The sequence below is a fragment of the Entelurus aequoreus genome, linkage group LG01, assembly GCF_033978785.1.
Source record: "Entelurus aequoreus isolate RoL-2023_Sb linkage group LG01, RoL_Eaeq_v1.1, whole genome shotgun sequence".
Taxonomy (NCBI): Eukaryota; Metazoa; Chordata; class Actinopteri; order Syngnathiformes; family Syngnathidae; genus Entelurus; species Entelurus aequoreus.
Window position 1 is genome coordinate 49,873,338 of NC_084731.1, and position 72,089 is coordinate 49,945,426.

Below are 72,089 nucleotides of genomic sequence, written 5' to 3' on the forward strand. Positions count from 1 at the left end.
AAATCCTGGCTAGATGAAGCCATCAGGACCACATCATCTGCAAAAAGCAGAGACCTAATCCTGCAGCCACCAAACCAGATCCCCTCAACGCCCTGACTGTGCCTAGAAATTCTGTCCATATGAACAGAATCGGTGACAAAGAGCAGCCTTGGCGGAGTCCAACCCTCACTGGAAACGTGTCCGACTTACTGCCGGCAATGCAGACCAAGCTCTGACACTGATCATACAGGGAGCGGACCGCCACAATCAGACAGTCCGATACTCCATACTCTCTGAGCACTCCCCACAGGACTTCCCGAGGGACATGGTCGGATTCCTTCTCCAAGTCCACAAAGCACATGTAGACTGGTTGGGCAAATTCCCATGCACCCTCAAGGACCCTGCCGAAAGTATAGAGCTGGTCCACAGTTCCACGACCAGGACGAAAACCACACTGTTCCTCCTGAATCCTAGGTTCGAATATCCAGTGTAGCCTCCTCTCCAGTACACCTGAACATACCTTACCGGGAAGGCTGAGGAGTGTGATCCCACGATAGTTGGAAAACACCCTCCGGTTCCCCTTCTTAAAGAGAGGAACCAACCCCCCTGGTCTGCCAACCCAGAGGTACCGCCCCCGATGTCCACGCGATGCTGCAGAGTCTTGTCAACCAAGACAGCCCCACAGCATCCAGAGCCTTAAGGAACTCCGGGCGGGTCTCATCCACCCCCGGGGCCTTGCCACCGAGGAGCTTTTTAACTACCTCAGCAACCTCAGCCCCAGAAATAGGAGAGCCCACCACAGATTCCCCAGGCACTGCTTCCTCATAGGAAGACGTGTTGGTGGAATTGAGGAGGTCTTCCAAGTATTCCCTCCACCGATCCACAACATCCACAGTCGAGGTCAGCAGAACACCATCCTCACCATACACGGTGTTGATAGTGCACTGCTTCCCCTTCCTGAGGCGGCGGATGGTGGTCCAGAATTGCTTCGAAGCCGTCCGGAAGTCGTTTTCCATGGCTTCCCTGAACTCCTCCCATGTCCGAGTTTTTGCCTCCGCGACCGCTGAAGCCGCACACCGCTTGGCCTGTCGGTACCTGCCCGCTGCCTCAGGAGTCCTATGAGCCAAAAGAACCCGGTAGGACTTCTTCAGCTTGACGGCATCCCTCACCGCCGGTGTCCACCAACGGGTTGAAGGATTACCGCCACGACAGGCACCAACTACCTTGCGGCCACAGCTCTAATCAGCCTTCTTGACAATAGAGGCGCGGAACATGGTACATTTGGACGCAATGTCCAGCACCTCCCTCGTGACATGTTCAAAGTTCTTCCGGAGGTGGGAATTGAAACTTTCTCTGACAGGAGACTCTGCCAGACGTTCCCAGCAAACCCTCACAGTGCGTTTGGGCCTGCCAGGTCTGTCCGGCATCCTCCCCCACCATCGCAGCCAACTTACCACCAGGTGGTGATCGGTAGAAAGCTCCGCCCCTCTCTTCACCCGAGTGTCCAAAATATGAGGCCGCAAATCCGAAGACACAACTACAAAGCCGATCATGGAACTGCGGCCTAGGGCATACTTGCCAACCCTCCCGGATTTTCCGGGAGACTCCCGGAATTCAGCGCCTCTCCCGAAAACCTCCCGGAAGAAATTTTCTCCCGAAAATCTCCCGGAATTCAGCCGGAGCTGGAGGCCACACCCCCTCCAGCTCCATGCAGACCTGAGTGGGGACAGCGGCGACAGTCTGTTTTCATGTCCGCTTTCCCACGATATAAACAGCGTGCCTGCCCAATCACGTTATAACTGTTGAATTATCGAGGGCGAGTTCTTGGTTTCTTATGTGGGTTTATTGTTAGGCAGTTTCATTAACGTCCTCCCAGCGCGGTAATAACACACAACAACAGCAGTCAGGTTTTCGTCTACCGTAAAGCAGTTTGTCTGCCGTAAACAGCAATGTTGTGACACTCTTAAACAGGACAATACTGCCATCTACTGGATAGCCGGAACACTAAAATTCAAGTATTTCTTTTATTTATATGTATAATAAAATATATATATATATATATATATATATATATATATGTATATATATATATATATATATATATATATATATATATATATATATATATATATATATATATATATATATATATAAATATATATATATATATATATATATATATATATATATGAAATATATATGAAATACTCGAGTTGGTGAATTCTAGCTATAAATATACTCCTCCCTTCTTAACCACACCCCCCAACCACACCCCCGCCCCTAAACACCCCTAACAGACATGGTAATTGCTAAGTTAACTGCTAAGATAGCTTTAAATAACACCAAGAAATAAGTGCTTGGTAAAGTTTAAGAAGTGTAGATGGAAGCACCTTACAGCAGAAAGTAAACTAAATTAGTAAGTGGTTTAATAAGAGGGCGGATTGATCCATAAATTGGCAGTGTTAATACCAAGAGTAGTAGCTTTATATGATTTATACTCTGTAGGCAGGGGTATCAAACTAATTTGAGCTCAGGGGCCGCATGGAGGAAAATCTGTGCACATGCGGGCCGGACTATTAAAATCAAGGCATTAAAACTAAAAAATAAAGACAACTTCAGATTATTTTCTTTGTCTTACTTTGGCCAAAAATAGAATAAACACATTCTGAAAATATTACAATAAAAATATTTTTTTAAATAAGTAAAGTTTAGATCCATGAAGGAAAGAAGAAAGTGAATGAATGTTTATAATTGAATAAATGTACATATGCATAAAAAATGGTTTTCTTTTGTAACATTTTTTTTGATGAATTAAGTAACGTTTATGACAACCTTTTTCCAAAACACAATATAGAATTTGAGAAATAACAGGATAATGCATACATTTATCATTTGTTTTCAAAACTCTTCCAAAAAAGTGGGACCCCAAAAATGTACTGCGGGACCCCAATTTTATGACTTGATGGGGTCCCTGGGACCCCATTTTGAAAATTCCTAGCATCAACACTGATGGAGTATTGGTGCGTGCAAAAGGTGGCTGTGGCCTGCGGGCCGGTTCTGATAATAATAATTGTCAGGTTTGTCCCTGACAGTTTGATTATGTTTTAGTTTTTTCTTTGTGTTTGTCTTTATTTCCTGTCAGCGCTTTTATTTTGGTTGTTTCCTGCTTGTCTCCCTGAGCGCTGTTTTCCCTCAGCTGTGGCTGATTGGCACCTGGCCACACCTGGTGTCAATCAGCCAGCTGTTATTTAAACCTGTCTTGCCATCCAGTCTGTGCTGGAGTATTGTCGATGTGATAACTACCTGTCCTTGTCGCTGTCGTCATAGCTGTTCCTTACAGCTATTTACAGTTTGCTTTCTCCTAGCTCCTTGTTTTCGTGTTATCCTGTTAGCCATTAGCTGTTTCCAGGTTTTCCGTTTGCCGGTTCCTGTTTTCAGTTTGGCTATTCCTAGTTCCTGGTTTGTGCTTTTTTTCTTTATTTTGAACATTAAATATTTTCCTGTACCAAGCCTGCCTTCTCTGCATCTTGGGGTTCGTCACCTATACATTGTGACAAATAATAATAATACTAATCAAATATCATCCTGGGGGCCATAGATAATTCATTCGCGGGCTGGATTTGGCCCGCGGCCTTGACTTTGACACCCTGCTCTAAAGGGATAAGGTGGATATTTTAATATCTCAAAATCATTTTTTGCTTTTGTTAATGTTGATAAATTCAGGGAATAATTTCCTTGCGACATCAGGACTTTGAAGGCAAAACCCAAGGGATTTAAAAGAGTAAGAGATTGTAGTTTTTGCTTAGTTCTTGCATAGTATTGCCTTTGTTTTGATCAAACAGTTGTATGTAATAAAATAGCTTAAGGAAGTACTTTAAATGTCGTACCACCATAAATACATAGAACAATGTAATGTTACTACATGTATTGGCTGATATCACACATGCATGATCGGTATTGGCAGCATAACCCTGATTGGATCATATTGTATTTAAAGAAGGACCAGCCAACATCTCAGCTTTCTGTTGCAGTTGTCAAATTAAAATATTAGAATTAGTGCATAACTTAAAAAAATAACAAAAACAGTTAATGTTTTGCTGCGGGCTCATTTTAATGCCAGACTTTGGCCACCGCTGTTTTTAGTGCTCATTTTCATCCCAGTCGCTTGACACTCGGCTGCGAATCGATCCAGTGAGAGCTGAAGATCCTGGCCAGATGAAGCCATCAGGACCACATCATCTGCAAAAAGCAGAGATCTTGCCCCAAGTGGAGGTGTTCAAGTACCTAGGAGTCTTGTTCACGAGTGAGGGAAGAGTGGATCGTGAGATCGACAGGCGGATCGACAGGCGGATCGACAGGCGGATCGGTGCGGCGTCTTCAGTAATGCGAACTCTGTATCGATCCGTTTTGGTGAAGAAGGAGCTGAGCCGGAAGGCAAAGCTCTCAATTTACCGGTCGATCTATGTTCCCATTCTCACCTATGGTCATGAGCTTTGGGTTATGACCGAAAGGACAAGATCACGGGTGCAAGCGGCCGAAATGAGTTTTCTCTGCAGGTTGGTGGGGCTCTCCCTTAGAGATAGGGTGAGAAGCTCTGTCATCTGGGGGGAGCTCAAAGAAAAGCCCTCCTCCACATCGAGAGGAGCCAGATGAGGTGGTTCGGGCATCTGGTCAGGATGCCACCCGAACGCCTCCCTAGGGAGGTGTTTAGGGTACGTACGACCGGCAGGAGGCCACGGGGAAGACCCAGGACACGTTGGGAAGACTATGGACGAAGTGGCTGGGTAGAGGGAAGTCTGGGCTTCCCTGCTTAGGCTGCTGCCGCCGCGACCCAACCTTGGATAAGCGGAAGAAAATGGATGGATGGATGGATGGATGGATGTTTTTAGTGGTGACTAAACTGAAGTCTCTGGAGTGACCTCACCTGATGATACGTTGTGAAAGTCAAGATTTTATCAAAACCTTATCAAAATAGAACATTATGTAAAATCTGCCAAACTTTTAATGCAGTTTTGCATGTGCTGCCTTCAAGCACTCTTGATTTAACATCTTCTGCATAAAAGTGTCAAAAAGTCATCAACATGTTTCATATTGTGTCACCTCTTTGTATATTTGTACATTTGTATTTTTTGTTTTTATTGTAATATTTTTTTACCACAAATGCATTAAAGGGACATCTGTCAGTTGTTTCCACTATCTTTGCAGCCTCTTCTCTGTCTCACTTGTCATTCCACAGCAAGTCAGACCAATGCATTCCAAAAAAAAAAAAAAGACTAGGAGTGTACAGCGCCTCTTAGTGGCGGTAAGGGTGTCGTCCTGACTGATATGTAGATAAGACAGCAGCTTTTATGCTGTTGTGCTGTGTCTTTCTGCCCATTGCCATTCTTAGCAGGGGAAGACGAAGGAGCTCCTTTTTCCTTCAACTTTCACTTCGATTTGGATGTTTTTGCTTGCTGTTTTTCTTAGTTTTGTATGGACTTTTGCTGACAAACTGGATATATATCACTCTTCATGTTTTTATTTATTATTCTTTTTTTTTTTTTTTTAGGATGAAAGCATCATGAACACGGTCACCCCGCTCAGAATGTTTGGAGGAGCTCTCGCCCGCGGCGCGCGCGCCCCCGACGCATACATGGAGAGCCTTTTAAACGAAAGCGACTTGTGGCAGGTGATCAACGACTCCTGGTCCAACCTGAGCGTCCTCAGCGGGCCGAACCATACGAACCCCCTGAAGAGGAACGAGGATGTGGCCAAGGTGGAGGTGACCGTGCTGGCCCTGGTGCTCCTCCTGGCGCTGACGGGCAACCTGTGCGTCCTGGTGGCCATCCACAGCGTCAAGCACTCCCAGTCCCGCATGTACTACTTCATGAAGCACCTAAGCATCGCCGACCTGGTGGTGGCCGTCTTCCAGGTGCTGCCCCAACTGATCTGGGACATCACCTTCCGCTTCTACGGCCCGGACCTGCTGTGCAGGCTGGTCAAGTACCTGCAGGTGGTGGGCATGTTCGCCTCCACATACATGCTGGTGCTCATGTCCGTGGACAGGTGTCTCGCCATCTGCCAGCCTCTGCGCTCCTTGCACCACAGGAAGGACCGCTTCTACGTGGTGTTCTCCTGGAGCGTCAGCATGCTCCTCAGCGTGCCGCAGATGTTCATCTTCTCCCTGACGGAGGTGGGCTCGGCCGGCTCCGGGGTGTACGACTGCTGGGGGGACTTCGTGGTGCCGTGGGGCGCCAAGGCGTACATCACGTGGATCAGCCTGACCGTCTACATCATCCCGGTGGCGGTCCTTAGCGTGTGCTACGGCCTGATCAGCTTCAAGATCTGGCAGAACTTCAAGCTGAAGACCAGGAGGGAGCAGTGCATCAGCCTGGCGCCCAAAGGCGGGAAAAGTGGCAGCACGTTGGCGCGCGTCAGCAGCGTCAAACTCATCTCTAAGGCCAAGATAACCACCGTCAAGATGACGTTCGTCATCGTGCTGGCCTACATCGTCTGCTGGACCCCCTTCTTCTCCGTGCAGATGTGGTCCGCCTGGGACCCGGCGGCCCCGCGTGAAGGTGAGAAAAAGTCACCTCATTAGGTACATGTCATCACACCCAAAACTTTGCAATCAAGAGAAAGTCCGTTTCTTTGATATTTGACATGAACTCGGTGCAACTTTCCTAATTTAGAATTTCAATTCATTTGAAGAAGTTAATTTTTTCTTTAGATATACTACAAATCATGTAAATTACTTACAGCCAATTAACAGGAAGAACGTTTACAAAGGTTTTGTCTTGAATACTAAAATACAAATGAATAATAAATAAACACAAATCCCTATACTTTGAATATTCAGATAAAATAAAGCATTCTGGAAGTATTTTCCACAGTATTGTTTTATTGTATAAGTTAAATGATCTGTTGTATGGAAAAATCTTAATTGTAGATGAAAAACATTTGCTTTAATTAAAATATAATTTAGATAGATAGATAGACAGACAGTACTTTATTGATTCCTTCAGGAGAGTTCCCTCAGGAAAATGTAAAATGTGCACGTGAAGTAAATAGTAATATTTGTGTTAAACAGGTAAAACAATCGTGAATAGAATGTTCTGTACAGCAGAGATCATCCACAATCCCAGAGGTGCCCAAAGTAGGGTGTGAGGGCCAAATCTGACTCGTCGAGTCGCTTGATATGGTCCGCTAAAGGGTGGCTTCCCAAATGTATCATATTCACACTGACTTTTCTCAAGGTCAATAGGATTTCCCAATTCAGTATTGTTATTGGATATCTCTCCGATATTGGCAAACAAAAGTATCTGAATATATTGTCTAGCATCTAAAATGTCTGATATAAGCGCCTTTGATACAAGCAGTCTTGCAGCATGTTTACTTGGACAGCTAGTTAACATCTAAATGTCCTCCAATAAGCACACAAGGTTGGTCTTTTCTTTTACTTTAGTCAAGTCATTTACAAAAGGTAAACATGGTAGGCTATAGGCTACTAGGAGCTAGCATAACACAACATCCAAGCACACGATAGCACACAAACCAGACATACCTTATAAAGATTGGGGTTCACAAATTAAGCACACACTAAAAAATATTGGCTTAAAAAATAACCCAATTTTAACCTATCTGCTGGTTCAGAAAAGGACGAACCCCTTATTTGGGTTATTTTAACTCAAGATTTTGGGTTATTTTTCCAACCCAACTTTTGCTTTGATTTATTTAACCCAAAAGTTGACTTATGGTAACTCAATGTTGGTTGATTCATAACCCAACTATGGGTTGACTTTATTTAACACAAAAACTGAGTTATACGCACTACTATGTTGGGTTATTCCAAAACCAACTATTGGGTTGCGCAATTTAGCGCGCCTTGACCCAATATTTGGTTAAAAATGATCAATTTTACTGCTGGTTTGTCCTACTGCTTCCCAACTACCGATCAAAATTATTTTATTCCATTAAAATATACTCAAAAGCGAGATATGAGTAAAAAACCTTTTCACAAGAATTGCAGTGCATGGTCATAGTATTTCTATACAGCATGCTCATATATTTTCATGTACATAAGATGTGTGATTGTAAATAACGGTAATGAGATTAATCCTTAATAAAATTCCCTTCAAGAAAAAAGTACCTTTTTTAAAAAAAAAAGAAAAAAAAGCCGTCTACCCAAAAATACGTTACTCATTGAAAAACAACCCAAAAATGGTTAATATTTTTGAAAACCTAGCAATTGAGTTAAAATAATACCCTTATAGCCCAAAAAATGGATTACTCTTCATAAAAATAACCCCAAAATTTAACCCATCACTCACAATTCATAAATTGGGTTATCAAAATAACCCAGCATTTTTTAGTGTGCAGTAATCTGTAAAAGACAAAGTTGGATTTATCTGTAACTAACGTATTTGATCGACATAACGAGTGCCGTGCTGTTGTGATCGTGATGCTAATGACAAAAAGGATACATTTGTTTGCAGTTGATTTCCTGCTACGGATATTAGTCTCATCTACAATTCATGTCTGCAGTTGTTTTTATGATGTGAAGTATATTTTGTATCATTATTTAGCTATAAATGTCCTTATTGTTCAACATGAATCTTTTCTAGCGATATCAAGATATAGTTTATGCTGTTGAGCGTACGAGAGATTTATTCATCTAGTCTATTAATACTATTCAGGATATTTTCTTGATGCTAACAAATATCACCAAAGACGTGGTCATCCGTGTCAAATAAAGCACTTGGGTCTCCTGCACAACAACAACTAAGCTTTTTTTTATGTTATGAAAATTGAGAAAAAAAATATGGTGGATTAAACCAACAATCACAATATTTATTACAAGGACTTAACATGACGTTAGTTTATTTGCACAACTAGGTCTTCGTAGTTTTATTTAGACATAGCAACCACAAAAGAAAACAAAAATAATGCAATCATTTGTCCTTTTCTTACATTTAATTCTGCTATCAAACACTACTAATATAGTAAAGAATTAACTGGATTGCATCAAAGAAAGTTTCTCAAACAAATCATATACTCAAACAAACATTTTACAAAGTGATCACTGCAGACACAGGGATTGTCCGAATGTATTCCACAAGATGATGAAAGTGATATTTTTTTGTTTTTTTCTGACTTTCTGACCTTTATGAACCATTTATTTTGGGACTTTATTGTAGCGATGGGAGTGATGTGTAGTGAACTGTAGTTGCCTGATGTGGGCTGCAGAGGACAGTGGTATGCTTGCCTGCAGTATAAGACCCTGTGTGTGTGTGAGCGAAGAAGACTTGGAGGATCCGCTAGTGTGTGTGTCGTGCCTCTACCTGCGAGTTAGACAGCACTATTTGTAAACGAAAATAAAAAGGCTGAATTGCTTAAAGAAACTCCCAACTTCTTCATATCTGGTGTCAGAAGTGACTTCGTACGAGAGTCTGTTGCCGTGTATTGATCGCATCGTCTGCAGCGTGTATCACGAGCTGGCGAAGCGTGCTGCATGTGAAGGAGGAAGTGGAAAGGGACGGCGATGTTGGCGTGACCGGCTGGCAAATGACATTGAGAAATTGTCCATGCGGGCATACTCTCACATGTCAGCAGATGTGCAAAGGGTGCTCGCACGAGACCAGTTCATCAGAGCGTCTTTTATTTTGGTTGTTTCCTGCTTGTCTCCCTGAGCGCTGTTTTCCCTCAGCTATGGCTGATTGGCACCTGGCCACACCTGGTGTCAATCAGCCAGCTGTTATTTAAACCTGCCTTGCCATCCAGTCTGTGCTGGAGTATTGTCGATGTGATAACTACCTGTCCTTGTCGCTGTCGTCATAGCTGTTCCTTACAGCTATTTACAGTTTGCTTTCTCCTAGCTCCTTGTTTTCGTGTTATCCTGTTAGCCATTAGCTGTTTCCAGGTTTTCCGTTTGCTGGTTCCTGTTTTCAGTTTGGCTATTCCTAGTTCCTGGTTTGTGCTTTTTTTCTTTATTTTGAACATTAAATGTTTTCCTGTACCAAGCCTGTCACCTATACATTGTGACAAATAATAATAATACTAATCAAATATCATCCTGGGGGCCATAGATAATTCATTTGCGGGCTGGATTTGGCCCGCGGCCTTGACTTTGACACCCTGCTCTAAAGGGATAAGGTGGATATTTTGATATCTCAAAATCATTTTTTGCTTTTGTTAATGTTAATACATTCAGGGAATAATTTCCTTGCGACAGCAGGACTTTGAAGGCAAAACCCAAGGGATTTAAAAGAGTAAGAGTTCATCAGAGCGTTTCACCCCCAAGAGTTTAGAGTCCAAGTACAGTTGCTGCACCCTCACACCCTGCAGGAGGCATTGGCTATTGACAGGGAGTGTGAAGTGTATCAGCACCAAAGAGAGGAACGTCGCCTCCCCTTCGATGAGGACAGCATCAGATATATACAGATATAAGCCCAATTAGGTCAGTGTCGTGCAGTAGCTGCAACATCCAACCAGGCCACTTTGTCAGAGAATGCCCTCGTTTTCCCCAGTCGTCGTGAAACGACTTTGGGCCTACATAAACAGGGGTATATGATCCCCTCCAAGCTGCTCTGTTGACAACAACCAGGCATGGAAGAAGCCAGCGACAGGAGAAGAGAGGTCGCAGGTGGTCGTTCCCAAGAATCTGGAAGAAGCCAGCGACAGGAGAAGAGAGGTCGCAGGTGGTCGTTCCCAAGAATCTGCATCTGGGCTCAATGGCATGCATAGAACGGCTGGTCCCAGGCACTTTGGCGTGGCAAAAAACGCCTTCTCCAAGCTTTTACTGGGGGCATTGCCGAAGAGATGAGGAGAACTTCTGCCGCTGCTCTGACCCTTGTGCATCAAGGAAGGGCCCACCTGACCGTTCATGTGCCCCTCTGCAGCAGGCCTTGCTGGGGCCTCCCATAGACATTGTGGGGCCGTTGCCACACTCTGACTGAGGGAATCGTTATGTTCTCTCCATAATTGACTATTTCACGTGGTGGCCGGAAGCCTACCCCCTCCCTGATCAGGAAACAGACAGTGGTCACAGCCCTCACAGATGGCATGTTCAGTCATTTTAGAGTCCCAGAGACGCTGCACAGCGACCAGGGAAGACGTTTTGAGTCACGTGTGAGCGTCTCGGCATCAGGAAGACACGCACCACCCCTTTTACGGCCGCAGAGTGATGGCTTGGTGGAAATATTCCATCGCACAATGGAAGAGCAGCTGGTCATCTTGACAACACAACACCAGAGAGACTGGGATGATCACCTACCCCCAGTGCTCATGGCCTGACGTTCAGCCGTTCAGGAGTCTAGCGCATGTACCCCAGCCTTGCTCATGTTGGGGAGGCAGTTGCGCACTCCAGCGGGAGGTGGATCCTGTCTCGGGTCATCTCAAGATGGCGGCGCCCTGGTCGGCTGCGGCTTCAGAGGCTCATGGTAGTAATGGAACATTTTGGCAAATATACCGGTAAATTCCGTGAATTTCATTGCTGGCTTCCAGGGTGGACACTCCGTGGTAACATACGACCGCCAGACAATTCTGGATGTAGATGGATCGGGCCGTTTTGGACGGAAAGATGCGTATACGTTGGACCTCCTCGCTAGCATCGGAATTCTACGGCGGCTACATCCAGCGGGCTGTGAAGCAGCGGAGTCTAGTACCAGCGGGGACCGTCGACAGAGGAGACGTAAGCGGTGTGATCGGAAGCAGAAGCGGGGATGCCGAGCCGGGCTAACAACAAAGCTAAAGGCTAATCCTCACAGAACGCCGCTTCCTTCCTTCCTGCTTTCAAATGTCTACTCCCTGGAGAACAAACTGGACTACCTTAAGCTGGATTTATATGCAAGACGCGAGATGAGGGACTGCTGCGCCATATTTCTCACAGAAACGTGGCTGAAACCATCCTTTCCAGACGAGGCAGTTAGCATCGAGGGGCAGGAGCATAACTCTCACTGGTAAATCCTGAGGTGGTGGTGTTTGCATATACATCAATAACTGGTGCAATAATGGGAAGATAGTCTCATGTCACTGCTCTCCCGATGTAGAACTATTAACTATAAAATGCAGCCCATTTTATTTACCCCGGGAATTCAGTGCTATGATCTTCACAGCAGTGTACACTCCTAGTGCTAACACCAAAGAGGCTTTGAATGCTGTGTACTGCTCCATCAATGAACTGCAATCTACACATCCAGAGGGAGTTTTCACCATGGCAGGGGATTTTAATCAAGCTAACAAGAAAACTGTGTTCCCTCATTTCCATCAATATGTGAATTTTGCAACCAGGGGGGGAAGCAAGCTGGACATGGTGTTCAGCAAAATTAAACATGCGTATAAAGCTGCACCACACCCCCACCTCGGCTCCTCAGACCATCTATCTGTGATGCTAATTCCTGCATACGAGCCCCTGCTAATCAGGAAGCAAGCTACAGTGAAGCAGGTAAGGACCTGGCCAGAGGGAGCAATGGAAGCATTACAAGACTGCTTCGAAACCACAGACTGGGACATGTTCAAGGCAGCCGCCACCGAAAATCATAACGTATGTATGGAGGAGTATGCAGAGTCTGTGTCCGCATACATTCAGAAGTGCATGGAGGATGTCAGTGTGATCAAGAACATCCCCACACGGGTCAACGAGAACCCCTGGATGAAAAGCAGTGTTGGGTTAGTTACTGAAAACCAGTAACTAGTTACAGTTACTAGTTACTTTATTTCAAAAGTAACTCAGTTACTAACTCAGTTACTTACACCAAAAAGTAATGCGTTACTGTGAAAAGTAACTAGTTACTTATTTTTTTATTTTTTTAAAGCTTCCATTAATGCCCTTTTAGCCTTCATTTCAGTACTGTTATTGCAGTGGAGAATAATACAATCTGTTGATCAACTTGACATGCATTTGCATCACTGAACTCTGCTAAGCAATGTGGTCTACATACAACACACAAAGACAAATATGTTTCAAAGGGCCAAATTATTTCAGGCCCGAACAAATTGACAAAACTATTTTAAATAGCTACAACATAACATACATAAGTAACAAACAGCATAATAGCAACATAGCTGTAAACCAAGGAAGTACTTTAACTTTAACTTTACATACACAAAGCCTAACCAGGCGTTTTTTCTCTCAAGAAATTCTGAAATAAAATCTTGTCTGAAGCCCAGAACACTGCGCATTTCCCCAGTTTTAGTTTAGAAATAAGGAAAGATTGGCCTGGCCCACTAGAATCCCTCTTTATGTTTGTGAACTTTATAGTCTATACATTTAGAGTGATTTGATAATCAAACACTCTAGAAGTCTAGAATGAAAGAGTATATAAGAGAATTGACAGAGTGTGTGTACCTTCAGTGCTGAATGATGAGCAGAGGCAGAGTTTGGAGTGTCTTCTTTAGCTTGCTTTCCATGTTTATGTACTCACTGTCCACTGTCCAGGAGCTTGGAAAATGTTTTCGTGCCATTTGCTGTTTGACGCCGGTATCATGCTAATTAGCGGCCTGAAAGCAGGTGACTCCACTGTATAAATAGCCTGCATGTCTTCTAGCACATACGCTGCAATGGCTCTATCAATGATGTCCTTGCTAGCAGTGCCTCTTTAAAATCCAGCCGCTGTTGCTTAGGAGGTGAAGTGTGTCTCTACTAGCTTCGTCAAAGCATGTTGCTTTTGTAGCTGTTTCAGCAGATTTGAATTGACACAACTTACATTTAACTAAAATGTTCTTTTCTTTGTGCTCGACAAAAGACAAGTAGTGATACTATCTAGGCTGACCATATTCTGAAATCCCAAAAAGAGTACACATATATGCGTGCCAAGGGACTAGGTGAAAATTTGCCAATGATACTCGAACTTGCTTTATAAATAATATATTTATTAAATACAGCATTTGTTCTACTCTGTTGACAGCAGTGTTGGTGCTAGGAATTTTCAAAATGGGGTCCCAGGGACCCATCAAGTCATAAAAATGGGGTCCCACAGTACATTTTTGGGGCCCCAATTTTTTGTGAGCGTTTTGAAAAAAATTAATAAATGTATGCATTATCCTGTTATATCTCACATTCTATATTGTGTTTTGGAAAAAAGGTTGTCATAAACGTTACTTAATTCATTAAAAATAATTACAAAAAAAGAAAACAAATTTGTATACATATGTAAATGTATTCAGTTCTAAACATTCATTCACTTTCTTCTTTCCTTCATGGATCTGAACTTTGTTTTTTCTATGTTTTTATTTAATCAGTTGTAGGTGTATTTATTTCAGTATAAAAGTGTAAAAAGTGTTTTGCTTCGGTCATGAAATGATGATAATGGTGTGCCTGGGCATACATAAATTTTATATTTAACGCTTAAATCTCTGGAGTCTACATCAACTTCATATCTATCCCTCATTTAAAAATGTTTTAGTTTTTTTTATGTTGTTTTTTTGTTTGTTTGCTTTCCACATTTTTTTGTCAACCAAAACTGTTTTTAATGGCAAACACACAAAATATGCAAAATCTTCCAACAAAAATATTTTTCAAAGTGGAATATTTGATGTGAAGTAATCGGAACCTTGGATAGGTCAATAATTCCTAATAACATTACACTTTTGTTATGTTTTTGTTTATTTTAATAGTATTTTTAGAATGTGCCGTGGGCCTTTAAAACATTAGCTGTGGGCCGCAAATGGCCTCCGGGGCACATTTTTGACACCCCTGCTATAGATAATAAAAAATTAAATCTGATAAATCTATCGATAAAAAGCTGAGCCTGGCGACGCATGCATGTTTTATCATAACTCTCTCGCTCTCTCTGTCTCCGCCCCTCCCTCACGAATGCTGCTGCGTGCACACCCCTCCCTTCCTCCCTCCCCACACCCAGACACACACACAACGCCTCTTCCTTGTGACACAAGAGATTCAGAAGGACGACACCGCAGCGCTGCAATAAAACACACTCAGATCTTCTGTTTCTAGCTGATACTACATAAAAAATAACGTAAAATAACGAAGTAACTCATCATGTAGTAACGGTAACTGAGTTACTGAATATAAAAAATAACGCGTTAGATTACTAGTTACCGCCGAAACTAACGGCGTTACAGTAACGCGTTACTTTGTAATGCATTAGTCCCAACACTGATGAACAGTAAAGTACGTGCAATGCTGAAGGCTCGGAACAAGGCTTTTAAGTCTGGCGACATGGTAGCATTAAAAACAGCCAGAGCTAACCTGAACCGTGCCATTAAGGTTGCAAAGCGTGCTCACAATCAGAAAGTGGAGGACTTCTTCGAGAACCCCACAAACACTAGACGAATGTGGCAGGGCATACAGGTCATCACGGACTATAAAGCTGCCCCCCGTCCCTGTGACAACAGTATCAGCTTCCTAAATTACCTTAACAACTACTTTGCGAGGTTTGAGGCACTTAACACCACTCCGGCGAGAAAATTCATCCCTCGCCCTGATGAGCAGCCGCTCAACCTGGAAAACTCTGAGGAGAGTGAACCCCGGAAAGCACCGGGACCTGATGACATTCCGGGCAAGGTGCTTAAGGGATGTGCAGACCAGCTGGCTGGGGTTCTCACAGACATCTTCAACATCTCGCTGACCCAGGCTGTGGTACCATCATGTTTTAAGACGGCCACAATCATTCCAGTGCCTAAAAAACCCCACAATCTCCTCCCTCAATGATTACCGCCCCGTTGCACTCACCCCCATCATAATGAAGTGCTTCAAGAGGCTGGTAAAGGAATATATTGTCTCCAGACTTTCCCCCACATTCGACCCATACCAGTTTGCTTATCGCCCTAACCGCTCCACAGAGGACGCCATCTCCTCTGCACTCCACCTGAGCTTAGAACATCTGGAAGGAAAGGACACACACGTGCAGATGTTGTTTCTGGACTTCAGCTCAGCATTCAACACCATCATCCCTCAGCACTTGGTGAGCAAACTGGCCCCCCAAGGATTCAGTACCCTCCTATGCAACTGGCTGCTTGACTTCCTCACAGACAGACCCCAGTCTGTGAGAGTGGGCAACAACACCTCCAGTGCCATCTCCTTGAGCACCGGCTCCCCCCAGGGCTGCGTCCTGAGTCCGCTGCTGTTCACTTTGATGACCCATGACTGCTGCGCCAGGTCCACTACTAGCCACATTGTGAAGTAGTAGACAGTAGTAGGCCTCATCCGTGACAACAACGACATGGACTACAAGAAAAAGATGTGAAACATCTGGTTGACTGGTGCAGAACCAACAACCTGGTCCTGAATGTCGACAAGACCAATGAGATCATCGTTGACTTCAGGAAGCACCAGTCCAGCCACGCTCCACTCTTCATCACCGGCACAGCGGTGGAGATGGTAAGCAACACCAAGTTCCTGGGGGTGCAGATAACTGACAATATAACCTACACACCGGAGCTATTGTAAAAAGAGCTCAGCAGCGCATGCACTTTTTGCGTCGGATGAAAAGAGCACAGCTCCCTCCCCCCATTCTCACCACATTCTACAGAGGCACTATAGAAAGCCTGCTGACCAACAGCATCTGTGTTTGGACTGGATTCTGCAATGCCTCAGATTGGAAGTCTCTCCAGAGAGTGTTGAGAAAGGCGGAAAAGATCATCAGGGCTCCTCTTCCTCTTATCCAGGAGATCGCAAAAAGCCGCTGCCTGACCAGGGCTTAGAAAATCTGCAAAGACTCTTCCCACCCCCACCAAGGACTGTTTTCACTGCTGGACTCTAAAAAGAGGTTCCGCAGCCTCATAAGCAGAACCTCCAGGTTCTGTAACAGCTTCTTTCCTCAGGCCGTAAGGCATCATAATTATCCCCCCAATTCCCCCCAAAATGAATTAACTCGCTGGAATAAAAAAGACAGTATAACAAAAATCCATAAACGTGGATGCATATGAAAACGTGCAAGATATTTATCTTTACAGTAACCTATTTATTTATTTGTATATGCACCTTTTTGCTTATTTATCCTGTACTACCATAAGCTAATGTAACGAAATTGCGTTCTTATCTGTACTGAAAAGTTCAAATTTGAATGACAATAAAAATGAAGTCTAAGTCTAAGTCTAAGTCTAAGTTTAAGGAGTGTGCCGGGAAACTCCAAAACCGACTCGAGATAGCACACACGTTTTCCCGTCAGCAGCAGCAGAGAGCGAGCATGAGACAGAAAAGGAACTACGATGTGAAAGTCCGAGGGAGACACTTTCAGCCAGAGGAGGGGGTGTGGGTCTGCATTCCACAGCGTAAGTAGGGCGGGTGCCCCAAACTGGACCGCCCAGCCAGCCGACTTCTGGAACGAGGAGGGGAAGTAGTGTACAGAGAGACGAGGACAAAAAGTGGTCCTTCACCGAGATCGACGGCACTATATCGTGCCGTGGTGGGCCATTGGGTCCTAGCTGCAGCACAAATTATTGAGGAGATTTGGCCGAGTCCACCACGCCACAAAGAACCCCCTGCGTCCGCTGCGTGGGAGGGACCGCCGGCAGCAGCGGGGTCACCGCAAACTGCAGAAGGGCAAGAAGGCCACCACAATATCTCAGAGATTTTGAGGATCACAATGTGGGCGGCACCAACTGAGATTCCTATTCTTGTTAAAAAATAAAAATTAAAAAAAGTGTTCAGTGCCCTCGGGGCGAGGGCCTCTGTGAAGAGGGGTGTAGTGTAGCGATGGGAATATTGTGTAGTGAACTGTAGTTGCTCGATGTGGGCTGCAGAGGGCAGTGGCAGGCTTGCCTGCAATGTTAAGACCCTGCGTGTGTCAGCGAAGAAGATTTGGAGGATCCTCTTGTGCTACCTGCAAGATAGACCGTGCTATTTGTAAACAAAAATAAAAAGGCTGACTTGCTCAAAGAAAGTCCAACCCCTTCATATCGTCGTCATCACATTATGAAAGCAATTTCCTATCTCTATTTGAACGATTGGAACACTCAACAACAAAACAGCAATAAGCATTTGTGCTCCAACTTTACACTCACTCTCACTTGTCTTAATACTACGCTCAAGCTACTTGACCATCGTAGGAAAAAGCCGCGAAGAAGAAAAATGGATGTGACATCATATTCCCAGCACAACTTTTGTACTTTTTTCATCCATCCATCCATTTTCTAACTCTTGTCACTCTCGATTTACTTTTATTTCAATACAAATGAATATTGATCCAACACTGTTGAACACATTGAGGCATGCAGAAGACGTATTTCAGTCAGCAATGCACACGTTCAACGACAAAGCTAATTCACTTGGAGGACCCGCCCCTATCGCCGCTGTCCCAATCAAGATGCTCTGTCGGCTTCCATAATTGGCCGAGAATTCGTTCTCACTTAGTAGCTACTTTACATTTGTTTTCATTAGAACAATGTATCGTTTTGCCGAGCCTCCACCTCAGAAACCAAAGGTTAACAACAAGGCACCTTTAGGACCAATATTATTTCAAAGTTGGGGTGCACGCTTAATTTCTCCATCAGTTTGGGGGTCCTTGGTCTGGAAAACATTGAAGACCACTGCAGTGTAAAGCATTATTCTGGAATAGGCTACAAGATAGATCAAAGCTTTATTGTCATTGTACAGCAACAACAACAATTGTAATTTAAAGGAATTAAATTGTAATTTAAAGGAATTACATTTGAATTTAAAGGAATTAAATTGAAATTTGGCAATTCCATTTGGAAGGTTCCACAAGCTTGATTTAAGCTTTAAGATTTAAGCTTCCGATTAATGTCTTATTATTTTCATTAACATCATGTCCACTTGTGATTTTATGGATTTGTCAGTGCTTTAAGTGTTTTTATTACTCTAACCCCAAAAGGCAGAGGATGTCAACAATTCTGACAAAATATGCTTTATGTGCATATTAAATTAAATGTTTTTGATCATTGACAGCAATTTATCATTCCGCTTGATGATCTTGTGGGCTTTTTTTGAGATGCCTGAATTTGCAGAAGTTCTTTCCCAAAATTGTCCAAGAAAGAGACCTTTTTTTATTTTACTTTATTGTATTTGTGTTTGTCGTCTTATTCTCTACAGTGCCATCAAGTTGCAGACATTCTCGTGCACATTGGTGCATGTTTTTATAAACATTTATTTATTGGATTTTTGACATATATATACCAGAAATACAATAAAACGCAAGTGAAATGTTCTTTTTTCCTCCTCCAAACAAGTAACCCGCAAAAAATATACATAAAATAAAATAAAAATAATAAACCAGAAAAAAAAACAAAAAAAAACAAATGCATCAGTCAAAACAGTAAAATCAAATATTGACATGAAGCCACAGACAATTGCACACCTGAATGTCCCCAACGTGTTGCAGCAATACACAAAAGCAGACAAAAGGCTCATCAATTATCTACCTTTTAATTACTTTTCAATCGGGGTTAAATTTGAGATCAGTTTATTTTACATATTTTAGGAAACCACTTCATACTTCCTGAAACTTCACAGAACAACAGTTCAATGTCAGACAAATTTTCTCCAATTTAAGGAAATAAAGAATATCTCTAATCCAGCGGGTGTCGCAGTGCCTCCAATTGCACAATGAGTCTTCTAGCCAACAAAGTAGTACATTCTACCAAGTTCTTTTTGGATTTGCTAAGATTAGATGACAGGGGGCTAATAGTTTGCTTAGAGGATATAGTTCGATCTTTTTGCCAGTTACCAAAGACAAAGTATTAAACATTGCATTCCAATAACTGCACAGGGAGGGGCAAAACCAAAACATATGCATTCAGTTAGCTGGATTCCGATCACATAATACCGAAATTCCGTCATAAATCTTAGCCATGGTATGATAGGTACGATGTATTAGCTTGCATTGAATAAGGCTTGGTAAATGGAATGGGTTATACTTGTATAGCGCTTTTCTACCGTACTCAAAGCGCTTTGACATTATTTCCACATTCACCCATTCACACACACATTCACACACTGATGGCGGGAGCTGCCATGCAAGGCCCTAACCAGGACCCATCAGGAGCACGGGTGAAGTGTCTTGTTCAAGGACACAACGGACGTGACGAGGTTGGTAGAAGGTGGGGATTGAACCAAGAACCCTCAGGTTGCTGGCACAGCCACTCTCCCAACTGCGCCACGCCGTCCCCCTGGTGCATGTTTTGAAAGGTAAAAGTCGATTGTATATTGTTCATGTTCAAACATATAGCACATAGTTTATCCACACTTTCAGTGAGAATATTGAGTAACTATTGAGAGCAATCTATAGTGGTGACTGTTGTTGGTAAACAAGTGAATGACGAGTACCGTATTTTCCGGACCATGGGGCGCACCGGACTATAAGGCGCACTGCCAATGAGCGGGTTTAGTGAGGTCTATTTTCATACAAAAGGCGCACCGGATTATAGGGCGCATTAAAGGGGTCATATATTTATTTTTTTTTCTAAATTGACGGCAGCGCCTTTTCTCCGTCATCTTTGTTGTAGCGGTGTAGCGTGCAAGGGCGGGAGTGGAAGAAGTGTCAAAAGATGGAGCTGACTGTTTTAATGACATTCAGACTTTACTTAAATCTATAAGAGAGCAGAATCTCCTCATCCTCTCACTAGTGCAATAACAACGCCAGAAATGTGTCCCGTGAAAAAACGTCCGACCGGAACTCTCTAATAACTAAAGTTCCTTGGGTGAATTATGTAAACTCACTACACCGGATAATATGTCTTACCTTATACACACACCATAATAATACTCGTATGTTGAAGCACAGCACAATCCATCAAGCGGTGCGGCTTCATAGCTAACCAAAGTCACACTAAAATATTTTGATAAGATTTTTGAGCGCTGTGTGTAAAGTTCTATATTTTCAATGGAACATATAACATTTTGGTGTTGTTTACTTGAGTCATATTGTAGTCCATACATATCTCTTATGTGTGACTGCCATCTACTGGTCACACTTATCATTTCATCATGTACCAAATAAAATAGCTTCGAGGTCGGTAACCACAACCACAACCGGGTTGTAAGGCGCATTGTCGAATTTTGAGTAAGTGCGCCTTATAGTCCGAAAAATACGGTAATGAACGAGTGAATGAATGCCTCTCTGTCAATGTAAACAAGGAAGTGAAGATGCAGGGAGACATTTGATTGGTTAGACCAGTGCCTCTCATTGGGGACATATTCTGGGGACATAACTTTTTCCACGTCCTACTAAATTGAAATATAATTAAGAACCTGAAAGTATTCATATATGTATCTGTACAATCCACTCTATTAGTTGCTGGCACCTACATGCCACCTAGCTGAAAACTTGTGTAGTGTTTTCTCACACCCCACCCTGACACCTTATCATGACCTCCCCACTATAAAAGCAGTGCTGGTCCAATGATTATTAAACTTTAAAGATATCTATATTTCATTTATGCAATGATGTTTGGCACAACTAATAGGGGGAACCATACATGGCATGGGAAAAATAAGCCCTGCCACCACAGAATGCATTTTTACGACAGGATAAAGCCATGTAATGTTAGCTTAACACAGGAACCTATTTGAAACAAAACATACTCATCCATCTTCGTATGGGGAGTTTTGTGTAAATACAAATATATATACATAACACCTGATATACCTTTAATACCTCAAGTACAGGATCAAAGTCTGTGTACTACTTGTCCTCCGTGTAGATCAGTGGTTCTCAATTATTTTCTAACACGCACTCGCGACAAGACAAAAGTATGTTCACACACCCCCTGAACTGATTGCTTGATAAGACTACAATGCTTGATGAAATCAGCACAATACTTCTTAAAGGCCTACTGAAATGAAATTGTTTTATTTAAACGTGGATAGCAGATCCATTCTATGTGTCATACTTTATAATTTTGCGATATTGCCATATTTTTGCTGAAAGGATTTAGTAGAGAACATCGACGATAAAGTTCGCAACTTTTAATCGCTGATAAAAAAAGCCTTGCCTGTACCGGAAGTAGCGTGACGTCACAGGTTGAAGGGCTCCTCACATTTCCCCATTGTTTACAATGCAGCGAAAGCGATTCGGACCGAGAAAGCGACGATTACCCCATTAATTTGAGCGAGGATGAAAGATTCGTGGATGAGGAACGTGAGAGTGAAGGACTAGAGTGCAGTGCAGGACGAATCTTTTTTCGCTCTGACCGTAACTTAGGTACAAGTGTTCATTGGATTCCACACTTTCTCCTTTTTCTATTGTGGATCACGGATTTGTATTTTAAAGCACCTCGGATACTATAACCTCTTGAAAATGAGAGTCGAGAACGCGAAATGGACATTCACAGTGACTTTTATCTCCACGACAATACATCGGCGAAGCTCTTTAGCTACGGAGCTAATGTGATAGCATCGTGCTTAAATGCAGATAGAAACAAAAGAAATAAACCCCTCACTGGAAGGATAGACAGAAAATCAACAATACTATTAAACCATGGACATGTAACTACACGGTTAATGCTTTCCAGCCTGTCGAAGCTTAACAATGCTGTTGCTAATGACGCCATTGAAGCTAACTTAGCTACGGGACCTCGACAGAGCTATGCTAAAAACATTAGCTATCCACCTACGCCAGCCAGCCCTCATCTGCTCATCAACACCCGTGCTCAACTGCGTTCCAGCGATCGACGGAGCGACGAAGGACTTCACCCGATCATAGATGCAGTCGGCGGCCCGGAGACGGAGGAAGTAAAGGTGAGGTCGGCGGCTAGCGCGTCTGCTATCCATCTCAAAGTCCTCCTGGTCGTGTTGCTGTAGTCCGCCGCTAATACACCGATCCCTCCTACAGCTTTCTTCTTTGCAGTCTTCATTGTTCATTAAACAAATTGCAAAAGATTCACCAACACAGATGTCCAGAATACTGTGGAATTATGTGGTGAAAACAGAGCTTTTTGTATTGGATCCAATGGGGTCCGAATACTTCCGTTCACTACGTGACGTCACGCGCAAACGTCATCATACCGAGACGTTTTCAACCGGAAGTTTCGCGAGAAATTTAAAATTGCACTTTATAAGTTAACCCGGCCGTATTGGCATGTGTTGCAATGTTAAGATTTCATCATTGATATATAAACTATCAGACTGCGTGGTCGGTAGTAGTGGGTTTCAGTAGGCCTTTAAAGGGGGTCGGAAATATTCTTGTGATAAAAGGCCAAAACACCAACTGATGGTGTGTTTGGCGACCCTTAGTGGTCAGTGCCAATCACACCATCAGTTGGTGTTTTGGCCTTTTATCACAATACACCCTTGTCCAAGGCTGACTCACCACACGTTGATCAGGCCTAGGTGTGTGTTGTTTGGCGGCTCCATGCGGTCATTTTGTATCAGTGTCTTTCAATTTTAGCCACAGCCAGTGGTTGCTCCTTTCGGTGACAATGGCAAGTCATTTGATTGCCTTCTGTTGGGCCTGGTCTCTGATACACACCTCCTTTAGGAGCCTTGAGGTGAAGCTGACTACAAAGCCTCTGTAGCCCACCTCCACTGGACGCACCCTTACGCTCCAGCCTAGCTCCTCTGCTTTGCAAGCCTTTTCTTTTCGTATGCCTTAATAATGGCAATTTCCCAGCTCAACGATGAGGACACATTGCTGGTATTGGACCAGAGAACCAAGTCTTGTCGCAGGTTAATCACTGCAATTTCCTGAGAACCTGACAAGATACATGTATTTTATTTATAGCCTCAATTTTTACCGCGTGTCCCGTTCGGGGTCGCGGGGGTGCTGGAGCCTATCTCAACTGCATTCGGGCGGAAGGCGGGGTACACCCTGGACAAGTCGCCACCTCATCGCAGGGCCAACACAGATAGACAGACAACATTCACACTCACATTCACACACTAGGGCCAATTTAGTCTTGCCAATCAACCTATCCCCGGATGCATGTCTTTGGAGGTGGGAGGAAGCCGGGTACCCGGAGGGAACCCACGCAGTCACGGGGAGAACATGCAAACTCCACACAGAAAGATCCCGAGCGCAGGATCGAACCCAGGACCTTCGTATAGTGAGGCAGACGCACTAACCCCTGTTCCACCGTGCTGCCCGGGTGGAATGGCATATGGTGTCAAATAGGGCGCTCAGATCAAGGGGGATGAGAATGGATATGAGTCCTGAGTCAGCTGCCAATACAAGGTCATGTGTGATTTCGAGAATAGCTGTTTCTGTGCTGTGGTGAGGGCGTAAAACGAACTGGAACTGCTCATAAAGGTTATTGCTGGAGAGATGGGCATGAATAAGTAAAGCTACTGTTTTTTCCAGATCCAATGATCCAAAATTCTGCCTTGACATGAAAGTCCTATAGGTGTGCTTGGTTGAGTGTAGTTTGGAAGCACCACCATAAGCATCCTGCCTCCATCAAACAGCATTCTACCTTATATACATAAAACATTTGCATATATTAAATATTTCAAATGGAAAGCTTGTCCCTTTTAAAATGCACAAGGCGCTCCCCAAGTTTCTATTGTGTCCCTTGTCACGCTATAAGGTGTCATACGGCTAATCATTAATCAAATTAGTGTGCGCCACCACGCGCCCACAAAGCTTTATGTGTGTCTCGCGGGGCCGCGATGGAGTGCCTCGTTGACATTTAACAGCAATAAAGCTGCAGAAGCGGATATTGTGAACTGTACGTCCTCATGGTTATCGATCTGTATCCGACACACATATAGGCCATGCCCACTGGAGCACGGACTACTTACATTGGGATGCTTTAGGACAGGGGTGTCCGAAACCGTCAGGGGCCTTAAACTCACGACCCGCATGCCCGTGTTTACCTGACGTCGTGGTTTAGTGTACAAACGTTTGTAAATGTCAGCTAATAGGATGAAAAACACGCTTTGTTTCTTTATTTTCTGTTTTGCATTTTAATGTGGAACTGCATTTTTGTGGGGGAATTTTGCCTATCGTTCACAATCATTATGAGAGACAAGACACACATGCTTTTTTTAGGATCCTAAAGATTATAAAAAAAACGCTTGCAAAATGCAGCTAATGGGAGTCAACGTTGTTGCCTTCAAAGCCCTCTAAAATAACTTCAAAAACCTCCATCAAAGTTTTATACACACTGCAAGTGTAATAACAGACGCATTCATAACAATATGTAATATGTACAAACCCTGTTTCCATATGAGTTGGGAAATTGTGTTAGATGTCAATATAAACGGAATACAATGATTTGCAAATCATTTTCAACCCATATTCAGTTGAATATGCTACAAAAACAACATATTTGATGTTCAAACTGATAAACTTTTTTTTTTTTTCAAATAATCTTTAACTTTAGAATTTGATGCCAGCAACACGTGACAAAGAAGTTGGGAAAGGTGGCAATAAATACTGATAAAGTTGAGGAATGCTTATTAGTAACATCCCACAGGTAAACAGGCACATTGGGAACAGGTGGGTGCCATGATTGGGTATAAAAGTAGATTCCATGAAATGCTCAGTCATTCACAAACAAGGATGAGGCGAGGGTCACCACTTTGTCAACAAATGCGTGAACAAATTGTTGAACAGTTTAAGAAAAACCTTTCTCAACCAGCTATTGAAAGGAATTTAGGGATTTCACCATCTACGGTCCGTAATATCATCAAAGGGTTCAGAGAATCTGGAGAAATCACTGCACGTAAGCAGCTAAGCCTGTGACCTTCGATACCTCAGGCTGTACTGCATCAACAAGCGACATCAGTGTGTAAAGGATATCACCACATGGGCTCAGGAACACTTCAGAAACCCACTGTCAGTAAATACAGTTGGTCGCTACATCTGTAAGTGCAAGTTAAAACTCCTATGCAAGGCGAAAATCGTTTATCAACAACACCCAGAAATGCAGTCGGTTTCGCTGGGCCTGAGCTCATCTAAGATGGACTGATACAAAGTGGAAAAGTGTTTTGTGGTCTGACCAGTCCACATTTCAAATTGTTTTTGGAAACTGTGGACGTTGTGTCCTTCGGATCAAAGAGGAAAAGAACCATCCGGATTGTTATAGGCGCAAAGTTGAAAAGCCAGCATCTGTGATGGTATGGGGGTGTAAGTGCCCAAGGCATGGGTAACTTACACATCTGTGAAGGTGCCATTAATGCTGAAAGGTACATACAGGTTTTGGAGCAACATATGTTGCCATCCAAGCAACGTTACCATGGACGCCCCTGCTTATTTCAGCAAGACAATGCCAAGCCACGTGTTACATCAACGTGGCTTCATAGTAAAAGAGTGTGGGTACTAGACTGGCCTGCCTGTAGTCCAGACCTGTCTCCCATTGAAAATGTGTGGCGCATTATGAAGCCTAAAATACCACAACGGAGACCCCCGGACTGTTGAACAACTTACGCTGTACATCAAGCAAGAATGGGAAAGAATTCCACCTGAGAAGCTTAAAAAATGTGTCTCCTCAGTTCCCAAACGTTTACTGAGTGTTGTTAAAAGGAAAGGCCATGTAACACAGTGGTGAACATGCCCTTTCCCAACTACTTTGGCACGTGTTGCAGCCATGAAATTCTAAGTTAATTATTATTTGCAAAAAATAAATAAAAGTTTATGAGTTTGAACATCAAATATCTTGTCTTTGTAGTGCATTCAATTGAATATGGGTTGCAAATGATTTGCAAATCATTGTATTCCTTTTATATTTACATCTAACACAATTTCCCAACTCATATGGAAACGGGGTTTGTACAACATTTACTGTATTTTGGTCATTTTATGCATTACCGGAACTTCTTTCCTCAGCGTATTTACTTCCGTTTCCATAGCAGCACAATTCCGACTTCTGGCTACAAATGTGTGTTCCTTCTTCCAGGAAACAAACACAAGTGTGTTCTAGTCATTGTCAGACTTGGTAACGGACAACAAAGTTGATCATTTTTGACAAATGAGGATTCCCAATCCTTCAATGACCAAAACATACACTGTCCCATTTGTCTGGTTTTGTTTTGTTTTGTCTGGTTTTGTTTTTTGTTTTATTTGTGTCATTCTTTTTGTTTTGACCCATTTTGTTTTGTTTAACCTTGTTGTTGTTTTGTTTTTTGTCCGTTTTTTTTCTTTTTTTTGTCTTTGGTTTGTTTTTGGTTTTTGTTTAGTTTCGTTTCCTTTGTTTCTTTTTGTTTCATTTTGTTTTGTTGTGTCTCCTTTTATTCGGTTTTGTTTTGTTTCGTTTGTCTTATTTTGTCTCATTTTGTCTAGTTTCGTTCGGAAGTCTTTTTAATGAGGTTAATGATTAAATAAGTAGATACTTTAATCCCACTCAATCATGAATTGAAAAAAAAACATCAAATCAGGTCCAATAAAAGAGAGATGCTGTCAAAGATAATAATGTTGACTTTTGATTGACTTATAAAATGTGGCATCTCACTGAGATGTGCTGTTTCTAATATTTAGTTCCTAGTTAAATAAAGCCCGGTACATACATCCACACGCACATTCACTGTACAAATATACTGTACATATACATATAATGCACGTACACAAGCAAATACAGTATGCATACATACACTTTTGCATACAATCACGTTTCATCAAACATATTAACATTGTTCCCCTAGGCGAAACTGGGTAAAACACGGCACACCGATGAAGCTTAACCTATTTTTACTATAACAATCTACAAGGTTAATATAGTCCGCTTCTCTTTCTTCCCCTCCATTTATCTGCTTTCTTTTGCATTTCAAGTTTTCATTACATTTATGTATTGTTGAATTTGAAACAAGTGCATTGTTGATAATTGAGGTAATTATTGTTATTATTATTATTATTATTCATTATCAATATTTTGTATTTCAATTGGTATTTTTCTTGTTCCATTTATAGTGCAATAATGTTCATTGTCATTTATGTGGTATTACTATATACTTCACTAACTTGTTCTTTGCTATCATTTTTCGTATCATACATCGTATTTGCTGATTTAATTTGATGTTCTGTTCTTGTTTTTGTTGTTGTCTGTCTTATCCCTTTCTTGCTCCTGCAACTTCCCCCTCTGTTTTTCTTTTTTTTCTTCTTTCTATCCCCTCCTGCTCCGGTCTGGCTATGCCGAACATTAAATAAATCCATTTAATAAAGTCAAATAAAAATAAGGCATTGAATTATGCATCAGGAGGGTTTTAAAAGCACAAAAAGCTTATGGTGTTCTAAATAATTGCATTTCCTGCGCCTAAAAGAGCCTATAGAATGGAGTTAAAACAAAAGGAAGAACACAGTGGTGGTAAACAAACAAGCTTTAAAGTAGAAAATCCTTCTTCACAGAAAGCTTCCGAGCGAGCGACTGCCATCCTTAACTGTGTCGCCACGTCTTTAGGCAGCCTTTTAATTTTATTTTACCATTATTCTACATGATTGCAGGAAGGAGGCTGATGGCGTGTGTCCATGTGAACGACGCTCAGAAAATGCACACAAGTGTCAGACACACGTGCTGCTGTTTGTGTAGATAAATAGACCAGAGAGCCGCCTGTGTGCGGAGATCAGCATCAATTAGACGCACACTAATGTCAACTAGAGCAGACCAACACCGACTCTGTTTCTGTTTGTTTGTTACTCATACTTTGTTAGCACACGACTTTCTGTTCTGCATAATAATTCATACAGGTGCATCTCAGTCAAGTAGAATAGTTCATTTTTGTTAGTAGTTCAATTTGAAAAGTGAAAGATTCACAACACCAAAATATAAAGAAATATTTCAAGATTAATAATAATAAATACATATACATGTATATGTATTTATAAATATATTCAGTGGTTCATAACATGTGAACACAAGGGTCAAAAAGTTGAATGTTACAAATTATTGTCTCGTGCTCTAATAAGCAAATATGAGCTTTGAGTCATACTCCTGGTCTGAATTAAACTCCTGAAATCAAATTAATGTTACACCATATTGTTATTTATTGGCATGCATCTGTACTATGCATGTGTTTCCTAAAGCCACATAAACAAAAATACATGTATAGAAACAATATTTAAAAAAATAATGTGATATTGCCAGGTTGCAATTGAGGGGCCGGTTAATATTTTACCATGTGGCTTGCAGACATACTTAAAGTTAAAGTTAAAGTACCAATGATTGTCACACACACACTAGGTGTGGTGAGATTATCCTCTGCATTTGACCCATCACCCTCACCCCCTGGGAGGTGGAGGATTTAACCCCCAATTCCAAACCTTGATGTTAAGTGCCAAGCAGGTAGGTAATGGGTCCCATTTTTATAGTCTTGGGTATGACTCGGCCGGGGTTTGAACTCATGACCTACCGATCTCAGGGTGGACACTAACCACGAGGCCACTGAGCATGTCACGTACAAGGTATTTACACATACAGGATACTTACAGATATAAGTTACTTACACATACAAGTAACTTGGAGATACATACAAATTACTTACACATGCAAATTACTTAAACATACAAGTTATTTACACATACAAGTTACTTACACATACAAATTACTTACACATACAAGTTACTTACACATACAAATTACTTACACATACAAAGTTACTTACATGTACAATTTACTTACACTTACAAGTTACTTACACATACAAATTACTTACACATACAAGTTATTTACACATACAAATTACTTACACATACAAGTTACTTACACGTACAAATTACTTACACATACAAGTTACTTACATGTACAAATTACTTACACATACAAGTTACTTACACATACAAATTACTTACACATACAAAGTTACTTACACCTCCACATTACTTACACATACAAGTTACTTACACATACAAATTACTAACACATAAAAGGTTACTTACACAACAAGTTACTTACACATACAAATTAATTACACATACAAAGTTACTTACACGTACAAAGTTACTTACACATACAAGTCACTTACACATACAAGTCACTTACATACAAGTTACTTACGCATACAAGTTACTTACATGTACAAATTACTTACACATAAAAGTTACTTACACATGCAAATTACTTACACATACAAAGTTACTTACACCTCCACATTACTTACACATACAAGTTATTTACACATACAAATTACTTACACATACAAAGTTACTTACACATACAAGTTACTTACACATCAAAATTACATACACATACAAAGTTACTTACACCTACACATTACATACGCATACAAGTTACTTACGTATACAAATTACTTACACATACAAGTGTCATGACATGGACTGCGTGGGTTGCTTTCCCGTAATGCAAGCAAACCAGACTGGACATGGCGTGAAGGTAAATACATGATTTATTCTTAACTCCAAAGTACAAACAAAAGGGTACAAACAAAAGGGTACAAACAAAAGGCGCGCACAAGGCGGAGAACAAACTTGGCTATGAAAACAAAGACTAGCACAAAGGCAAAACTATGGACATGAAACAAATGAAACACATAACACTTACTGTGACCAGAAAGAACAGCATGAACTATGATATCAAGGGTAACATGAGTAGTATGGGTAGCATGGGTAGTAGAGGTAACAGAGGTAATGTCGCCAGGCCGATTCCCTGGCAACTGTCGGCTTAAATAGTCGTGACATGATTGGCAACAGGTGCGTGAGTCCAAAACGTGAAACAGGTGAAAACTAATGGGTTGACATGGTAACCAAACAATGGAGTGTAAACAGGAACTAAAAAGAGTCTTAAACCAACAGGACATAACTAAAACAAAACATGATCACAAAGACATGACAACAAGTTACGTACACATAAAAATTACTTACACATACAAGTTACTTACACATACAAATTACTTACACATACAAGTTACTTACACATACAAAGTTACTTACACATACAACGTTACTTACACATACACATTACTTACACATATAAATTACTTACACCTACACATTACTTACACCTACACATTACTTACACATACACATTACTTACACATACAAATGACTTACAAATACAAAGTATCCAAGGTTTGTTACTATAAATAGATTAGTGTTTTTCATACCTACCATTGTTTTCTGTTTGACTAATTCAAGCCTTTTCTAACATTCCACATCAAAATAACAAAAGGATGCATGATTTGTGCTGATATGATATCGGATCAATCCTGGTATTGGCCAATACACAACATGCTCAATTATCGGTATCGATATAGTGAAAAGTTGTATTGGGACACCCATACGTTAGACATACAATATTACATTATTAGCAACCATTTTTTTTAGTCAAGTTTTTACCAAAATCATGAAGCAAACATTTACTTTTCATGCCAACAATGTTCTTGTGTGCTCGATCCTATCTCTACAAAATTATATCCCTCATGTTGATAGCTTGGTTAACTTAATGGCTAAAGTTGTTTCGTTCCAACTTGCAGCATTGTTCTCATGCAGTTTAGTTTGGACATTCCTGGACTGTTTGCCCCATCAGCCACCTTTTAAGAAATATCCACATTTTCACTTCCTGTGCGGCCGTGCATCCCAATACTTGTGTCCACTCTGAGTGTGACAAATGCAAGCTTAGGCAAAGCGGATGTTCTTTTTCAGTGACGCTTCACACAGCTCCACTTGACTCCCATTTTGCAATTTCCTTCTCCAGCCCGTCCAATTGTCAAGTGTTAAAATGGCCTCCTTGTGCCCTTTTCTGGCGCAACATCTCATTTGCTCTTTGGCTCGGCTTCATCATCCTCATTATCATCATATCATCATTATCATCATCACCATCATCGTCGTCTTCAAAATCATTATCATTATTTTTAATGGCAGTAATTGCACGGCAAAATCGCCGCATTTAGCGTGGATTTTACATTTAGACGCTTTGACTACAAAGTGAAAGCTCTCAAAAGCACAAGGTGTAAAAAACATACCCCTGCTGACTCAAACTGGCTGCCTATTCAGTGTTTAATAGGCATTAGGGTTGTACGGTATACCGGTACTAGTATAGTATCGCGGTACTATTGAATCAAAAACGGTACTATACTCTGTTTGAAAAGTACCGGTTCCGAGTATATTTATTTATTAATTTTTTTAGCGGGCATGATGGCGCCCGTCACATTATGACGGGTTTAAGTGCAGAGGAGCACAATTACGGAGTACTTACAAGCAGACACAGTGTGCCAAACTGGACAAAATTAAATAAAAATACATTTAAACAATACTTACTTAGGTATTTAAGTATTTTATTTACTTTCTGTCATTAATTCATTATAATTGGAATTAAATACATACATGTGTAATTAAATGTGTCATTAAATGAGTTAAAAATGTCATAATTTAAATATTATTTACACTTTGCATTACTTCATTAATTATTTCGAAATGTTATTATTTCACAATTGAATTAATTATTGATTTCATTATTATCCATTGAATTGACTAATGATACATTTTAGAAATTATTCACATATTTGTTTGTTTAATTTTTTATCCATTTGGTCCTTGATACACGAATGGCGTCATGAGAAAAGTCAAAGTGCTTGATGATAGCCGCAGTTTAAACCTGGAAAAGATCACCTCCCATTATTCCCAATGGTATTTTTTAATGACAATTTTTCTTCTCCAATTTTTGTAAACGCGTCTTTTAGTTAAACTTATCCGGCCTGTGTCGTCCCACAGCCATGCCGTTCATCATCTCCATGCTGCTGGCCAGCCTCAACAGCTGCTGCAACCCTTGGATCTACATGTGCTTCGCGGGTCACCTCTTTCAGGACTTTAGGCAGAACTTCCTCTGCTGCTCTGCGCGCTACCTCAAGTCCTCGCGGTGTCGCTGCGAGCACGACTTGGACTCCAGTCACAAGAGCAACTCGTCTACCTTTGTCATCAAGAGCACGAGCAGCCAGAGGAGCATCACACAGACGTCCAGCACATGACTTCTTCTGCAGGCTGCACATTGGACGCAATGATGGCATGTACAGTAATAGGTATTTTCAAAGTAACTGTGGACCGAGCCAGCATTTCTATTGATGATTTTTCCTGATCTTGGATGTACAAAGTATATACAGACACAACATTAGGTACAGCTGCACCCATTTTTATCCTTATTGGATGTAATAATTGGATGCATCACGTTGGCATTATAAAACATGCTTGGGTAAATTTAGTAATTTCATTACATTGCTTATTCCGTTGTAAGATAATTGGTTATGTGTGATCATCGCTTCTAAATGTGCTTTCTTGCAACCATGTAAACATACATATACTGTACTGTATATATGTAGACATATGAAGTCTGTCACTGGCAATGGAAAATATGAAGACAATAAAGTGCATCTCAGGTTGTTTGACCACAAAAGGCTGAGCAGAAACATCCAACCTACAAATAACTGCTATAGCTATTAGATATAAGCCACACAAGCAATCTAAGGGACACTGCAATGATGATGGGGGAAAAAGATTATCTTAAGAATATATATACACATATATATGTACAGTATATATATGTACGGTATATATATACACACACACATATATGTGTTTATATATATATATATATATATATATATATATATATATATATATATATATATATATATATATATATATATATATATATATATATATATATATATATATATATACACACACACATATTTGTTTGGACGTGTATGTGTGTGTGTGTGTATATGTATATGTATATATATATATATATATATATATATATATATATATATATATATATATATATATATATATATATATATATATATATATATATATATATATATATATATATATATATATATATATATATATGTACAGTACAGGCCAAAAGTTTGGACAGACCTTCTTATTCAATGTGTTTTCTTTATTTTCATGACTTTTTACATTGTAGATTGTCACTAAAGGCATCAAAGCTATGAATGAACACATGTGGCGTTATGTACTTAACAACAAAAGGTGAAATACCTGAAAACATGTTTTATATTCTAGTTTCTTCAAAATAGCCACCCTTTGCTCTGATTACTGCTTCGCACACTCTTGGCATTCTCTCGATGAGCTTCAAGAGGTAGTCACCTGAAATGGTTTTCACTTCACAGGTGTTATAGTTTTGATGCCTTCAGTGACAATCTACTAATAATAGTCACGAAAATAAAGAAAACCCATTGAAGGCAGTCCAAACTTTTGCCATGTACTATATATATATATATATATATATATATATATATATATATATATATATATATATATATATATATATATATATATATATATATATATAATATATATGTGTATGTATATATATATATATATATATATATATATATATATATATATATATATATATATATGTATGTATATATATATATATATATATATATATATATATATATATATATATATATATATATATATATATATATATATATATATGTATATATATATATATATATATATATATACAAACCCCGTTTCCATATGATTTGGGAAATTGTGTTAGATGTAAATATAAACGGAATACAATGATTTGCAAATCATTTTCAACCCATATTCAGTTGAATATGCTACAAAGACAACATATTTGATGTTCAAACTGATAACACCTTTTTTCTTTTGCAAATAATCAGGGATTTCACCATCTACGGTCTGTAATATCATCAAAGGGTTCAGAGAACCTGGAGAAATCACTGCACGTAAGCAGCTAAGCCTCAGGCTTCGATCCCTCAGGCTGTACTGCATCAACAAGCGACATCAGTGTGTAAAGGATATCACCACATGGGCTCAGGAACACTTCAGAAACCTACTGTCAGTAACTACAGTTGGTCGCTACATCTGTAAGTGCAAGTTAAAACTCACCTATGCAAGGCGAAAACCATTTATCAACAACACCCAGAAACGCTGTCGGCTTCGCTGGGCCTGAGCTCATCTAAGATGAACTGATACAGAGTGGAAAAGTGTTCTGTGGTTTGACGAGTCCACATTTCAAATTGTTCTTGGAAACTGTGGACGTCGTGTCCTCTGGACCAAAGAGGAAAAGAACCATCCGGATTGTTAAGTTAAGTTAAAAGTTAAAGTACCAATGATTGTCACACACACACTAGGTGTGGCGAAATTTGTCCTCTGCATTTGACCCATCCCCTTGTTCACCCCCTGGGAGGTGAGGGGAGCAGTGGGCAGCAGCGGTGCCGCGCCCGGGAATCATTTTTGGTGATTTAACCCCCAATTCCAACCCTTGATGCTGAGTGCCAGTACCTCCCTAATGGGTCCCATTTTTATAGTCTTTGGTATGACTCGGGCGGGGTTTGAACTCACAACCTACCGATCTTATAGGCACAAAGTTGAAAAGCCAGCATCTGTGATGGTATGGGGGTGTATTAGTGCCCAAGACATGGGTAACTTACACATCTGTGAAGGCGCCATTAATGCTGAAAGGTACATACAGGTTTTGGAGCAACATATGTTGCCATCCAAGCAATGGTACCATGGACGCCCCTGCTTATTTCAGCAAGACAATGCCAAGCCACATGGTACATCAACGTGGCTTCATAGTAAAAGAGTGCGGGTACTAGACTGGCCTGCCTGTAGTCCAGACCTGTCTCCCATTGAAAATGTGTGGCGCATTATGAAGCCTAAAATACCACAACGGAGACCCCCGGACTGTTGAACAACTTACGCTGTACATCAAGCAAGAATGGGAAAGAATTCCACCTGAGAAGCTTAAAAAATGTGTCTCCTCAGTTCCCAAACGTTTACTGAGTGTTGTTAAAAGGAAAGGCCATGTAACACAGTGGTGAACATGCCCTTTCCCAACTACTTTGGCACGTGTTGCAGCCATGAAATTCTAAGTTAATTATTATTTGCAAAAAAAAATAAAGTTTATGAGTTTGAACATCAAATATCTTGTCTTTGTTGTGCATTCAATTGAATATGGGTTGAAAAGGATTTGCAAATCATTGTATTCTGTTTATATTTACATCCAACACAATTTCCCAACTCATATGAAACAAGGTTTGTATATATATATATATATATATATATATATATATATATATATATATATATATATATATCAGTGACCTGCAGTCAGTGGAGGCAGGTGAGGCGGGGCCTCACGTGCCATCATGGAAAGAAAAAAAATGTAAAAAGAAAAAAAATTTATTAAATTGTTATATGTATCCAGTGATTATACTATAAAGTTATTTTCCATTTAACTTCACCAGTTTTAGATAATTTTTATTCAAAATCGCTCAATTTTCACATTTGCCATTCAAATACTAAAAAGAGACGGTGCGGTGATCAGCAGCCAGTTGAGGCACGTCACTGCGTTGTGCCTCAAAATGGATTGCGGACTCGACTAACTGCTGGCTTGCTGTGCAGTGAGACCGTATTGCTATATGAACTATTTCCATAGTTTAGTTAGCTGAGGTATATAATGTACAGTGTATTTTGTCAACAACTGTATGTGTGTAACATATTTCTTGTGCTGAGCGATCATAAAACTGCTGCGAAGACTCACTTGCTGAGGCTCGCCTCGCAGTAATCCCGCCTCCTTGTGCCGGTGCACCCCCGCCGTAGAAAACGGGGGGGGTGGGGGGGGGGTGCATGTTATATCAACTAAAGCCCACACTTAAACTTTCCACGTGCAAGATTGAATCTATTGTAACCTATTTTTATGGGCTTTCCTCTTTGTGATGTTAATTCCTGTTACACGCTGTTATACAGTATATGCCTTGCGCTCTTATTTGGAAGGCGCTAAGAGCGGAAGTGATGACACGTTGGAGTGGAGCGGAGGTTTTTGAAAGAAGGTAAATAAAGTGGTCCTCGTGTAAACTGGAGCCTCCGTGTTTATTATTTTGTAGTTTCATACAGTATAGGCGACATTTATAAACCCTCGGTTACACTATTTAAAAAAGTTATTTAATAAGAAGCCAAAAAGTGCAAAAATGATAATGTTTATGTTGGAGGAGTTGTGAATGACCGCAGGGCCACAACATTAGGTTCACCTGCAGACTGCAGAACGGATTTCATATTTCATTCATTCACAACTCCTCCAACACGAACATTATTGTTTTTGCACTTTTTGGCTTCTTATTAAATAACTTTTTTAAATAGATTCAATCTTGCACGTGGAAAGTTTAAGTGTGGGCTTTAGTTGATGTAACACTCCCGTCAGGGGGTGCATTCTACGACGGGAGTGCATTAATCCAGCACAACAGCGGGGCATGGACTTCATTTATAAGTAAAGGTAAGACCATAATAACGTTTTTTTTATTATTAAATATGCTTTTTTGTGTGCTACAGTTTTGTATGTGTAAAGTTAAAGTTAAGTTAAAGTACCAATGATTGTCACACACACACTAATTGTGGTGAAATTTGTCCTCTGCATTTGACCCATCCCCTTGTTCACCCCCTGGGAGGTGAGGGGAGCAGTGGGAAGCAGTGGGAAGCAGCGGCGCCGCGCCCGGGAATAATTTTTGGTGATTTAACCCCCAATTCCAACCCTTGATGCTGAGTGCCAAGCAGGGAAGAATGCTGGTATGAGCTTTTAAACATAACCCATTAACTGCTGCCAATCAAATGGTGAATAAGATACTCTTTAGGGTTCATATGTTTGTAAATCTGACTGTGATGAAGTCAGTGCCTCACCAGCCATGAACCTCACCGCACGTCACTGATATATATATATATATATATATATATATATATATATATATATATATATATATATATATATATATATATATATATATATATATACATATATATATATATATATATATATATATATATATATATATATATATATATATATATATATATATACATTCAGGTCATTCAATCGATCTGTTTGTTTTGTCTTAGAAAATGTCTCATCCGAGGAGGCTTCATCAGTTCATGCTCATAGTATAGAAATGGCCTTATATTAGTCAGTTCTAGTCTTCGACTTTAATTGGTCAGATCTTGTCAAGTGGCTGGTGCCAAAACCCCTAATATTTATTCCAAAACCAGGAGGGAATGCCTGGGCAAGGATGGTTTTGCCCTATTGTAGTGAAAAACAACTGCTTTGATGCAAAACAAGCAATCCTAATTGTCAAAGCCAACGTGTCTTTGAAGTGTAATTCCCCCTTGTTAGCATTGAGCTATTGTGTGGCAGAACGATCGCTGTGGATCGACTACTACCAGTCCAAACTAGTCGGAATCACCCACATTAGCATTACATTCAGTTGTAAACAAATGGCACAAAAAATTAGCATTCTGGTCACATTCAGTGACCAGAATGTGACCCGCGACCACGAGAGGTACACGCAGTAGAAAATGGATGGATGGAATCGTATTAAACTACTTTCCGTATATTGATTCATTTTTGATAAAAAGTCAAATACATGTTCTTAATGAGATTGCAGTCATCTCTTTTTAGCAAGCATAATGTATTCTATTTCTAGAAAACGTACTCTACTTCCCTCAGTGGAATAACACACGATACGTCACAAATATTGAACTTCATAATTCGCTCATAACTCTTTCTAAAGATGCGCAACAGCAGCCTCTAGTGGGGAACTATTTTTTACACCTTAGTGTGAAAATCACTTGTGTACATGATGTACACGTTTAATCATCATACAAATGGTGAATTGGACAAATCAAGTCTTATAAGTAGCACTGTAAGGGCCTGATCTATTAAGACTGCGTTGTCTGTACAATTAATACTGAAATATTAAAATGGTGCAGACCACATTAAATGACGTTTGTGCACGTACTACCATGGAAACACAAATTTCTCTTCACATTCATACTATCATGCTCTACCTGTGGGGTTTTGCAATGCTGCACTACCAGCACACCTTTTCTGCAATATAGAATCGCAATATAGACAACAGAAACTATATTTAGCGCATTGACGGTGCGCTCTGCAGGCGGTCGACCATCACAACACCGCAGTGCATTTATGTGTCTACAATGATTCAAGCACAAGTAAATGCACATTACAAAACAGGTTTTCATATCGGAGCTACAGTATATTATAGCAATATATTTCCTATATGAAAAAATTAACATTATTAAAAAACACCAGCAGACACCAAAACGCATCAATTGAATGTGTTTTAATCAGTCCCTTAAGTCATTCAGCAGCTATACAATTATAAAATGTTATTTCTGAATACATGTGTCACGATTGGGTCGCATCTTACTGCGAGGGTCGTTCTCCCAGGATGCATATGGAAAACTCCGGATGAAGCGTGCAGGTAGGATATGATTTATTTCTCATAAATCATACCGAATACAAAATATAGGGAACAAACAAAAGAGACGGGTGCCGATTGCACGGGGAGCTAAGGTAAAACTTAGCACAGGAATCCAAAGAATAAACAAGCATAGAAACGAGAAGCAAGGTGTTGCATAAAGCAAACAAGGAAGCCAGACCGAGTGTGGCGCACACCGTGAATAAGTAGCTCTCTGATTAGTGCCTGGCAGCAGGTGAGCGTGCTGAACACTAGGCAGGTTAAACTAATCAGCACTTATGTCCCCAGAATACCAAAAAAAGACCAAGTTCAAGAGTCACGGGAGGGGGGAGGGAGGACTTGGTGGTGGGTCGCCAGACCAAGTGTCCCCGAATCCACCGGGGACAAGTCAGGTAGCGTCGGCGAGTGGAAAGCCGCTGCAGCAAGCGGGTGACCACGGAATGGCCACATCCATGGCCGTTGAGAAGGTAGACGTGAGTGACGCCAGAACCTCAGCAGCCTTTGAGTCCTACGCCCAAGTGCTGGGCGTCGCTGCTGTCTGCGCCAAGGGCGTCCAATAATTGGCCACTGAGGAAGCCGCGTGCGGGCGCCTGATGGCCGCTTGTGCGACAGGCCAGCTGGAGGTCGCAGTGGCGACAAAGATGGAGATGAGGGCGGCGCCGTGGGACGGCCCGCTGTAGACTAGGAGGACGGAGGCGGCGCCATGGGAAGGCCCGCCTGAGACGAGGAAGACGGAGGCACTTCTGGAGCTTGAGCGGCAGGCGATGGAGTCTGCCTTGGTGCTGCTAGCTGCGCTGCCGGCCGTGGTGCTGCCGCAGGAGCCAGCCTGGGTGCTGGCACGGGGACCAACATGGGTGCTGGCACGGGGACAAGCCTAGGAGCAGGTTCTGGTGCGGCGACCAGCCTTGGAGCAGGTGCTGGCGCCTCTGAACAGGAACCGGAGGCAGCCTTGGAACAAGAACCGGAGGCAGCCGTGGTGCAGGGACCGGAAGCAGCCGTGGTACAGGGACCGGAAGCAGTTGTGGTGCTGGAGCAGGTGCTAGCCGTGGTGCTGGAGCAGGTGCTAGCCGTGGTGCTGGAGCAGGTGTTAGCCTTGATGCTGGACCTGGTGCTTGCCTTCGTGCTGGACCAGGTGCTTGCCTTGGTGCTGGACCAGGTGCTAGCTTTGGTGCTGGAGCAGGTGCTGGCCTTGGTGCTGGAGGTTGCGGCTTGGCATGCCAAAGGACAGGTGGTGGTGGCGAGCAGGAGGTTGCCCCTTTGCTGGGCGCAGCTGTGCCACACCACTAGCACAGCTATCAGCCCTAGCCCCCCGTCCTCAGGAAGCGGATACCATCTTTAAGGGTGGGAGGGAGAGGTTTGGAGGTGTGTGGAGTCCTCCCTTCTTGATTGTCCATAGAGTCTATTGCTCCTCCCCACATGAGATTGTGTGGGAGAACAGGAAGAAAAAGTCTGTGCAGTGGGCAGAGCAATAGTCATTGGGGGCGGAGCCAGAGTCATTGGGGGCGGAAGTTGAGTCCTGGAGGACAAGGACCTGGTGAGCGAGTCTGTAAAGAAATGTTTTGATATTCCGCTATAATTGACAGTATGTCCTTAGCGGGAGGCTGACAGAATGAATTAGAAAAAAAATAATCCTGCTCTGTGACGTCATAACAATGCGGCGGAGTGATGTCATCGGTGCGGGTGTCTATTTTGCTCACAGCCCAGTCGGTGAAATGTTTGGCAAAATAATTAATTGGATTACCAAACATCGACGGCGAGGACGACTGGGCTGCTTGTGGCTTGCTTCGGTCCGGAGGAGGAGATTGCGGGATTGACAGCAAGTCGAAGCCTTTTTGGACGGTTCCGTCTTTGCTGACGCGTCCTGTACGGCGGTGTGGCGATGTCCCTGGGCCAAAGGGAGTTGATGGGGACCAGCGAACCTCCGGGACCACACATCATGGTCTCCCCTTCCTTGGGCGAATAGCGGAGCGTCTCCGCTTCCATCGCTCTTAGCACCCTCCACGTTCCTTCATCAAACTCCCCGAAATCCATTGCGAGAAAACGGTATTCAGCTGGCTTCTTTCTGTCACGATTGGGTCGCATTTTACTGCGGGGGTCGTTCTCCGGACGAAGCGTGCAGGTAGGATATGATTTCTTTTTCATAAATCATACCACATACAAAATACAGGGAACAAACAAAAGAGACGCGTGCCGATTGCACGGGGAGCTAAGGTAAAACTTAGCACAGGAATCAAAATAATAAACAAGCATAGAAACGAGAAGCAAGGTAAACATCCAACGTGTTGCATAAAGCAAACAAGGAAACCAGATCATCGAGTGTGGTGCACAACGTGAATAAGTAGCTCTCTGATTAGTGCCCCGCAATAGGTGAGCGTGCCGAACACTAATCAGAGGCAGGTGAAACTATACCCATAGCAAAGCAAAATTGAAGATGAGATCTCATGTATGTCTTATATACATCTCCTAGACATAAAAGAGCACTAATCGAGACCAAAGTACTTTTCTCATTCTTCTCAGATGTATCTCCTGAGAAATAAGGCTCATAGTGAGCACTGTGAGAGATCTCAAAGTTGTCTAACAGTTATCTCTTTTCCCGATTTCAACTAAGACCAAAATGAGAGATGAATGAGCTGGTCTCCAATATGTCTCAATTATGTCTCAGTGAGAGATATACATGGTTTTGTTTCTCACTACTCACTGTTTGAGTTCTCAGATGTCTATTTTCTATTTCGGCAAAAAGAAAATTGATGAGTATTGGTTTCAATATGTCTCAATGATGTCTCAGTGAGAGATATACTTGGTTTTGTCTCTCACTGCTCACCATTTGAGTTGTCAGATATGCCTCTTTTCTATCTTAGGAAAAATACATTTAAAATAAATTTTAATTTGCACAATTTAATTATACCTCAGTCATACTCCAGTTTATCTCATGCCAACATTTGGAGAAAATAATTAATTCAGGCAATATGGATATATGGTCTGTAATCTATATGGTTTATTTACATAATGTTCTACTTAATTTGTTGATTTTTTATACACACGCCATGTACAGTAACTCAGTGACTACAATTGTGAGATTTAAAACTGAACCCAAACAATACTGATATGATCACAAGACACTTTTTAAGACCTTTTAACATTTGTGAACTTTCTAGAGCAATGGTTCTCAAACTCTTTTCACAAAGTACCACTTCAGAAAACATTTGGCTCTCCAACCACCATGATAAGGACTAATATTAAAATACAGTAGCGTAGTAGGCTTAAATATTCATAACAAAGACAGTGGTTTTATTTAACAAGTAAATTTTATATATTGGCCACTGAAATATTACAGACAATGCAAAAACTTAATCAACAATGATACTCCATATACAGTACATATTTACAGACTTTTACAGCATCCACGGCAACATCACATCGGTGTGTATTTTCAGAGCATTTATAACAATGATCAAATATTTGATTTGTGGCTTCTTAGGCCAGCTCAGTTCTTAATTAGTTAAAACTTTTCAAGTGTGTTTGGGAAATGAACTGCAAACACAATGCCAGGCATAGATGTGAAGTCAAGGAAAACAACTTTACCCAATATGTCATCCAAGGATACTACTGTACTGGCAGAGGTTTCCAATAGGGGAATAACATGACTGCATGTACCATTTGTTACAATATCTTGCAGCAAAGAAAAACCTGCATGTTTATATTCACGAACAAGGGCCCATTTGGCACATGATTGTGCTATGGTAAAGAAGAAATCAATCTGTTCATACTTTGTTTGTCCGTCATTTGAAAAAAACCTGTAAAATTGTTTCTTCTGTTACCTTTACCATAGTGTTTTTATGTGAGATAATTTCTCTTAACTTGTGCCCTGTGAAAGATGCTTACTGTTCCAGAATTGATGCAGTGACCAGCATGTACAGTATTTGCAATGCAGAGAGGTGAACTGTGTCCAATGGAAGTTCAGTAGATGCTCCATATAGTTTAATCCTAGACAAATCTTTGTTTTCCTGACAGAAACTATCATCTTTAGTCATATGTCTGTAAAATTCAGCTATGACATTCCCTGGGTTAATAGTTTGTGAAATAACAGGAATAGACTGCACAAGTTAGACTGCATTTACCATCTGCATAGGTATATTTTGAGTACCATGTATGAGCCTTAACAAATATCAATTTTTGTCTTCAAAGTGGAAACATGAATGAGTCCATAATGGACTAAGGGCCCTGACATTGTCTGCCAGGTGCATGAGAAGGTGTACATTTGCAGTTTCGTACCGCTCACCATAGAGTGTAGCCATTTGAGAACAAACATTCCACAATAGTTTTTCTGCATTATGGATCTGTTCAACCGATATAGAGTCCATAAACAAAATGAAAATGGCTTCACTTAGTAGAAGGAAGTGGTTGTAGTACATTGTTGCAAGAATTCCACGGAAAATAACCGTTTTTTGATTGATTGATTGAGACTTTTATTAGTAGATTGCACAGTACAGTACATATTCCGTACAATTGACCACTAAATGGTAACACCCGAATAATTTTTTCAACTTTTTTAAGTCGGGGTCCACGTTAATCAATTCATGGTCCATAGAACAGCAAAAGATCCCGGTATTCTGATGCTTTAAAAAACATTCTGTGAGATGCCACTGATCGAGGATATCTAGTTGAGGATGGAGGACAGTCTTCCTGAAATCACCTGTCAATTTCTTTGGTATTCTTTGCCATGCTAAAGGGCTGACGAGAAAACTCTGTAAAAAACCACAACACCTTCAGAAGGCGCATTTCTCCGAGGAGGACTGAGTGCATGTAATCTACAGCAGTGCCTTTGATAAGGTTATACATTTTAAGTTTGCTCAGGCAACAGGGACCCTTTACCCCTTTGACAATGGTGTTGGTTTCATTTGCGATTTTCATATCCAGTACAAACTTTTCATTGGTGCGCAGTGGCCCATTTGGATCTCTATGTTGGAATGGAAATACATGGGTGTATCCTCTTTCCCCGGTTTTCACAGTCTTTCCTGGCTGTTCGCATTTATGACATCCAAATTTCCCACTGTATTGCACTGAATTAAGGACTAATGCTTTAGCAGGCAAGTCGCATGTTCCAGCAATGGTGAGCACTTTACACACAAAAGGTTCAGATGTCAACTCTGCAGGTTGCACAATAATTCCATCGTCTGCAAGCTTACTCAGTGTGTCACTTAGTGGTCTCAAAAATGTACCGTATTTTTCGAGAATAAGTCGCACCGACAGAAAATGCATTATAAAGAAGGAAAAAAACATATACTGTATAAGTCGAATTTTGGGGGGAAATGTATTTGATAAAACCCAACACCAAGAATGGACATTTAAAAGGCAATTTAAAATAAATAAAGAATAGTGAACAACAGACTGCATAAGTGTACGTTATATGACGCATAAATAACCAACTGAGAACGTGCCTGGTATGTTAACGTAACATATTATGGTAAGAGTCATTCAAATAACTATAACATATAGAACATGCTATACGTTTACCAAACAATCTGTCACTCCTAATCACTAAATCCCATGAAATCTTATACGTCTAGTCTCTTACGTGAATGAGCATAATAATAATATTTGATAATGTGTTAATAATTTCACACATAAGTTGCTCCTGACTATAAGTCGCACCCCTGGCCAAACTATGAAAAAAACTGCGACTTATAGTCCGAAAAATACGGTAACCATGGATGGTTTTGAATCCCCATACCAAAGTCCAGCAAATATCATTATCTCTCTTTTTTTGCGTTCCATGAGCTTAATTCATTGACGATACATTAAAAAGGCCACGCTGAAAACTTGGAAGATTTGAAAATAGGTAACCCATTGGTGTTCCAAGTAAGTGAGATGTTTTTAGGGTCACTAAGAGGACCACCCCTATCGACAAGCTGTTTGTAAACTTCTGCATCGTATATAGCTTCAATGTTGTTAGCATCTGCCTTCTTTCTGCTTAATCTAAAGTCAAGCTTCTCCTGAAAACCTGGCTTGAGAAACAATGACCTTATTTGAGCCTTAATTGGAACCTCTATAAAGGATGAGGATCTTTTTTCTGACACACTGGCCCAACAAGACAGGCATTTTATTTGTTTACTTTCTAATGGCCCAAAACAATTACTGCAGTATTTATGTAATAAAATTGGCGATGATGAAGAGCGGGATAAAAAAAAGTTTTTGAACTTCTGTACACTGTTTAAGCAGTCTGTATTCAGACTATCGGGACAAAGCAACTTGAACATTTTGAGCAAATCGCTTAGGGCCTTATCAGTGACTTTATGACAGTTTACATAACCCATGATGATCAGAAGGCACTCTGCCACGGTTACTGATGCATTGTCATATATTGGTTTGTCTGTTGTGTCCTAGAAATTTGACTCTTCTGCACACTCCTCACTCAAACTATCTTCAAATCATTCATTAAACGTATGTCCGTCATTGTACATCCAATCCCCCATATCAGGGAGAGATTCCTCAAATGATTGAGATGGATCATACTCAGCATCAACATGTAGTTCAGTTGTTAGGCCATCAGGAGGATCTATGAGGGCTGATCTGGAAAATGGTTTTCCATTGTCTTTGATAGAGTCAAAAGTAGAAATATTTTCATGTGCTGAAATTAAAATAGAATAAAAATCATTAAAGGTCTTTTATAACATTTTGTCACAAGGATAAAACGTATAACATCTCAGCATATCGCTCACATTCTTACACTCAAAAATGTGTCATATTTTAGCAGGATTTGCTTCGTGACAAAATTCACAACAAAACATTAGTCAGACACAGAACACGGTGGGTGTACCTGGCAGGTAGGGAGAGGCTTGATGTTCCAGAGTGGTACATCCTGCATGGACACCTGTAGGTTGGATGTGTTCCAATTGAAGAGCAGTGTTTTGGGCTCCTTCAGGAGGCACCGCCTCCTGCAGTGTTCCCCTGCTGCTACCTCCTGACACAAAGAAGAGGAACCAAATAACTCAAAAGATTAAAATTATTTTTAAAAAAAAGAAGAAAACATGCAAAACAAGAAGCAAGTTGACATAAATTGAACACATTATACAAATCCAGCTAATGGAATGCTTAGTTTGTACCTGTTTTAACACTTAGTTATTTAACTGAAATTAATGTATCGTTACTAAATGCCATCCATCCATTTTCTACCGCTTATTCCCTTTGGGGTCGCGGGGGGCGCTGGAGCCTATCTCAGCTACAAAATGAATTATTTTAACTCAAATTAATTATTTCAACTCCAGGCATATGGTGTTTTCAAGCCTGGGTTACACATGCCACGTTCATCCCGACCATTTCCAAGTCGACCCAGAGCCGTTGCAGCTCACCAGAGGAAATGCACAAAATAAGAAATGTGCCGACACTACACACCACGATGTCTACAATAAGTTAGGGAATATGAGTAATATATTAGAATGAGTTATATGTTAGAACCGTTTTTGGAAAATATTGTTGACGTGAAACCAAGACGCCAGCAAAGGAAAATATCCATTTGTGAGGTATTTACATGATCCATCCATCCATCCATTTTCTACCGCTTAATCCCTTCGGGGTTGCGGGGGGCGCTGGAGCCTATCTCAGCTACAATCGGGCGGAAGGCGGGGTACACCCTGGACAAGTCGCCACCTCATCGCAGGGCCAACACAGATAGACAGACAACATTCACACTCACATTCACACACATGTATTTACATGATTAAAAGTCAAATTATTAGTTACCTGTAACTCTTAAGAATCAGTATTCTACAAACTAATATAAAAATGTCCACTGCAAAGGACAGTTGCTTAGGAAGTTAAAAGTTTAAAGACACTAAACTAAACAGCAGTGATGTAACAATATCAAAATGTCATATCACTGTTACTGTGACCAAAATGATCACTGTTTGCATTATCATCGCAGTATTGTTGAATGTGCTCAAAAAGTAATCATATCCACACTCATACCAAGTTGTATTAAAAAAAACCTTACCAGACACACAATGTAGTTTCTTGGCAGAAGAAACATTATTGTTTTACATGTGTTACACTGAATGTTTACTGTTTATGTCAGTTTAAAGACACTTATTTAAAAGTTTTTTTTTTGTTTGTCTTTGTGTGTTACTTGAAATTCTGGATGATTTTGCACCATTCCTTTGCACTTAAAATACCTGTTTATAATAATAAATAGGACTACAACATATGAACATTATGTTTGTGTTCAATTACAGTAAGTGTTTTTATCCTAAACACTCCTGCCACTTCATTTAACACACTTTGACATTTTTGTAAGAATATCTTACCGTGGCTTTAACACTGTGACAATATCATACCGTGAAATGTTGATATTGTTACATCCCTAATCATGATTTGATGTTACTTACCAGCCTTAACTTGAAGATGAAAGGTTCAAAGAAGATTAATTACACATGCTGAGATAACTCATATTTCAAGTTTCATTCTTCATACATAATGCTACTGTAATCAGGGTAAAAGAAAGCAATATTTCCATGCTTGTTCCTGACAAACTGTGGACAGCTTTTTATCCATCTATCTGGTCTGTAAATCTCAATCAGAACTAAGTCACATAAACAAAGAACATGCATATACATATAACTTACTTAGACATTGCTCATCAGTCTCCACATTCAGGACGAAATGACTGCAGGAAGAAAAATAAAGTATCACATGTTATATCTGCTGCCAGTTTAATGCACCACCACTATGCCAGTCTACTCACCAATTGTACAGTCCTTCTTGATCGTTTATTTGAGTCGACTTCTTTACCAGTTCTTCTCCATCGTTTTCCAGGTTTTCATTTTGTCATTTCGACACTCCAATACTATGTAAATACAGACAAGGGTTGCTGGAATATACAGTGGAACTTCTTGTAAATGTAAAACTCTATATTATGTTGAAGCAGTGTTTGTTCAGTAATTTATATTGTTCCACTTCCAATGTTCTTTGTACATTTATTTCTATCATTGTTATTTCACTATGGGATGTATAAAGTGTATCTTAACACTTGCGATGCCTCGGTGGAGGTGAGTATTGTAGCGGCTGGCTACGGGGTGTTAGCCAATGACTTTGGCTGGGGGGCGGGACTTCCGGGAGGGATAGGGTAGTGACGTTGTTAATAGGGAGTGGTGGTTCGAGTTTTGCCGGGAAAAAGGTTAGAGTCTAACTTTTTTCCCGGCAAAATTACATCTTGTGCAATAAAGACAAGACAAACAAAGAAGTCGTATGAGCCTACATTCCTGGGACTATTACAGTATCATAGCTTCTAGCAAGGTGGTTGCACCGTTGAATGCGGCATTTATAGCTCTATTTTCGTAACACGGTGACGTTACAGCAGTTTAAAAAATACTAACTTGTGTGTGTTAAAGTAATTTAAATACCAAAACAAAAACAATAAATGGTATTACTTACTTTCAGTCGTTATTCCTTCGATGCAGAATTGTTTCTTCCAATCGAAATCACGTCACATCCGCCCACTAAATGCGCATGCGTGTTTTCCAGTAAGAGCAAATATGATTGGACTCATGGGGCGCCGTGCCAAATCTCGCGAGAATGTTGTTGAGACAGATCCACATCTCAAAATTTAGATAAAGTTGATTTTCTCCTTACATGTCCATCTTAAAATGTATGTGTAACTTTCAAAGGAAGGCAATTCAGAAAATTCACGCCTTCTATCAGACAGCGGCGGACATGACGCGTTGTTTGCCATCAACGTCAGAAGAAGAAGAAGAAGCGGGAAAACAGTAGGTGGCGTAATATTTTAACGTTGTGTGCGCTGTCACGCCAAATTTCTTCCCCCTACAAACCCCCCCTCCCCCCATTCACTTCCGTTGTCATGTTTCCTCTTACGTCATTGACAGCGATCGATAGCACTTTGGCTTTGACTGCCCGTCGCTGGAAGGATACTTCGTCTTTGACAGCTGCTGGAATCTGAAGAAATCCATTATTGTTTTTTTTTGTACAGGCGCGAAACAGGACAGTCGTGTGCCGGTTAAGGACCCCCGGCAACTTTGTGACTTTATTGGACGCAGCCCCGGAATTAAATGGGGTTGGGGGGGGTTTTTGTAGGGGGAAGAAATTTGGCGTGACAGCACCAACCTCGAACTAAAACAAGGAAGAAGAAGAAAGCGAAGAAGAAAGAGAAGAAGAAGCGCAAAAGTTTTTGGAAACGACGACCGCAACGCTTGCGACAGAAGACTTGGAAAGGTAAGTATCCTAATATTTTTTAGTTGGTCAACCATGTAATGTTGTGAAGTGAAAATATTTAACTGTTGTGACAACGAGTGGTCCTTTGAGAGGTTGCGGTAACGCTAATGGCGTCTGCCCAACAAGTAATGTTAGTATACATAATGACCTTCACAATTCGATTCTACAGTGCATATTAATTTGGGGGTTTGACTTAAAAATGTTTTACAATACTGTTGTAGGTAAAGTAACAATCGACAAAGAAGGTTCGGGCTGCATTTTATTGGTATGGCTGGCTAGTTGTAATAAATAAGAGATGACATCCAAAAGTGTTCAATGATTAACAAGTTTGCTCCGCCATTTTGAAAGCAGCAGTACATTTGCTTACTCGATGGCAGTGGCCAGTATGTTTTGTATCATGCTATTGATTTTATAAACTACATATATATTGGAAAATAAAGTAGCTATGTGTGTAAAATTTGAAATATTAATTCATTTAAATGAAACCAGTATTATCAGACAGGTCTTGTTAAGACTAGTTACGTGATATAAGAATAATTTTCCTGTGATACATGTTTAAAAAGTTATGATTGTCTTAACCTGGTCAAAATGCACTAATTTATGGTCAACCTCTTCAATACAAAGTCATTGGGGCTCGATATTTTATTCATGACTTTTTTTGTTAAAAATGCCATAACTTTCTTAATATGTACCCTATTATAAAAAGGTGCCATCAAGCCCCCCGCAACCCAAAATAGATAAGAATTAAAATAAGAATTGAACTGTCTGGGTTGAGTTTTTTTTACTATAGCTAGAACGATCATAAACAATCATTTTGTTTACTTGTTTTTGACAGAAGTTAAATATGATTCACCTAAAAAGTTAACATCCATATGGAGTGACCCCATATAAGTAAATACTTTCCATTGATATTATAGTTCCATCCATCCATCTATTTTCTACTGCTTTTCCCTTCCGTGTCGTGGGGGGTGCTGGAGCCTATCCCAGCTGCGCTCGGGCGGACAAGTCAACACAGATCGACAGACAACATTCATACTCGCGTCAATTTAGTGTTGCCAATCAACCTATCCCCAGTTTGTGATCCAAAATTTGTTTTTTCATTAACAGGATGGACAAAAAGAAAATGACAACAAAAACGAGGTTAAGAGTTCCCACAAAGATTTGTTTTGTTTAGTAATTAAAGAACAGCTGAGAATGCCACCTTGGGAAAGTCACCCCAAGGAAGTTAGGTAACAGTACCCTAATTGTAATGAGGCCACACACCTCTAAGACAGCGATGGGCAAGCTCATCCTACTGCATATGCTTTAAAATGCATATAGGGATGGGGAGAAGGAATAATCATAACATTGTTGTCCAAATGAGGTGACAAATACCAGTCCAAATGTGTATACTCAAATAAAACATTTTAAACACTTTCTCTTTTGCACTCTCTCTTTCAGGGTGTTTGGCATTCGTCAGATGGGAGGACGGTTATACCGGCAAAATCTTTACAGACATTTTGTCAAGATATGAAGCTCCTGTGAAGATCTTAGAACAGGAGATTCTGTTTTAGCAAAGTGGTCAGATGGTAAATTTTATAGGGTAACTGTTGAATATATTTCAGGAAAAGATCAGACTCAGTCACCAAAAAGCTGCCAAACTCCACAGGAGTCATTTTTAAATATGTTGGAAGCCAATGAGCCATCACACTCAACATCAGGGTCTGACACCATTACAGTAGATCGGAACCCACTGTCTGAACATGATAGTATCACAGCGCTGAATCTATCAAGTGACGGGGAACTTGTAACAGGCAGCAACACTGTTGGACCACCACCACCCTATGTGTAAGCTTGACATTTATTACCTCATGCCTATGGGGCTACAAGTTCAAAACTTTTAATCTTTATAAAATCAAATTTGGTGAATTTCCAGACCAAAAAAACAGCATTAACTGAAATATTATTTTATCTGCCATCAAATAATTGTTTCAGTAAATAGTATGTGAATGACAAATACAAATATTTAATGTATTTCATTGCCCAAAACCCAACATCTGTATCCACTTTGATTTCAGGATTAAAAGTTCTGAACTTGTGGACTCTGAAAACAATTATTTGCCATCATTTTATTACTTTTTAACCATGGTCAAAAGGTTCATAGAGTGTAAATATCCACTCTACAATCTCATGTGTCAAAACTAGAGAGTAACAAAATGAACATTTCATGTCATGGTTACAATTGTTATCACAGTATTGATGAATGTGCTCAAGAAGTACTTTAACACACACTGAAATCTTATAAACAAGTTTTATTGAGGAAAAAAAATTGTTACACAATATATACTTTCTTAATAGACGAAATCTAAGTTTTTAAACATTCAGTTTCACGTCAAAATATAAATTCCGCATTTTTTAAAATTAAATATAAATACAAATATATAGAAATATAAATACAAGTAGTGTAAGGATGGGAGTTGAAGGATGAGTGTCAAAAAACAGAGCTAACTTTGCTTCCTTATCAGCAATCGAGCATTGGGTTCTCAGAGAAACACACAACACCGGAAATGTGTCCCGTGAAACCTGTCCGACCGGAGCTTTCAACAATAACAAAAGTTCCATGGATGAATTAAGTAAACAATATCAAAAAATAGGATCCAAACAAAATTTGTGGAACGCTCGCCTTGGCCGCAGGTATTTGCTGTTGCTCCGCACTGATTTTCAGGACAGGGAAACCAAAACAAGCTTGCTAGTTAGCATAATTAGGATCATCGAGCTACCTTACTTGTTGTTGATACTGTTACGTGATTGGCTGTTGGTGTGTCCCTTCCATTGCTCAGTAAATACTGTTAACTGATTGTCTGTTATAGTAGTATGTCCCTGCCATTGCTCAGTGACACTTCCTGTTTTCTGTTTGCTGGGTTCCCTAATGCAGCGAATCTTGCTTGCTCGAATATTTTATCGAACGCATTTAATATTGATATGATTATGTGTCTATCGCGATATATATTTATTGTTTTATTGCCCAAGTGCTATGTAGTATTGATTCTTTAAAAAAAAAATTGGGGCTTGCATGGGAGCACTACGTGCGGATAGAAATGTTCCTCTTTTTTGTGAATTTTCCTCTTCTTTTGTCAAAGGTTGCTCACATGCCTGTACTTCCTCTGTGAAAGAAAGGAGGTAGGGCGGAAATCTCAATAAGCAATAGTTTAAAAAAACATATTTAAACCAAATATAAGTACTGGTTTGACAGTTTATACTTAATTGTACATTTCATAAATAATCCTGAGATATATAAAGTAATAACTTTTTGGTGATAGTCAATGTTATGTATAACTTAATATTAAAAAATCTGTCATAATCTGTTAGTTGGTATTGTTGACTAAGTGAGTTGTCTATTTCCTTGCAGTCAAGACGATTTCATCTTCAGTATTGGTCCAGTTCCTTTGTGTTTGATGTGAAATGTTTCTGTTTAGGAGTACTGTACAGAACGATTATAGATATGGTCAATTTTGGTCATGGTACATTTATTTTCATTATTGGTACCGTCCATCATAGAGTAAGGAGAACAAATCATTTATACACTGCTGATTTTATAGTTCGAGGTCTGTTACTTATATAATAATAATTATTATTATTATTAATAATAATAATATCATTATAGGCACACTTCAATTGTAAGTGATAGTATCCAAAACAAAAATCCGTAAAATCACATTGTGTGAATTTTTTAAAAAGTAATTAATGTGCATCTTATTGCATGCAATCCATATTTTATACTTCAGAGAAGTAGAGGTAAAAAAGAGGAAAAAAATGCAAATTACCTGAAAATCATACAATGTCATTTTTTGTTTTGTTTTATATTTTACAGAATCGCCAGTCTATTAAATACTTGTTCTCCTTTGGCCGCTGGAGGTTAAAATGCGGGTCAATTCAGTATTTTTTTTGTAGTTCAGTATTTCTCATCTCTTTTGATATTGTATATACAGTATATATGGACAATATATATGGACAAGTTGGGTTTATAGAATGGTAATCTATGGTTCAATGAAATTTCATGATAGGTTTACCAAAGAGGGAACCATCGGTCCATCACCCTACAGCGGCAATACAGCCATACCATCACCGTATGGCCTCCACATCAATTGTCAATTTCCCTATGGGGGCCATACATCTAGCCTACCACCGTATGGCCTCAACATCAAAGGTCCATCTCCCTATGAAGACCATGCATCCTGCCCATCACTGCATGACTTCAACACCGCTGACCCATCACCAAATGTCTACAACACCTCTGGTCCTTCACCCAGCGTACACACTCCGCTAGCTGGCAAGCTAGCGGAGTGAATCCACCTGACAATAAAAACCCAACTTTCCTGGCACCGGACAGGAGAGATGCAGGCAACCCATCTGTCGAGGACACTATTTCATATCGACCACAGGCAGAAAAATCATGGACGCCATGTGATGGATGTAGAGAGGAGTTCGAAAAAATCCTGTGAGAAAAGCAACGAATCGAAGAAGTCCTCTTGAAAATAGGCAAGTAATTCATGCTAATTTGTTCATGATGCAATTGTTTTGTTTACTTAAATTTGTGATTGGGCCTTGAACACATTATTTTCTCATTCTGGTATTGTTTGTGCTATTTTTTCCCTTTCAGATCCGGGCCAAGTCAGAGTACTCCAAACTCTCTGCGACCTAGAGACAAATACAGCGATGGCCCTCCTCAACAATCGGGCCAGCAGGAGCTCTTTCCTGAGAGCGGCGTATTCATATCATCGTTCCACCTTGCTGCCATGAGTCATGCTTCACAGCCCAATTGTATGTGTTTATTCCATGCACTTTTTGACCACTTTTTTACAGTTGAGGAGTGTCAAAATGCTGTCCCTTTTGGTCGCCCTGGAAACAAACCTGCAGGAACAGGAAAGCGCATCCTTGACCGGAAAAAAGTTGAAGGAATCCTAAGTAAGTGTTCCCAAACTGAGGGTGTTTTCAGGCCAAAATTGTGAAACAATAATTAAATAGAAGTTCAATACGAGAAAGTTTGATCCCTTATTGATTACAGCACACTAGAAGCATAACTGAATGTTACATAATTACAGTTTGTGATTGGCCAAAAAACTAGCTTTGTGATAAGCAATATAGTGTTATGTCCATCAACTTGAAGTGTTGTTGTGTGTATTAATGTACTGTATGTTCAGGGTTTCCGCAAGGTATTGAATGGATTTGCGTAAATTAAGGCCTTAAACGGCAATAAAAAGCATTAAATGCGTTGTATAGAGGCATTTAAAAAATGTAATACAATTGTAGGACATGGCCGATAGTCAATATGTCAAACGGTAAATGAAAATTAACTTAAGAACGTTACGGTCATCGAAATTGCTACATCTGTCTGTGTGTGTATTTCCTTTTTTTAGCTGTAGCTGTTAAACTGCATACAAGAGGTATTGTAAGGTGGGAACGCGACAAAAGCACTGCCTCAATACGGCAAAATGAAACTGCACTGGGGGCCTAAACTTTTCCATTCTTTGGTCACTGTAGGCGTGTAGTCTTTAACTGTGACACCATGTCAGGATAATGGGGAAGCTGAGCTTTTTTCATACACGACTCGTTTATTTCAATCACCTCCACTTCAACACATATGGTCTAACTTGGCTAACATTAGCAACTGTCGTGACGCAGGCGCCTCAAGTGATCTACGCTGGCTTAGGATGGACAAACAAGGCAATTTTCACAGCAGACCACAACTCTTTTATTCTCTGACGTTCCCACAATAAATGAATACAAGACATGACACTCGATACATAACTTGCTATTTACTGTAAACATTTTAAACAACAGAGAGGGTATAAAATACAATATATTCAATATGTTTCATTGACATACCTTTTTTTGTATGCATCTTATTGGCATTTTTCCAAATATCGTTCTGTATTTTTCTAAAATGTCTACGGTCATGCACAGTCAAAACACCTGATGCTACTCCAGAAAAATAAATAAATACAAATACATTCTCCAATTAAACAGCTTTGTAAGCCAATTCTAATACACTAGATAGTAACAGTTAATGTAAACTTTTCAACTAATTAACTTGTCTAATGCTTACAACTGTGTGTATACAGATAATTGTAAGCTTTTGACTATATATAATAACTATATGCAGTTGCACATGGGCATTACATTTTTTTAAGTACAATAAAAAATTGGATTAAAAAGCATTAAATTAGATTTGCATTATTATTATTATTATTGCATTGCATAGATTTGATACCTGTAGAAACTCGGATGTGGCAAAATTACGAATGCCTGATTATTATGTTCTTGCCTTACAGCGTATGTCCTGAGATGCGGTACCCTTCCTGATTGGGACAGTATTGAGGAGGCCAAGCTCAAGAAAACTTTGGTAAACAAATGTCGGGCCAGAGCAGGTTTTAAGTAGGCCCTTGTACCTGCCAAGTTCATTCTGGGGTAGGATGTTTCCTTTATAAACATGTTAATATTTTGGTCTGGGGTTGCACAGTACCGTATTTTTCGGACTATAAGTCGCTCCGGAGTATACGTCGCACCTGCCGAAAATGCACAATAAAGAAGAAAAAAAACATATATACGTCGCACATAAGTCGCATTTTTGGGGGACATTTTTTAATAAAATCCAACACCAAGAATAGACATTTGAAAGGCAATTTAAAATATATAAAGAATAGTGAACAACAGGCTGAATAAGTGTACGTTATATGACGCATAAATAACCAACTGAGAACGTGCCTGGTATGTTAACGTAACATATTATGGTAAGAGTCATTCAAATAACTATAATATATAGAACATGCAATACGTTTACCAAACAATCTGTCACTCCCGATCGCTAAATAACATAAAATCTTCCTCCTCGGTGTCGCTCCTGGTATGCGGCGCTAGCGTCCATTCTTTCTGCTGCTCGATCGCCGCTTTCTGCTGCATATTTCACTACGTCCAGCTTGTAATCTGCAGTATATGATTTCCTTTTCGGTGCCATTTTAGTTCAGTCCTTCTCAGTTTTTATAAGTTACCGCCAACGTTGATGTGATTCATTTTAATAGCTCCGGCAGTAGCGTATAGCATATAGCAGTTAGCATTCCAAAACCCACAATGCACTTCTGCCATGACCCGCCCCCGCCGAATTCTTATTGGTTGGCGTGTGAGTGACGATTGTTGACGTGTGTGTGATGATGGCTGCCATTTGCTTCGTCGCTCACGCGAATGAGATAAATAATATTATTTGATATTTTACGGTAATATGTTAATAATTTCACACATAAGTCGCTCCGGAGTATACGTCGCACCCACGGCCAAACTATGAAAAAAACTGCGACTTATAGTCCGAAAAATACGGTATATATTGTATAAAATTGCCATATGATGTAGCTTTTAGTACCACGTTATACTGGGACAATGCATATTGAGCTGTACTGTGTCTCGCAAATTTGGCACCGATGCAACCTCACTAACAAGCTAGCAGCTAATATCCCTTCACAGTGCAAAGCTGTTTCTAAATAAAAAAATAATACAACTGGAAATGACGCAGTATGTTACTGCTTACATAATCAGGTATATTAGTAGCTTTTGTAACCAATTTCAAAATGTTTCAATGATCATTTATGTACCAAATGTTATTATGTTATCGCAGGAGGCTGTTCTATTGTTTACAACAGTGTTTCTTAATCACAGGGCTGGGGCCCACTGTTTGGCTGCGAGTACCCCTTGGGGGCCGCCAACAAATATCTGTTTCTTAGCTGTGGTCCGTCCATATGGGCCGCAACGGTACTCAGTTTTAACACACTTTAGTGTAAGATGACTAATTCATTGTTTGTATTTGAGTGGGATCCAGACCCCTCTGTAGTGGAAAAGTTGGTCGGGCCCCGAGGTAAAAAATGTTAAGTATCTCTGGTTTTCAATGTGTGATTATTTTTTGTATGTAGACCAGTTCCAAACAGCACAAGTACAATTTTATAAATGTATTTCAGTTTTTGCTTGGAATATTTAAAAAATGGAAAATGTTGTCATTTACTCACCTTCTTACTGAGATGAAGTCAGGTGTTTTTTTTTAACTACGGTACATGGTTTGCTCAACAAGGAGTTAAAAAAACTACACCTGACTTTTTCACAACAACAAAGTGAGTACTTGGGGTTAAATTAATGTATATTTGTATTTGTTTTATTTTTTGTATATTGTTTTCTATGTTGTTTTAATTATTGTGAATGTCAATATGTACATTATGTATGTAATAATTAACTACATTTAAATTGTTGTATTTAATCTATTTTATATCTTGTTTTGTATTTTTGTATAGCCAAATAAAGTGATACACCTTTCAATATTTGAGTATTATTTTACTGTTATTTCTAATTAAGTCAGATAATTGCACTCTCAATTTGTTCTCATTATTCTCAAATTTGAGATATGATGGCTTTGTTAAGACATTTAAGAGAAATAATCAAGACATGAAAGAGACATACATAAGATCTCTTTTATTGCTCATACATCTCATTTATTTCTCTTTAATTCTCCTTCAAAATAAATGAGACATAATTGAGATCAGTGTCATACATATATGAGCTCTCCTCAGTGTATCCCACTTCTCAAATATTGCTCAAATGGTTGTCTCAACTCAACCTCCTTTGTCTCAGTGATGTCTTGTCTCTTTTTAGCTTATGTATTGCTCCTAAGGTTCCCTTAGGAGCAATAAAAGAGAAACAATTGATCACAGAATTAGACAGATATGAGAAGCTCAATATGTTCTCAAGATACGAGATCAAGCAACAGATGAGCAAGCACATTTTTGCTATGTGGTAACCAAAACACAAACCCAGGGGTGCTGAAAACAGAACTGAGGTAGTGGAACTAATAGAACAAAACTAAACAAAACATAATCCGGGCAAACTCGACAGTGCGCCTTATAACCCGATGCGCCTAATGTATGGAAAAATTGTGGTTGTGCTTACCGACCTCAAAGCTATTTTATTTGGTACATGGTGAAATGATAAGTGTGAGCAGTAGATGGCAGTCACACATAAGAGATACATGTAGACTGCAATAAGATGGCAGTCACACACAAAAAAATATGTGTAGACTGCAATATGAGGGGAACAACACCAAAATGTTATATATTCCATTGAAAATATAGAACATTATACACGGCGCTAAAAAATCTATCAAAATGTTTTAGTACGACTTTGGTAAGCTATGAAGCCGCACCACTTGATGGATTGTACATATTATCTGGTGTTTTGTTTCGCAATATCATGCAAAAGCAACTTTTCTTACCTTCTGGTACCTGTTGATCTGTATTTGGGATCTACACAAGTCCTGAAAATGTGCAGTCCGTGCAAACGTCGTGGTCGATAAGCTTCTTCTTTTTCTCTATCTTCTTGTTATGGGACATCCTCCCATCCTTCATCCTCCGCAGTTGCCATTTCTAATATGAAGTAGTGTAAAGTTATTTTTTTCTGTCAGTAAACTCGCCATGAAAGCACTAAAACATACCGGTGTAGTTAGTTTACATTATTCACCCATGCAACTTTAGTTATTAGAGAGTTTGTAGTAGAATTTCTGACCTTTTGACCTATATTTCTTGTCTTTTAAGAATGTCCGCTCATTTTCAATACTCTTGTATTTTGTGCCATTGAATGGACCAGTTGTGGGACAAAAGTGAATATTAAGTCGTGCCAACCTGTCTACAGAATGTGTTGACTGTCTAAAGGATTCGAGTTGTTATGGAACAGATAGGAAAAGCAAACAAGAAATTGACGCACTCGATAAGGAACGATGACGCACAACAGACATATAAAAAATGGCAGAAGACCGGAACTCGGGGGTGATTTTGGCTTGTGTGTGTCTTGTTGGCTCCGGAGTAACTTGTGGTTTGTCTGCACGGCCAACTCAATTCAACCTGCACTTCTGATAATGGGTAAATACATTTGTTGTACTAAACTACTTTTGTTGCCTGCTTAAGCTTCCACTACAAGTTCCGGTCGGACGGTTATTCACGGGACACATTTCCGGCGTTATTGTACTAGTGAGCCATGGATGAGGAGATGCTGCTCCGTTATTGATTTAAGTAAAGTCTGAATGTCATTAAAACAGTTAGCTCCGTCTTTTGACACTTCTTCCACACCCGTCCTTGCACGCTACAACAAAGGTGATGGAGAAAAGACGCTGCGGAAGGTGAGCCACGTAAATAAGACCGCCCACAAAACGGCGCATCCTAAAGCGACTGTCAGAAAGCGACTTGAAGATGGTCTGTAAAACATAATTTATGCAACATTTTGACCAAAGAACCACCATTACATGTTATGTAGACCACAAGGAAGTGTTTTCAATTTACAAAAAAATAAAATAATATGACCCCATTAATGCGCCCTATAATCCGGTGCGCCTTTTGTATGAAAATACACCTGACTAGACCAGCTCATCGTCAGTGCGCCTTATAATCTGGTGCGCCCTATGGCCCGGAAAATACGGCACCTAAAACTGGCAAAATTGGGGCCCTAAGCTGAATTTTATTTGGAGCCAACATTAGAAACTTTGCAGTTATGTTATTATCAGTGACGGAGCAGGAAAGTGCTATCAACACGTTAGTAGTCTAATAATAGAATTCATACAAAGAGCCCTGTCATTCATTAATTGACATTTTACATATGCTTCTTCACACAAAATGGGCCCCCCGCGGATTACAGGGCGTACAAATTGGGTGTGATCTGCCTATAGGGACCCTGTTCACACGATCTTGCAAAAAGTACTGCTACAATATACATGCTGGGCCAGTAGGCGGCGATGTCGTCACTTTGTAAAGAAACAAGGCGTGTCTCAATATGTGCAAATCAGTACTTGCTGATTGAGTCTAATAAATGTGTTTACACTGAGAAGTACGGCAAAATAATATGCGAATAGAAAAACATGAGAGTAGAAAAATATCAAAATGTATATAGGCTATCATTGTTGTCGTTTGTTTGTCCCATGTGTGTAGTGTAATTGGTAGTGTTGTCCTTGGTCCATCTCGATACATGTGCGCTATCTCTGTAAGGTCAGGTCCAGGGGACACAGTCCAATTCAATTGTTCATTTACGAGTCTCAAAGTCCATTTGAAAGCGTAAGGGTCCAGCAAACAGTTCCAAAAGTCAAGTATAGCTGGGTTGCAAATGACGTCATATTAGTTTTTCTTCTTCGCGGCTTAATTCACTCGATGGTCAAGCAGCTTAAACGGGAACTGCACTTTTTTTGCCTATCAATCACAATCATTATGAGAGACAAGACAACATTTTTTTTTTTTTTTACTTTCTAATTTATAAAAATCGTCTCGTTCTTGGTGGCGAGCAATGCAGCTAATGGGAGCAATCAATTCTACATTTAAAAACCCATTAAAAAACTTCAAAAATACTTCATTTACATTCCGTAACCTGTATAATAACCAAAATGTAGCGACATTGTTATTGTAAGAGCGAAATCTGAGGAACTATTTTTCTAGTGTACTAACACGGTATTAGCCGTAGAAGCTAACTACGGTAAGAGATAGCACGACACTCGATTGATTTTGGATAAGTTCCACATTTTGCAGCTTCGATTTACTTTCACATCACCCTCTTGGCTTCTGTCTGCTCCAACGGCTCATTCTTCATTCGTGCTCGCTTCTAGAAGCAGTAGTTCATCCTCCATAATGTCAGATTCAAAAAGATAAGGTTGTTAATCCTAATTTTTTCAAAAATAGCCGTCTTTGTTGTTTGCTAACAAGTCTGGCATGATTAGAACACACTCACCTGTTTGTATCCGGAAGGGATTGTTGCCAGAAGTCAGACGTGCGCTGCTGTGGAAACGAAAATAAATTAATTATATCCGGCAATCATTAAAATGACCAAAATACGGTAATAATTGTACATATTAACATATTCTTATGGACTTGTCTGTTACAAACTTGCAGTGTGTATCTAAAACATTAGTGGATGTTTTTTAAGTTGTTTTAGAGGGCTTTGAAGGCTACAATGGTGACTCCTGTTAGCCGCATCTCCAAGCGTTTTTTATTATCTTTAAAATAAAAAAAGGACATTTTTATTTTATTTTAAGGTTTATTTGAAATAGGGACAGATACAGAAACATAGTTATCTGAAGCAGTTATCCAATGTATGCATCATAGTGTTTGTAGCCAAAGCTAATTTACAACATTGTCCCCAACAACAACAACAACAACAACAACACAGATCTAACATATTTAAAATAGGAAAATAAAAAGAATAAGGCAAAGAGGAGTCGATAATAATGATAATAGCAATAATACAGACAAAGTGCAGACTAGATAAAAAACAATTAGTAAAAATTAGTAAAAACTAAACATGGGAACACGATTGTTGCTCAACTAGCCACAATTTTGCTTGTTTTTTGAAAGTGACAAGTGCAGGTATACTTTTCAAAGTGTCAGGTAGAGAGTTCCATAGTTGTGGTCCTTTTATTGAAAAGGCAGTCTGGGCAAAATATGTTCTACGGAATGGAACGCAACAGTTGCCTTTTGGCGTTGCTCTGGTGGTAAATCTGGTACCACTTTGCCGACATGTGTGTCCTTGTCTAATGATTATGAATGATAGGCATAGTTTTTTAAAAAAAGAAGTGCAGTTCCCCTTTAAGTGTAGCATTAAAACAAGTGAGTGAGTGTAGAGTTTGATCAGAAAATGCTGTATTGTTGTTCTGTTCTTGGGTGTTTGTTTGTGGATGTAAAGATGTAAAGACATGGTATGCCTCCAAACTTTTGTTCTTTAAATACTGTGTGTCAAATAAGGTGAGGTTGGAGTGAGCACTAACGTCTTGGTGATGACAAATGGTTTAAAATAATCATTCAACAATATATTTTCCTTCAGAGTTTATAAATCGTGTCTATGAATGTTCTCATTCATCCAGGTCATTGTCATCTCTGGGTATTCAATCGATCGCAATGATCCTAGGAGCTATGTTGTCTGGGGGCTTCTATGCCCCCTGGTAGAGTCTCCTAAGACAAACAGGTCCTAGGTGAGGGATCAGACAAAGAGCAGCTTTTAGACTTTTATGAAGAAGACAAAATGAGGAATCAGATTTCCCTCGCCCGGACACGGAGGTGGGGCACGATGGCGAGCGCCTGGTGGCCGGGCCTGTCCCCATGGCGCCCGGCTGGGCACAGCCCAAAGAGGTAACGTGGGTCCCCCCTCCAATGGGCTCTACACTCATGGGAGGGGCATAGAGGTCGGGTGCAGTGTAAACTGGACTGCAGCCAAAGGCATGGCACTTCGCGGTCCAATCCTCGGCTAAATAGGCTAGCTCTTGGGACGTGGAACATCACCTCGCTGGGGGGAAGGAGCCTGAGCGAGTGCGCGAGGTGGAGAAGTTCTGGCTAGTCGGACTCACTTCGACGCACAGCAATGGCTCTGGAACCAGTTCTCTCGAGAGGGGATGGACTTCCACTCTGACGTTGCACGCAGTGGGAGGCGACGGGCTGGATTGGCAATTCTTGTTGCCCCCCCGGCTCAAAGTCTGCACATTGGAGTTCAACCCAGTGGCCAAGAGGGTAGCTTCCTTCCGCCTTTGGGTGGGGGGACGGGTCCTGACTGTTGTTTGTGCTTATGCACCAAACAACAGCTGAGAGTACCCACCCCTTTTGGATTCACTCGAGGGAGTACTGGAGAGTGCGCCCCCGGGTGATTCCCTTGTTATGCTGGGTGACTTCAACGCTCATGTTGGCAACGACAGTGAAACTTGGGGAGGCGTGATTGGGAAGAATGGCCGCTCGGATCTGAACCCGAGTGGTGTTTTTTGTGCTCATCACAGATTGTCCATAACAAACACAATGTTTTGCAGTTGGCACCAGGACACCCTAGACCGCGTTCCATGATTGACTTTGTAGTTGTGTCATCGGATTTGCGGTCTCATGTTTTGGACACTCGGGTGAAGACAGGGGCGGAGATTTCTATTTTTTTGCGGACAGACCTGGCAGGCCCAAACGCATTGTGAGGGTCTGCTGGGAATGTCTAGCAGAGTCTCCTGTCAGAGAGAGTTTCAATTCCAACCTGCGGTAAACTTTGAACATGTCACAAGGGAGGTGCTGGACATTGAGTCCGAGTGTACCATGTTCCGCACCTCTATTGTCGAGGCGGCCGATTGGAGCTCTGGCTGCAAGGTGGTTGGTGCCTGTCATGGCGGTAATCCTAGAACAGGAATACCGTCAGGGATATCGGGTCCTTTTGACTCATGGGACTACAGAGGCAGCGGACAGGTTCCAACAGGCCAAGTGGTGTGCAGCTTCAAACGACTTCCAGACATATTCGAAGCGATTCTGGACCACCATCCGTCGCCTCAGGAAGGGCAAGCAGTGCACTGTCAACACCATGTATGGTGAGGATGGTGTACCTCCTCAATCCCACCAACATGTCTTCACAGTGCCTGGGCTCTCCTATTTCTGGGGCTGAGGTTGCTGAGGTAGTTTAAAAGCTCCTCGGTGGCAAGGCCCCGGGGGTGGATGAGATGCGTTTGGAGTTCCTTAAGGCTCTGGATGCTGTGGGGCTGTCTTAGTTGACAAGACTCTGCAACATTGCGTGGACATCTGGGGCGGTACCTCTGGATTGGCAAACCGGGGTGGTGGTTCCTCTCTTTGAGAAGGGGAACCAGAGGGTGTGTTCCAACTATCGTGGGATCACACTCCTCAGCCTTCCCGGTAAGGTCTATTCAGAGATACTGGAGAGGAGGCTATGCCGGATAGTCGAACCTCGGATTCAGGAGGAACACTGTGGTTTTCGTCCTGGTCGTGGAACTGTAGACCACCTCTACACTCTTGACAGGGTCCTTGAGGGTGCATGGGAGTTTGCCCAACCAGTCTACATGTACTTTGTGGACTTGGAGAAGGCATTTGACCCTGTCCCTCGGGAAGTCCTGTGGGGAGTGCTCAGAGAGTATGGGGTATTGGACTGTCTGATTGTGGTGGTCCGCTCCCTGTATGATCGGTGTCCGAGCTTGGTCCGCATTGCCAGCAGTAAGTCGGACCCGTTTCAAGTGAGGTTTGGACTCCGCCAAGGCAGCCATTTGTCACCGATTCTGTTTATAATTTTTATGTACAGAATTTCTAGGTGCAGTCTGGGCGTTGATGGGATCCGGTTTGGTGGATCTGCATCCACCAAACCAGATCCCATCAACGTCTCTGCTTTTTGCTGATGATGTGTTCCTGATGGCTTCATCTGGCCAGGATCTTCAGCTCTCACTGGATGGGTTCGCAGCCGAGCGTGAAGTGAATAGGATGAGAATCAGCCCCTCAAAGTCTGAGTCCATGGTTCTCGCCCGTAAAATGGTGGAGTGCCATCTCCGGGTTCAGGAAGAGATCTTGCCCGATAGAGGAGTTCAAGTACTTCGGAGTCTTGTTCACGAGTGAGGGAAGAGTGGATTGTGAGATCGACAGGCAGATCGACAGGCAGATCGACAGGCGGATCGGTGCGGCGTTTTCAGTAATGTGGACGCTGTATCAATCCGTTGTGGTGAAGAAGGAGCTGAGCCGAAAGGCAAAGCTCTCAATTTACCGGTCAATCTACGTTCCCATCCTCACCTATGGTCATGAGCTTTGGGTTATGACCAAAAGGACAAGATTACGAGTACAAGCAGCCGAAGTGAGTTTCCTCCGCCGTGTGGCGGGGCTCTACCTTAGAGATAGGGTGAGAAGTTCTGACATTCGTGAGGAGCTCATAGTAAAGTCGCTGCTCCTCCACATCGAGAGGAGCCAGATGAGGTGGTTCGGGCATCTGGTCAGGATGCCACCCGAACACTTCCTTAGGGAGGTGTTTAGGGCACATCTGACCGGTGGAGGCCACGGGGAAGACCCAGGACACGTTGGGAAAACTATGTCTCCCAGCTGGCCTCGGAACGCCTCAGGATCCCCCAGGAGGAGCTGAACGAAGTGGCTGGGGAGAGGAAAGTCTGGGCTTGCCTGCTTAGGCTGCTGCAACCTCGGATAAGCGGAAGAAAATGGATGGATGGATGGATGGTAACTGGACTGTTTGGTTTGTCTTAGAGGACGTGGGCTGCGACACCACCTGTCTCCCACATACAACACTGTCTTTTCAACCATTCCTAAAACACTCTGTAATTTAGCCTCCAACAAATAACAGGAGTTAGAAACATTCTGGTCACAGAAGGTGACCAGAATGCCATTTGGCACCAGCCGCGAGACTAGATCTGATCAATCTAAGTCTATGAGCATGAACTGATGAAGCCTACGCGGATGAGCGGCAAAACGTCTTCCAAAACCTTCCAAACCTTTCAAAATACACCCAAATCTGCACTGATGCAAGTAAATAAACAGTAGCCTAATGGGACTCCAGACCTTCTATGCTTCTATGTCACGTGATGGCAAACCCAGCTATAGGACAGGACAGAAGAAGCAGGTTATTGTCATAAATAAAGAATTACACTTTCACACAGTAACAAAGTGCGCAGTTTACATAGAATACTTATTAAAATGTACTTCCACAAGTATTCCATTTGAGACAGAGCATAAGACTATTGGGTGTCATCAGCGTAAATGTCCACTTTGTTATAGAATCACAAGCATATACATTTAAAAATAAGGGACATTTCTGTGATATATGTTACAGTCTGGTCTTTCCACCAGACACACCTGCTTACTATGGTGCGACCATATAATTTAATTGGCATGCTTTTATTTTGAAAGCCTGAGTTGAACGCTAACCTTAACATTAGTTTACATTAATTATTAAAATGGAAGGATTTCGATAAGAAAGGGAGAGTCCCTGAGAAAACGGGATTGACATGTATTTTTTTATAAGTTTTTAATTAAAAAAAAAAAAGCATATTTAGGATGTAATAGCTCAGAATTTAATTGTTTCAAGAAACTACAAATTGTCACAATCATTTAAAAGCATGTACTTTCAAACAGAGTTACATTGAGATAAATGCTTTTCATGTTGAACATCACACACTTTTTTTTATTGCAATTTTCAAGCATTTGGGGATTTTTAAAGTGAGGTTTCATGAAAAAAACAAGTTTCCTGCTCACCCCAGACCCTGTTTACACTCTCACTGTGGGAACTAAAAGAAATAAATCATTAAAAAAAAGATATTTCAAGCTGCTGCACCTTAACATGAATGGTAAATCATACTTTGAAAACTTCTGGCTAATGTTGCTTTCTTTCAATCCATTTATTCAGAATCAAAATCAGCAAGTGTACTTTTTGTACAAAATTATACTAATTTGGTGAAACTCCTTGAGCATAAGAACATATGTTGTAGAAAAAGGGAGCAGAGCTTGTTTGGCAATACTTTTTTGAGTTTTCAGACTTCTTTGCGCAAAGCCACGCGCACGCTGCTGAAGATCTTGCCTAGGGCTTCGAAGAAAGGGTCGCAGAAGGTCTGAATGCAGAGCGAGTAGATGCGACTGATACACTGCGACTCGATCAGGCAGCTCTTGATGCAGGGCACCACCGCCCAGATGTGGAGGAAAGAGATGAAGGCGAACAGGAAGCCCCACAGCAGGGCCACGGGGATGCCAAAGATGGCCGACAGGATGCGGTAGCACCAGTACTTGGACACAGTGAAGGTGGTGTAGCTCAGTTTCCAGACGCCGTCCAGGCTGTGCGTACCGTCTGGCTCTGCTATCACGTCCTCAAACTCCACCTGGGAAGAAATGCGATGATTGACGTGCTTGCATTAGTGCTGGGATTCAAATGGATTGGTTGTTGTGCGATATGACAAACAAACATGTTGTAGCTTGTGATCGACTTGTTTTGGGTCATTGCCCTTCCCCTCTTGTGTGCGTCCCAGACTATCATGTGCAAGTTAATAAATAGTTTTTCTTTTCAACACACAAGTGGGTTTATGCAAATGGCTCAACTGTTGTGCGTTATGACAAATAAATATAATGTTGTGATGTGTATTTCTGATCTTGTCATCCTCGTCCGGACAGAAGGGTGATGTCGGAGACGCTTTACTGGAACAAAAGTTGCAGTACCTGGAGGAAATCAAGTAAAAAAAATGAGCACTCTTAACTTGGAGGAGCCAAACCACCTTCTTTTATTCCTTCTTTCTCTGTCTGGTTGTGTGTTAATTTAGGAGAGTACAACCTGACTATGTAAGGAAATGTTCATGTGTAAGTGACCGGAAAACAACCTCTTTATGTGTGTAACTTAAAAGTTGACGTGAAGATAGACATGGAGTCTTTCCTCCAGGATAGAGCTATCACTTTTAGATTCCAAAGTCTGAATTTATTGCCTCTTCTTGTGAAAGAGTTAACCCAGTCCATATGCAAATGTCCAACTAAGACTCCTTAATTTATTATGGACTCAACAATTATTTACTTAAACCTGGTGGTTCACTTTCTCCAAGTTAAATATAAACATTCACCATATATTGAATATAATGAGTCAATTAATTCACTTCAGTTGCTTATGATTGACTTGTTTTGTGTCAATTCCCTTCTCCCTGTTTCCATCCCTGACCATCTTGTATAAGCCAGGAAGTAAGTAAGTAATTTTGATTAGTTCATGCAAATTTGTTGGCTGTTGTGCGAGACGAAAAAATATATATAATGCAGCTTGTGATGAACTTGTTTGGGTCAATGCCCCTCCCCTCTTGTTTGCGTCCCTGACCATCTTGTAAAAGTGAAGTACTGTAATTAATTGTGTCCAAGTACAAACGTTTGTATTATGTGTTCATGCAAAGGGGTGGGCTGTTGGATCAACAAACAACTGTAATGTACTGTAGCTTGTGATTGGCTTGTTTTCGGTCCCTGACCTTCATGTATAAACTAAGAAATAGTATTTCTTTTTTGCACTTTAAGTTTATGCAAAGGGATCAATTGTTGTGCGTTACAACAAAAAAAGATGATATAGCTTGTAATGGACTTGTTTTGGGTCACAGCAACTCCCCTCTTGTTTGCACCCAGGACTATAATGTACTAGCTAAGAAATAAGTATTTGGTCGTAGCGTTATGTGTTTATGAAAATGGATAGATACAGTAGTTGTACAATACAACAAACAAATGGGATGCAGTTTGTGATTTACCTTAAAATGTTTTGAGTCACTGCCCCGTCCCCTACTCTAGTTTGCACCTCTGACCATCAAGTACAAGGTATGAAGTAAGAATTATATTTTTGCGTAATGAGTTTATGCAAATGCATACCCTATTTTTGGTTGTTGTGTTATTTTGTGTATTATTTGTAAATGGACAGGCGATATGTGTGATATGACAAATGTATGTGACGTAGCAGAATTTATACGCAGACTTCAACTTGTTTTGGCTTTAAAACTTCTACAAAGATGAACTATGGTGGCCCTAAAGGCTCAATAAATATGTTATATATACATATATTATATACTGTATCTATATATGTAATAATTACATATATGTTATATTTTATATTGCTACTTTGGTACATTTTTAGTGTACTTTATACCTGCATTATCGTTTTCATCCTTACCCTTTCCATCCTTTGTAACTGAGCTACTGTGTGGAACAATTTCCCTTGTGGATCAATAATGTTTGTCTAAGTCTAAGTCTAAATACTGGACATCTTTTTCTTTATTATGTTGTGTACGTATATGGATAGGCAGTCACAATGTGACAGATAAGTGATGTAGTTTGCTCACTTTTACAATGCTGAAATGTGCTGGCTGTATAAACTACATCATCATGTAGCTGGTTAAGCAGACCATAGCATTTGCATTTATTTGCAATAAGTTGTGTATGTATACTGAACAAAAATATAAACACAACACTTTTGTTTTTGCCCACATTGCTCATGAGTTGGACTCAAAGATCTAAAACTTTTACTATATACACAAAATACCTAATCCTCTCAAATATTGTTCACAAATCTGTGTTAGTGAGCACTTCTTATTTGCCAAGATTATCGATCCCACCTCACAGGTGTGGCATATCAAGATGCTAATTAAACAGCATGATTATTGCACAGGTGTGTCTTAGGCTGCCCACAATAAAAGGCCACTCCCAAATTAGCAGTTTTGCTTTATTAGGATCTGGGGGGGTCAGAAAAACAGTCAGTATCTGGTGTGACCAGCATTTGCCTCACGCAGTGCAACACATCTCCTTCGCATAGAGTTGATCAGGTGTGGAATGTTGGTCCACTCCTCAGTTGGTCCACTCCTCTTCAATCTACAGCATTCCAAACATGCTCAGTGAGTATGCTGGCCATGCAAGAACTGGGATGTTTTCAGCTTCCAGGAATTGTGTACAGATCCTTGTAACATGGGGCCGTGCATTGTCAGGCTGCAAATATGATTTATACCTGAGGAGAACACCTTTCCAACTCGCCAGAATGTAAGCATTTAATAATAATAATAATAATGGATTAGATTTTATATCGCGCTTTTCTATTGTTAGATACTCAAAGCGCTCACAGAGAAGTGAGAACCCATCATTCATTCACACCTGGTGGTGGTAAGCTACATTTGTAGCCACAGCTGCCCTGGGGTAGACTGACGGAAGCGAGGCAGCCAGTTTGCACCTACGGCCCCTCATTCATTCATCATTCATTCACCAGTGTGAGCGGCACCGGGGGCAAGGGTGAAGTGTCCTGCCCAAGGACACAACGGCAGTGATTTGGATGTCAAGAGGCGGGGAGCGATCCTGCAACCCTCAGTTTTCTGGCACGGATGCTCTTACCCACTACGCCATTCCGCCCCTTTTTTGCCCACACAAGTTGGTTACGACGATGAACTGCAGTCAGGTCGAGACCCCAATAGGACGACAAACATGCAGACTAGCTTACCTGAGACGGGTTCTCACAGTTTGTGTCATCCTTGCGCTCGGCTTGTCTCACCTTGGGACACGCCCACGGCCGCGGCGCACTTGCAGGGACGCGCCGCACGCGTCTCCGCTCTGCAGCAGCCACAAGCTGCAATCATTCACCGACAATTGGCGCACCTATCGGTAATGAGGAAGCTGCCTTCATAAGCCTGCTGAACCGGCCATCAGGCGCCGGAATATAATCATCTGTTGGCGTACAACCTCCGTTCCCGTGTTTTGACGTTGCTGTGTGTCTCGTCATTCCTTGTCATCGTTCCCCAGCTGCTTCACGGACTGCCCCTTGGATCTCGACCTCCCGCTTGGACACGGATTCCCCTCTTCCCCTGGACTTCCTCATCTCTCGTTCAACACTTGGTAACACACACTTCAGCTAACTACACACATAGCCTTACACCACATACACTTTTGGATCCGGTTCACACTCCATTCTATTGTTTATTTGTATTGTTTGATTATTATATATATATATATATATATATATATATATATATATATATATATATATATATATATATATATATATATATATATATATATATATATATATATATATATATATGGTTAATATATATAATAAATCATTGTTCATGCTGAGATAGGCTCCAGCGACCCCCCACAACCCCAAAAGGGACAAGCGGTAGAAAATGGATGGATGGGTGGATGTTCATACTTCCTCCTGGTGTCTGAGCCATCACCTACCCTTAGTCCAACCATAACAGTTTGTGCAGAAATTATTTGGATGTGGAGACCCTGGGCTGGTGCAGTTACACGTGGTCTGCGGTTGTGAGGCCGGTTGGATGTACTGCCAAATTCTTAGAAACGGCTTAGGAGACAGCTTATGGTGGAGAAATGAAGATTCAGTTCAGGGGCAACAGCTCTGGTGGACATTCCTGCAGTCAGCATGCCAACTGCACACTCCCTCAAAACTTGTGACATTTGTTGCATTGTGCTGTGTGATAAAACTGCACATTTCAGAGTGGTATTTTATTGTAGGGAGCCTAAGGCACACATGTGCAATAATGCTGTTTATTCAGCATCTTGATATTCCACACTTGTGAAGTGGGATGAATTATCTTCGCAAAGAAGAAATGCTCACTAACACAGTTTTAGTGAACAACATTTGAGAGACCCTATTGTGTGAATGTGAGTGTGAATGTTGTCTGTCTATCTGTGTTGACCCTGTGATGAAGTGAAGTGAAGTGAATTATATTTATATAGCGCTTTTCTCTAGTGACTCAAAGCGCTTTACATAGTGAAACCCAATATCTAAGTTACATTTAAACCAGTGTGGGTGGCACTGGGAGCAGGTGGGTAAAGTGTCTTGCCCTAGGACACAACGGCAGTGACTAGGATGGCAGAAGCGGGGATCGAACCTGGAACCATCAAGTTGCTGGCACGGCCGCTCTACCAACCGAGCTTGTGGTGGCGACTTGTCCAGGGTGTACCCCGCCTTCCGCCCGAATGCAGCTGAAATAGGCCCCAGCACCACCCGCGACCCCAAAAGGGACAAGCGGTAGAAAATGGATGGATGGATGGTATTTTGTGTATGTAGTAAACGTTTTGGATCTTTGAGTCAACTCATGAAAAATGGGAGCATAAACAAAAGTGTTTTGTTCAGGTAAGTGGATACCACACACTGACTTTAGTTGATGGTGGCCCTATAAGAAGGCTCAGTACTGGACTGGAAGTGACATGTGTGTTCACCGCAACGTCTTCATGTTTAATAAAAAATGTTAACTAATCATAAATCATATTTTCTCCTTTTTAAAGCAAGCAGCAAGTGAATGTGACAGTTTATTATTAACACCTAGATGCCTATTTGTGCGACATACGCAGCTGGTCCTTACAGCTATAAATAGAAGAGCATGCAGTTTATTTACACTATTGCTAAAAATGGCGGCATGTGCATGCAATACATACAGTACTCATTGAGTAGTGGGGGATGTTTTTTTGTTTTTTTTAAGTCAACTGCAGAAAAGACCAGGCATCTATTCAGAAGTAAGTAATTGGGATGTTCGGATGAAGGTTTTATGCTG

At 40.8% G+C, this 72,089-nt stretch overlaps 2 protein-coding genes across 2 annotated transcripts in view; one reads left to right on the top strand and one right to left on the bottom strand.

Annotated features, from left to right (window-relative positions):
* Positions 1-5,459: 5,459 nt before the first annotated feature.
* Positions 5,460-33,017, top strand: oxtra (oxytocin receptor a). The gene is made up of 2 exons (XM_062023214.1): positions 5,460-6,536; positions 32,472-33,017. The coding sequence occupies exons 1-2, from the start codon at positions 5,540-5,542 to the stop codon at positions 32,723-32,725; spliced, it is 1,251 nt and encodes a 416-aa protein (XP_061879198.1). The 5' UTR covers positions 5,460-5,539; the 3' UTR covers positions 32,726-33,017.
* A 33,078-nt stretch (positions 33,018-66,095) lies between these two features.
* The window catches only part of cav3 (caveolin 3), a 14,099-nt gene continuing 8,105 nt past the window's right edge, over positions 66,096-72,089 (bottom strand). Inside the window, exon 2 of the mRNA XM_062023442.1 lies at positions 66,096-66,902. Within this exon, the coding sequence (XP_061879426.1) occupies positions 66,561-66,902 (342 nt within the window). The 3' untranslated portion in view covers positions 66,096-66,560. The remainder of the gene's footprint in view (positions 66,903-72,089) is intronic.

Coding starts and splice junctions, on each gene's coding strand:
- oxtra (XM_062023214.1), top strand. CDS start 5,540: ATGAACACGGTCACCCCGCTCAGAATGTTTGGAGGAGCTCTCGCCCGC. Junction 6,537..32,471: donor CCCGGCGGCCCCGCGTGAAG/GTGAGAAAAAGT, acceptor GTCGTCCCACAG/CCATGCCGTTCATCATCTCC.